Here is a 70,232-nt window from a genome sequence, read left to right as displayed (position 1 = left end):
GCAGGAGGACTATTTGGGCCCAGGAGTTCAAGACCAGCCTGGGAAACACAGTCTGTATTTACAAAAAAGTAAAAAAAAAAAAAAAAATTGAATGAATAATTTTTTTTTTTTGAGATGGAGTCTCACTCTGTCATCAAGGCTGGAGTGCAGTGGCACAATCTCGGCTCATTGTAACCTCCGCCTCCTGGGTTCAAGCGATTCTCTGCCTCAGCCTTCCGAGTAGCTGGGATTACAGGTGCCCACCACCATGCCTGGCTACATTTCTTTTTTTTGTATTTTCAGTAGAGATGGGTTTTACCATCTTGGCCAGGCTGGTCTTGAACTCCTGACCTTGTGATCCACCCGCCTTGGCCTCCCAAATTGCTGGAATTACAGGTTGTGAAGGTTGTGGTGACAACACCACACCTGGCCGTGAATAATTTTTAAAAAAGAATCAACTTCAGTGGGTTGCTATTGTCCAAAAATGGGAGAGTTTGAACATCAAAAAGAATTACAAATAATGTAAACATGCCACATTTATTAAAATCCCTGTTTATAATAATTTTTCAAAACCATAATTGATCTTCTTTAAGAGGATATTATGTAATCAACTTACTATTCCTAAAACTAACAAATAAAGGAAAACAAGTTGAATATATAGCCTGCTTTTTCTATATTAATTGTTTCTCAGAATAACCAAATAGTTGATGAAAAAAAATCCTCCTTTACAGATGAATACAAAGTAATATAGAAATAAGGAACAACAAAAGAGCACCACTTTGCAACCCTTAATAAAGCAGTTGTTCAAGGCAATAATTATCAAAGGCTGCTAAAATCATTACATTAAAAATTGATTGGGTAGCTGGGTTTGGTGGCTCACACCTTTAATCTCAGCACTTTGGGAGGCTGAGGTGGGCGGATCATCTGAGATCTGGAGTTCTAGACCAGCCTGACCAACATGGAGAAACCCTGTCTCTACTAAAAATACAAAAATAGCTGGGTGTGGTGGCACATGCCTGTAATCCCAGCTACTACTCGGGAGGCTGAGGTAGGAGAATCGCTTGAACCTGGGAAGTGAAGGTTGTGGTGAGCCGAGATCGTGCCATTGCACTCCAGCCTGGCAAAAAGAACAAAACTCTGCCCCCCAAAAAAAAAAAAAAAAAAAAAAGGGGTTGGGTGAGGTGGCTCACTCCTGTAATCCCAGCACTCTGGGAGGCTGAGGTGGGTGGACGACAAGGTCAGAAGTTTGAGACCAGCCTGGCCAACATGATGAAACCCCATCTCTACTAAAAGACAAAAATCAGCTGGGCATTGTGGTGGACACCTGTGATCCCAGCTACTTGGGAGGCTGAGGCAGGAGAATTGATTGAACCCAGGAGGCAGAGGTTGCAGTGAGCCAAGATCACGCCATTGCACTCCAGCCTGGGTGACAAGGCAAGATTTTATCTCAAAAAAAAAATTGATTGAGTATCACAAGAAAACTATATGCCAATATCTCTCATGAATACAGCTGAACAAAATATTAGCAAACTTAAGTCAGAAACTTTTTTTTTCAAACAGAGTCTTACTTTGTCACCCAGACTGGCGTGCAATGGCTTGATCTTGGCTCACTGCAACCTCCGCCTCCCAGGCTCAAGGGATTCTCCTGCCTCAGCCTCCCAAGTACCTGGGATTACAGGTACCCGCCACCATGCCTGACTAATTTTTGTATTTGTAGTACAGATGGGGTTTCACCATGTTGGCCAGACTGGTCTGGAACTCCTGACCTCAGATAATCCACCTGGCCTCAGCCTCCCAAAGTGCTGGGATTACAGGCATGAGCCACTGCGCCCAGCCCCGGAAACATTTTTTTTTTTAAAAGGTGGGCTGAGCTGGGTGCAGTGGTTCATGCCTGTAATTCCAGCATTTTGGGAGGCCGAGACCAGGTGGATCATCTGAGGTCAGGAGTTCGAGACCAGCCAAACCAACATGGAGAAACCCTGTCTCTACTAAAAATACAAAATTAGCCAGGTGTGGTGGCGCATGCCTGTAATCCCAGCTACTTGGGAGACTGACACAGGAGAACTGCTTGAACCCAGGAGGTGGAGGTTGCGGTGAGCCGAGATCGTGCCATTGCACTCCAGCCGGGGCAGCAAGGGTGAAACTCCATTTCAAAAAACAGAAAGAAAGAGCTGGGCGCAGTGGCACGTGCCTGTAGTCCCAGCTACTCGGGAGGCTGAGGTGGGAGGATCACTTGAGCTCAGGAGTTCTGGGCTGTAGTGCGCTATGCTGATCAGGTGTCCGCACTAAGTTCGGCATCAATATGGTGACCTCCCGGGAGCGGGGGACCACCAGGTTGCCTAAGGAGGGGTGAACCGGCCCAGGTCAGAAACGGAGCAGGTCAAAACTCCCGTGCTGATCAGTAGTGGGATCGCACCTATGAATAGACACTGCACTCCAGCCTGAGCAACATAGCGAGACCCCATCTCTATTTTTAAAATATTAAAAAAGAAAGAAAGAAAGAAGAAAAGGTGGGCTAGGTGCGTCGGCTCATGCCTGTAATCCCAGCACTTTGGGAGGCCAAGGCGGTGGATCATTTGTGGTCAGGAGTTTGAGACCAGGCTGACCAACATAGTGAAACCCTATCTCTACTAAAAAAAATTAGCTAGGCATGGTGTTGCATGCCTGTAATCCAAGCTACTTGGGAGGCTGAGGCAGGAGAATCACTCAAGCCCAGGAGGCAGAGATTGCAGTGAGCTGAGATTGTACCATTGCACTCCAGCCTGGAGTGAAACTCCCCTGAAAGAAAAGAAGAGAAAAGAAAAGAAGAGAAAAGAAAAGAGAACAAAAAAGGTTTAGGTGGCCAGGCTCGATGGCTCACACTTGGAATCCCAGCACTTTGGGAGGCCAAGGTGGGCAGATCATATATAGTCAAGAGTTTAAGACCAGCCTGGCTAACATCTCTACTAAAAATACAAAAATTAGCCAGGCGTGGTGGCACGTGCCTGTAATCCCAGCTACTCGAGAGGCTGAGGAATAGCTTGAACCCCAGAGGCGGAGGTTGCTGAGCCAAGATTGTGCCATTGCACTCTAGCCTAGGCAACAGAGCAAGACTCTGTCTCAAAAAAAGAGAAAGAAAGAAAGAAAGAAAGAGAGAGAGAGAGAGACAAAGAAAGAAAGAAAGAATGAATGAATGAAAGAAAGAAAAAGAAAGAGAAAGAAAGGTTTAGGCGAGGAGCAGTGGATCACGCCTCTAATCTCAGCACTTTAGGAGGACAAAGTGGGAGGATCATTTGAGCCCAGGAGTTGGAGACCAGCCTGGACAACATGGTGAGACCCTGTCTCTTAAAAATAAAATAAGTTATAAAATAAAATACGTAAAATAAAAAGGTTTATACCCCATGACCCCATTTATTCTGGGAATAAATCTCAGAAATGCAAGGCTAAGTAAATGTTCAAAAATCAAGTAACACAATATGCCATGTTAAAACAACAAGCTGGGCATGGTGGCTCATGCCTGTAATCCCAGCATTTTGGCAGGCTGAAGTGGGCATATTGCTTGAGCCCAGGAGTTTGAGACCAGTCTGGGCAACATAATGAGACCTCATCTCTACAGAAAATACAAAAATTAGCTATCACTCAAGCAACTCCTGGACTCAATATCTTTATTAATCCTTTTAACATCTAAAAAAATCTTATTGGACAGTAAGGCCTCCAATAAAATATGTAACAGAAGCTGTGATACCAAGCCTATTCCCTGATAAATTCTATCAGGTTTTAGACATTCCTTTTCTTCCTTTATTTTTGAGACAGAGTTTCCCTCTCTCATCCAGGCTGAAATATAATGGCTGCAATCTCTGCTCACTGCAACCTCTGCCTGCTGGGCTCAACCAATTCTTATGCCTCAGTGTCCCCATTAGCTGGGATTACAGGTATGTGCCACCATGCCTGGCTAATTTTTGTATTTTTAGTAGAGATGGGTTTTGTTACGTTGGCCAGGCTGGTCTCAAAGTCCTTTCCTCAAGTGATCCGCCCACCTTAGCCTCCCAAAGTGCTGGGATTATAGGTTTGAGCCACAGTACCTGGCCTAGACTTCCCTTTTCTTGTCTCATTTGCTAAGAGTTTTGAAAATATTTGCTTGAAGACTGGGCACAGTGGCTCATGCCTGTAATCTCAGCACTTTGAGGGGCTGAGGCGGGAGGATTACCTGAGGTTGGGAGTTTGAAACCAGCCTGACCAACATGGAGAAACCCCGTCTCTACTAAAAATACAAAATTAGCCAGACGTGGTGGCACATGCCTGTAATCCAAGCTACTCAGGAGGCTGAGGCAAGAAAATTGCTTGAACCTGGGAGGAGAAGGTTGCGGTAAGCCGAGATCACTCCATTGCACTCTAGCCTGGGCAACAAGAGCAAAAACTCCGTCTCAAAAAAAGAAAAGAAAAAAGAAAATATTTGCTTGAAAGACATTTATCAAATAATTTTTCTGCAATAACTTGAGAGGATCATATAGATTTTTCTCTCAATCTGTTGATGTGGTGGACTACACATTTCTAATATTATACCATTCTAGCATCTTTGGGATAAACACTACTTTGCTCTGTGTGTGTGTGTGTGTGCACGCACGCATGCATGCTCAGTTTTCTAATATTTTTATGACTTATGCATTTATTTCTTTATATAAAATTGGTCTATAACTTACTTTTCTTATACTGTCCTTGTCTAGTTCTGGGTTTAAAGTTTATACTAGTTTCACAAAACGAATTGTGAAGTTTTTCTTCTTTTTCTATTTCTTGGAAAATCTGTTCTTTGAAGACTTCATACTACTTCCACATAAAACCATCTGTATATACTTTTTTCTGTATAAGTATTTAAACTACAAAACCTCTAATCTCATTTAGCTTTCAGTATTTTCCAGCATTCCTACAAGACTCTAGAGTTAGTGCCCTCTCCTAGTCTCTACTATAGCTGTTCTAAACATTTACCACTCTAAGTTTTCTACCTCACTGTTTCACTCTACATTATTTTTTTTTTTTTTTTTTTTGAGACGGAGTTTTGCTCTTGCTGCCCAGGCTGTAGTACAGTAACGCGATCTCGGCTCACCGCAATCTCCTCCTCCCAGGTTCAAGTGATTCTCCTACCTCAGCCTCCAGAGTAGCTGAGATTACAGGCATGTGCCACCACACCCAGCTAATTTTCTATTTTTAGTAGAGACGGGGTTTCTCTATGTTGGTCAGCCTAGTCTCGAACTCCCAACCTCAGGTGATCCACCTGCCGTGGCCTCCTGAAGTGCTGGGATTACCGGCCTCACTCTATATTCTTACCATATCATATTTACCTGCTGTCTTCAACCTTGATATCTTTACTGGTTTTCCTCCTCCACATATTGATATAATAACCTTTTAAAAAGATAAGATGAAAACACGCATACATAAAAAACAAATAAACAAAAGCTGTACTGTAGGTTCTTCTCTAGATATTCTTATTTTAATTTTCCCCATAGTCAAGAGTAATCTACATTTGCTGACTATATGTCCTCACCTCTCATTTGTTTTTCTTCACTCATTTCTAATTGTATTCTAAGCTATGTTAGAGTTGGGAAATTACTACTAGAATTTATTTGTTTATTTATTTAGATGGAGTCTCGCTCTGTCACCCAGGCTGGAGCACAGTGGCACAATCTTGGCTCACTGCGACCTCTGCCTCCGGAGTTCAAGCGATTCTCCTGCCTCAGCCTCCTGAGTAGCTATAATTAAAGGCATGCGCTACCATACCTGGCTAATTTTTGTATTTTTAGTAGAGACAGGGTTTCACCATTGTTGGTCAGCTGGTCTTGAACTCCTGACTTTGTGATCTGCCCGCCTCGGCCTCCCAAAGTGCTGGGATTACAGGCGTGAGCCACCATGCCTGGCCTGGGCTATATTTAAAAAGCAACATAATCTGATTTGCATTTCTGCAAGATCACTTGTGGCTATACTGTAACAAATAAAAGGAAGTAAAACTGATGGGAGACTTAAGAAGCTTCACTAGTATAGTAGCAATGGAAATGAGAAGTGGATGGATTTGAGACCCATTATAGGATATAAAGGATAAGGAAGCAGGAGAAATAAAGGAACACATGTGAACCTCTAGCTGAAAAACGGATTTTTATGTCATTGTAGAAATAGTAAACCTCCAGCCTGAGCAACGTGGCAAAATGCTGTCTCTACAAAAAATTAGCTAGGCGTGGTAGTGCACACCTGTAGTCCCAGCTACTCAGGAGGCTGAGGTGGAAGGATCACCTGAGCCCTTGGAGGTCGAGGCTGCAGTGAGCCAAGATGATGACACTGCCCTCCAGCCTGGATGATAGAGTGAGACCCAGTCTTTGAGGAAAAAAAAAAAAGAAAAAATTTGAAAGCTGACCTGACCACATAAAGAGAAAACATTTCTACATGGCAAAATGGAAAACCAAAGTCAAATGATAAACAGGCAGGGAGGGGGAATGTATCCAACTTATTTCATAAACAGCTAATTTCCAAAATACATGAAAAGTTCCTAAAAATCAATATTAAAAGCTTAATATCTGGCCAGGCATAGTGGCTCACACCTGTAATGCCAGCGCTTTGAGAGACCGAGGCAGGAGGATTACTCGACACTAAGAATTTGAAAAACCAGCCTGGAAAACACAGCAAGACCCCATCGCCACAAAAAAAATACATAAATTAATTGGATGTGGTAGCATTCACCTATACTCCTAACTACCTGGAGGTTGAGGCAGGAGGATCAATTGAGTCTAGTTTGAGATTACAGTGGGCTATAATCTCATCATTGCACTCTAGCCCGAGTGAGAGCTAGACCCTGTCTATAAAAAAATAATTAACAAAATAATAATAAGAACAAAATAATAAAACTTAAAACTTTAATATCCAACAGTAAAATGGAAAAAACATATGAATAAATACTTCAAAACAACAATGGTTCTTAAACCGATAAAAGATGTTCAACCCCATTCATAATTTTTAGAAAGTGAAATAAAAACAGTACTGAGATAGCATATTACACCTACTTGGATGACAAGCATTAAAAAAAAGGGCGCGATGGCTCATGCCTGTAATCCCAGCACTTTGAGAGGCCGAGGTGGGCGGATGACGAGGTCAGGGGTTTGAGACCAGCCTGGCAAATATGGTGAAACCCCATCTCTACTAAAAATACAAAAATTAGCTGGGCGTGTAAGGTTTGAATGAAGCAACCGAGGTTTGAATGAGGCAACTGAGGCCAGTTATTGGAATAAAGAAATTTAATCGGCTCCTGGGCGAGGTTCTGCAGTCCGACAGGAGGGGCCAGAGAAGTCAGGGGGACTCCTCTCAGAGGTGGGCTTTTATAGGGAGTGGAGGCGTTTGATTGATTGTGCGAGAGCAGGATGTGGACATGGCAAGCTGCTATTGGCAGGTAGGTGGGATTTCCGGTGAGCGGACTGCCCAGGGGGAGTGGGACCTGGATGGGGCAAAATGCTATTGGGCAGGTTCTGGTGGGGCTTCTTTTGAATTTTGGCGGGGTTTTCCAACAGCGGACTAGGTGCTGAGTGCAGAGCCTAGTGTTGAGTGCAGATTTGAGTGTGAGTGCAGAAGTGGGTGGGGAAAGTTACGTGGTGGAGCTAGGTGCTGAGTGTGGGGCTTGGTGCTGGGCGTGGAGTGGTGACATAGTTTCTAGGTGTGGAGAGGGGTGGGCATGTCCGAGCTCCCGGGGAGGCGACTGGCCTTACAGCATGGTGGTACGCACCTGTAGTCCTAGATACTTGGGAGGCTGAGGCAGGAGAATCACTTGAACCCAGGAGGCAAAGTTTGCAGTGAGCCAAAATTGCGCCACTGTACTCCAGCCTGGGCTACAGAGTGAGACTCCATCTCAAAAAAAAAGAAAAAATAGCTGGGCGTGGTGGTGGGTGCCTGTAATCCCAGCTACTTGAAAGGCTGAGTCAGGAGAATTGCTTGAACTCCGGACGCAGAGTTTGCAGTGAGCCAAGATCACACCACTGCACTCAGGTCTGGGTGACAAGAGCAAAACTCTGTCAACAAAAAACAAAAGTGATAACTGACTAGTTGTGGTGGCTCACGCCTGTAATCCAAGTACTTTAGGAGACTGAGGCAGGCAGATAACCTGAGGTCAGTAGTTCAAGACCAGTCTGGCCAACATGGTGAAACCTCCTCTCTACTAAAAATACAAGAAATAATTAACCAGGTGTGGTGATGCATGCCTGTAATCTCAGCTACTTGGGAGGCTGAGGCAGGTGAATCATTTGAACCCTGGAGACAGAGGTTGCAGTGAGCCAAGATCTTGCCACTATACTTCAGCCTGGGCAACAGAGAGAGACTCTACCTGGAAAAAAAAAAAAAAGTGATAACCAACTGAAGTGAGGGAGGGAAAACAGGCACTCTACTGCATTGCTGGTGAGACTGAAAAATGGTATGACCAGTACGGATGGCAATTTGTCAACATCTACAAAAATTACAAATGTATATACTCTTTGACACAGCAATTATACTTTTAGAAATTTATCCTACAGTTATATTTGCAAACTTGCAAAATGACAAGATATACAAGCTTATTTACTGCAGCACTGTCTGGGATAGCTAAGGTAATCATAAAACATATACTACCCAAATTGGAACACTGTTGGAAGAGAAAGAGGACACTATGAATATTTAAGCTGGGGCTGAGTGCAGTGGCTCATGCCTGTAATCCCAGCACTTTGAGAGGCCAAGGTGGGTGGATCACTTGAAGTCAGTAGTTTGAGACCAGCCTGGTCAACATGGTGAAACTCTGTCTCTACTAAAAATACAAAAGTTAGCTGGCCGTGGTGGCTCATGCCTGTAGTCCCAGCTACCCAGGAGGCTGAGGCAGAAGAATTGCTTGAACCCAGGAGGCAGAGATTGGAGGGAGACAAGATGGCACTACTGCACTCCAGCCTGGGCAACAGAGCAAGACTCTGTCTCAAATAAATAAATAAATAATCTGGGACAACTGGCATGAACTGAGACTGTCCCAGGCAAACAGGAAATATGGTAATTCTAGTAATAACAACAAATAATCACCAATAGGGTACTTGTTAAATAATGATAATACATCCAGACAATAGAATACTATGAAGGCATAAAAGGAATAATTATGTGCTGATTTGGAAAGTTCTCCAAGATGTATAATAAAATGTTTTTTTGTTTGTTTGTTTGTTTTTGAGATGCAGTCTTGCTCTGTCACCCAGGCTGGAGGGCAGTGGTGCAATCTCGGCTCACTGCAACCTCCACCTACTGGGCTCAAGCAATTCTCCTGCCTCAGCCTCCCAAGTAGCTGGAACTACAGGCTCACGCCACCATGCCCGGCCAATTTTTTTTTGTATTTTTAGTAAAGATGGGGTTTCACCATATTGGTCAGGCTGATCTTGAACTCCTGACCTCGTGATCTACCACCTCGGCCTCCTAAAGTTCTGGAAATACAGGAATGAGCCTAAAGTTCTGGAAATACAGGCCAGCCACCATGCCTGGCCCATATACTAACATTTTTAAAAGACAAAATACAAAACAGTGCTTATAGCATGCTACCCTTTATGTGAAATAAAAATATAACTACTTAGATACGGATAACATATATCTAGAAGGATATATTCGAAACCAGTGACACTGTTTGCCTCCAGGGAGGGAAGCTGAATAGCTGGGAAACAGGAGCAGATGGCAACTTCATTATATGCCCTTTTGAATTCTGAACCAACTGAATAAATACAATTATAAAATAAAATGGCTTCAATAGTGAGTTGGCTACTTGAACATTTTATAACATATTTTTCCCTGCTTGAGCGTCTATATTAAATAATAATAATTCTGTTAAATATTGTGATTCTAGTCAGGCACAGTGGTGAGGCCTGTAATCCCAATACTTTGGGAAGCCGAGGTGGGCGGATCACCAGGTCAGGAGTTCAAGACCAGCCTGGCCAGCATAGCGAAACCCTGTCTCTACTAGAAATACAAAAAAAAAAAAGAAAAAAAAAAATCAGCCAGGCATGGTGATGCACTCCTGTAATCCCAGCCACCTGGGAGGCTGAGTCAGGAGAATCACTTGAACCCAGGAGGCAGAGGTTGCAGTCAGCTGAGATTGTGCCACTGCACTCCAGCCTGGGCGGTAGAGTAAGACTCTGTCTCAAAAATAAAATAAAATAAAACAAAAATTGTGATTCTTAAGCAGTTTTTAAATCATTTTAATTCTGCTATATATTTTTTTTTTTCGAGATGGAGTCTCACTCTGTTGCCCAGCTGAAGTGCAGTGGCCACCATGCCTGGCTAATTTTTGGTATTTTTAGTAAAGACGGGATTTCTCCATATTGGTCAGTCTGGTCTCAAACTCCCAACCTCAGGTGATCTGCCAGCCTTGGCCTCCCAAAGGGCTGGGATTATAGGCGTGAGCCACTGCACCTGGCCTCCATTTTTTTTTCTCAAGAGAATTAGATCGTTTATTGATTACACATGATAATGGATGATATACAAGCTTCATTCCCATCTATAATTTTATCTGGTACCATTATTCAATTTAGATATATTGCATAGGATGTGCCAACAATCATCTTTATCACCAATAATTCCATGATTTTGCTTGGGTAATCCCTTTTAATCGTGAACTTCAGGTCACAACAGTAACAGTAACTATTAGTTCAACTACACCAAGGTTTCTGAAGACAATGGCTTCTTCACTCAAGCAGGTTGTATATAAATTCCAAATAGAACCTGGCATCACCCTGAAGGAATTCTAACTTCACACTGTTGGGGAAATTTACCAAGATGGCTTCAGAGTAGACTAACTTTACACAGCACATTAAAAAAAAAATACATTTATTCAGTCACGATCAGACTATTACATTTAGCAATCAACAGCATGGGTGCAAAAAAAGAAAAAGAAAAAGAAAAAAAATCTACATTAAAACCCTTTGTTGGAATGCTTTACACTTTCCACAGAACAGAAACTAAAATAACCTGTTATACAATTAGTCACAAATACAGTCCTCGAGTTTTTTGCCCATACACATGAGTATTTGTCTAAATCATGTCTTCTTTGTAGCAGCTAGGCCCTGCCACCACTGTGCTTGGCTGAGTTCACAAATCTGTTGTAACCTGTAGCTTCCCTGTCACTTCTCTGGCTCTCCTCTCCTGCTAAGCTGTGTTTCCTAATTAAAATCTTCTGCCACTTCCATAGCTACTGCTGCTATTGGAACCACCATAGCCACCTTGGTTTCATGGTTTGGCAAACTATTGGCCGCCACAACCATAGGGGCCAGAGCTTCTGCCTCCAAAGTTTCCCCCCTTCATGGGTCGAAAATTTGAAGACTGATGGTTGTAACTGCCAAAAGCATTGTAGCTTCCACCACCTCCAAAATTGCCTCCATCATTACCAAATCCATTATAGCCATCCCCACTGCCACCATATCCACCACCACCACGGCTGCCACCAAAGCCACCACGACCACTGAAGTTTCCCCCATGACCAAAGTTGTCATTCCCACCAAAACCACCTCCATGACCACCACCAAAGTTTCCAGAACCACTTCGACCTCTTTGGCTGGATGAAGCACTAGCCATCTCTTGCTTTGACAGGGCTTTCCTAACTTCACAGTTGTGGTCATTCACAGCATGGTATTTCTGAATGACAATCTTATCCACAGAGTCATGGTCGTCAAAGGTTACAAAGGCAAAGCCCCTTTTCTTGCCACTACCTCTGTCAGTCATGATTTCAATCACTTCAATTTTCCGTACTGTTCAAAATAATCTCTTAGGTGATGTTCTTCAGTGTCTTCTTTAATGCCACCAACGAATATTTTTTTCACAGTTAAGTGGGCACCTGGTCTTTGAGAATCTTCTCTTGAGACAGCTCTCTTTGGTTCTACAACTCTTCCATCCACTTTGTGTGGCCTTGCATTCATGGCTGCATCCACCTCCTCCACAGTTGCATACGTGACGAACCCAAAGCCCCTGGATCGCTTGATGTTTGGATCTCTCATTACCACACAGTCTGTGAGCGTTCCCCATTGCTCAAAATGGCTCCTCAGGCTCTCATCGGTTGCTTCAAAGCTCAACCCTCCAATGAAGAACTTCCTCAGCTGTTCCGGCTCTTTAGGAGACTCTGACTTAGACATGATTGCAGGGAGAAGACAGACTTTAACGATGCTTCTTCGGCAGCATCCACGGGCAGAAAGGAGCAAACTGACGAATGTCCTCCATTTTTTATTATTACTAGAATCACCATATTTCCTGGCTTGCTTGAAACAGTGCGGGCAGCTCACCTGAGGTCAGGAGTTCGGGACCAGCCTGACCAACATGGTAAAACCCCTTCTCTACTAAAAGTACAAAAAATTAGCCAGGCATAGTGGCAGGTGCCTGTAATCCCAGCTACTCTGGAGGCTGAGGCAGGAGAATCACTTTAACCTGGGATGTGGAGGTTGCAGTGAGCCAAGATCACACCATTGCATTTCAGCCTGGGCTGAGGTGGGCAGATCACAAGGTCAGGGGTTCAAGACCAGCCCAGTCAACATGGTGAAACCCGTCTCTACTAAAGATACAAAAAATTAGCTTAGTGTGGTGGCACGCGCCTATAATCCCAGCTACCTGGGAGACTGAGGCAGAAGAATCGCTTGAACCTGGGAGGTGGAGATTGCAGTGAGCCAAGATCATGCCATTGAACTCCAGCCTGGGCAACAGCTCAAGACTCCATCTCAGGAGAAAAAAGAAAAAAGGGGAAAAGTAGGGGACTTGTTAAATAATAATTCAAAAACAAAACTAAGATGATATTTTAGAGAAACTTGAAATCAAGTACCACTATTGTTAGTAACTATCACAGAAATTTTATATGTAGTATTATTCTTTTAATTTGGCACCTTCTGTACTTTTTATTGTGAATTTTCATCTAATTAAATTAACTAAATTGGAATAAGAAGTGTAAACAAGGGAGTAAATATATTTAGCCCCAAAAATCTCTGAGTGGTAGTTACTACATAAATTACTTGATGATCTAAAATTGTAATATCTAAAAATGTCCTGAAAATTGGAAAAATATAACAACAGTTTTTTTGCAAACTGACAGGTCAAAGTAGATGATGTAAAATTTTTCAAATTATATAAAATCTTAATAAAGTATGGCTTATGGAGTGTTTCACTTAGGTAAGTGTGGTTAAAAGTTAATTTAACCTAGTCCTTTTTTTTTTTTTTTTTTTTTTTGAGACGGAGTTTTGCTCTTGTTACCCAGGCTGGAGTGCAATGGCGCGATCTCGGCTCACCACAACCTCCGCCTCCTGGGTTCAGGCAATTCTCCTGCCTCAGCCTCCTGAGTAGCTGGGATTACAGGCACGCACCACCGTGCCCAGCTAATTTTTTTTGTATTTTTAGTAGAGACGGGGTTTCACCATGTTGACCAGGATGGTCTCGATCTCTTGACCTCGTGATCCACATGCCTCGGCCTCCCAAAGTGCTGGGATTACAGGCATAAGCCACCGCGCCCGGCCAACCTAGTCTTTTAGAGAATGGTTTTGTTTGGGCTGAGCGCAGTGGCTCATGCCTGTAATCCCAGCACTTTGGGAGGCCAAGGCGGGCGGATCACAAGGTCAAGAGATCAAGACCATGGTGAAACCCTATTTAAAAAAAAAAAAAAGAGAGAATGGTTTTGTTTGTTCACTATATAGTAATACAAGATTCTGACATCTTCCATATTCTTAAAGAAAAACAAGTATCAAAATACTATGTCTCTACCAATAACTTGGAGGAGGGGGGGAAAAAAAGAAAATTCTATCAATCAAACCCTGAAGGTATGTTCTTTTTGCTGTGTCAGCAAAGGCTTTCAACTTCCTTCAAATTATCTGTCACCTACAGACTTTTCTAAATCTTTTTTAGGATTTCTCCCAAAATCTACATTCTTTTAGCATATTTTGATGATTAAGACTTGCTATAATCTACTCTAATGGCTATTGGAGAACCCAGATTATAGAAGATATTATTTGGCAAAACAGAGAGTGTGATTTTTTTTTAATAGGCTTATGTTTATATTTTTTCAATTCTATACATTTTGGTTTTCTTATTGCTAAACCAAAGAAGAATTAGGAAAGCACATTGGAATAGATCATAAACTTTTTTTTTTTTTTTTTTTTTAAAGATGGGGTTTCACCATGTTGGTCAGGCTGGTCTTGAACTCCTGACCTCAGGTGATCCGCCCGCCTTGGCCTCCAAAGTGCTTGGATTACAGGTGTGAGCCACCACACCTGGCCAGATAAACTTTTATTAAATTTCATTTACTCCATGAAAGCCTAGCATCAACTTAAAACATGCAGCCCCTACCTACATCCTCAACTTCATTGGTCCACACGGTCTGCTTTTTTTTTTTTTTTTTGAGACAGAGTCTAGCTCTGTCGCCCAGGCTGCAGTGCAGTGGTGCAATCTTGGCTCACTGCAACCTCTGCCTCCTGGGTTCAAGTGATTCTTCTGCCTCAGCCTCTGGAATAGCTGGGACTACAGGCATGCACCACCATGCCTGGCTAATTTTTGTGTTTTTCAAGAGTTGGAGTTTCACCGTATTGGCCAGTCTGGTCTCGAACTCCTGACTTTGTGATCCACCCACCTCAGCTTCCCAAAGTGCTGGAATTACAGACATGAGCCACCATGCCTGGCTTTTTTTTTTTTTTTTTTTTTTTTTTTGAGATGGAGTCTCGTTCTGTTGCCCAGGAAGACATTCTGCCTCCCGAATTCAAGCGATTCTCCTGCCTCAGCCTACTGAGTAGCTGGGATTACAGTGCACCACCATGCCTTGCTAATTTTTGCAGAGATAGGGTTTCACCATGTTGATCAGGCTGGTCTCAAACTCCTGACCTCGTGATCCGCCTGCCTTGGCCTCCCAAAGTGCTGGGATTATAGGCGGGAGCCACTGTGCCCAGCTGGTCCACATTCTCATACTCATGTTTCATTCCAACCAAACTAGATGTAGAATCCCTCAAATGTTCTTCTCAGGCTATGTTTATTCTTGCAGAGCCCTCTGTCTGAAACACCTCTCATGCTTTAAACTGGCTCCTGTCAGCTGACATTCCTCTTCTATCTCAGCTGCCCTTCATCCCCAGCTGAGTTAGGTGTCCCCTTTTTATACTTTCTTCTGCATGTCTCTACATCACAGCATTTTTCATTAGGAATTTTAAATATAAGCTTTCTCATTTCTCCCAATAGAAACTGCTTTATTAAATTTTTAAATTTTTGGATTCTCCAGCACTGGACCTGGCATACTGAATGCCAACAAATAAATATTCACTGAATGAATGGAAGCTGATTATGTCAGATCCCCAAGTACTTACATTTACCCAGGAAATACAAGTTTATCTTTTACAAAAAGAGAAACTAAGGCAGAAAGGAGTTTGTAACAATAGTATCATTAGCAAAGATTAATGAAAAAAAGTGAACTAATCTTTTACTTGGACCTAGCTACAGTCTAAAGGGTAGGACAGGCTGGGCGTGGTGGCTCACACCTGTAATCCCAGAACTTTGGGAGGCCAAGGCGAGCAGATCATGGGGTCAGGAGTTTGAGACCACCCTGGTCAGCAGTGAAACTCTGTCCTTACTAAAAATACAAAAATTAGCTGGGTGTGGTGGTGGGCGCCTGTAATCTCAGTTACTCCGGAGGCTGAGGCAGAAGAATCACCTGAACCCAGGAGGCAGAGGTTGTGGTCAGCTGAGATCGTGCTATTGCATTCCAGCCTGGGCGACAGAGTGAGACTCTGTCTCAAAATAAATAAATAAATAAATAAATAAATAAATAAATAAATAAATGTAGAACAAATGAGTCTCTAAGTCATAAGAAATAATTTCCAAACACAAACATCAATTTTCTATCACAGAGGATTTAGCTTTTCTTTTCTTTTTCTTTTTTTGTTTTTTGAGATGGAGTTTTGCTCTCAAAACTCCAGGCTGGAGTGCAATGGCATGATCTCGGCTCACTGCAACCTCTGCCTCCCGGGTTCAAGAGAGTCTCCTGCCTTAGCCTCCTGAGTAGCTGAGATTACAGGCATGCGTCTTTATGCCTGGCTAGTTTTGTATTTTTAATAGAGACAGGGTGAAGTGTCTCCATGTTGGTTAGGTTAGTCTTGAACTCCCAACCTCAGGTGACCTGCCCACCTCAGGTGACCTGCCCACCTCAGCCTCCCAAAGTGCTGGGATTACAGGTGTAAGCCACTGCACCTGGCCTAGATTTAGCTTTTCTTAAAGTTTCAAAATCTTTAAGTCCAATCCTCTCTCACAGCCATGGACTAACCTAAAAACCCACTGTCAGAGACACAAAGAACTTTCTTTCAGTTATTTCTAGCTGCCCATGTCATAGTTGGCTAATAGTTTTTTTTTGTTGTTGTTGTTTGTTTTTTTTTGAGAGAAAGTACAGAATAAAAACAAACTTGTTCTTCTGGAGTATCTTGTACCATTGGTCTCCCAAGTCACCAGTTCATGCTTCATCCTCATGCAAAGATAGCAATATTGTATTGGAGACAGAGTCAGTCCAAAGGTCCAAGTGCAGCTGGAGCTAGTTCTCTAGGCAAAGAACCTCTGCTTCCATGCATAGATCTTCGCTACCCAACCATTTTCTATTAGCAGAAGGGTGCTGAGAGAGAGTAAGGAACTCATTAGAGTATAATTAAAGCTAATTCAAAGAAGCAGAAATAGGAAATAAAGAAAGCAAATTACTTCTGGGTAATCTTTAGAAATTCCCTAACAAATGGTATTATTCTCTTGAACAAATCAAAACGCTTCAGATAAATAATACTCCTATGAAGCAAAGATAAGATTCATCTGTTACATACGAAAAAAACTAATGTAGGATTGCATTTACACTAAGTATTAAGACCCAGAACTCCATCTCTTGGGCAAAGCCAAGCATAAAGCCACAAGCTGGAGTCCCCAAATTAGAGGGCTTTCCACAGACAGGAGAACAGACACAGCAGACACAGAATGACTACAGAAGAGGAAAAACAAGCAAAAACAATATAAATGTCACTCCATCTGGTCTCAAGGCAAATAAGCCCTCCAACTCTAACCAAGGCAAAGGAGAACTGCCTTTCCACAGAACCCACTAGACTGGTTTCAGTATTTGTTTTTCCACGGTTACCTTTGAAACTCATTTTAATCCAAAAATGAAAACTATGGGCCAAACACGGTGGCTCATGCCTGTAATCCCAGCACTTTGGGAGGCCGAGGTGGGTGGATCACAAGGTCAGGAGATTGGAACCATCCTGGCTAACACAGTGAAACCCAGTTTCTACTAAAAACACAAAAAATTAGCCGGGCGTGATGGCACACGCCTGTAGTCCCAGCTACTCAGGAGACTGAGGCAGGAGAATCACTTGAACCTGGGAGGCGGAGGGCGACAGAGCCAGACTCTGTCTCAAAAAAGAAAGAAAGAAAGAAAAGGAAAAGAAAACTAGTATTTTGTGATACAGCCAGAACTATCACAAGGAAAAGACTCCCAGTACTGTATCATAATAATTCCACATAAAATACCTCCTTTAGGGATGGAATCATTTCTCCTGGCATAATTCAATTCAATGCTTAATTTTTGGGAAGGGCTGCATAAAGGAGAGACTTATAGTTTAAAAACAAACAAACAACAACAACAAAAAATAACGGGGCCGGGCGCAATGGCTCACTCCAGTAATCCCAGGACTTTGGGAGACCGAGGTCGGGAGTTGGAGACTAGCTAAGCCAACATGGAGAAACCCGTCTCTACTAAAAATACAAAATTAGCAGAGTGTGGTGGTGTGCACCTGTAATCCCAGCTACTCAGGAGGCTAAGGCATAAGAATCGCTTGAACCCTGGAGGCGGAGGTTGCGGTGAGCTGAGATCGCCCCACTGCACTCCAGCCTGGGGAACAAGAGCGAAACTCAGTCTCAAAAAAAAGAGGGGGGGGTCTAATTTCTGGCTCTGGTACTTACTAGCTGGGTTACCTTATAAGGAGGAGTCTTAATTTCCAAGCTTTAGTTTCCTCATCTTCAAAACGAGACTAATAATAAGACTAATAAACGAGACCTGCTTTGTAGGTCTCTGGTAAGAGGGAGAGAGAAACTAAGTGGTTGGCGCACCATGGGCACTCAATAACAGCTATTATTTACATAATGAGTCCCTACTAAATATGGCTGCTGAGTTAGGCACTGCCGAGATACAAAGTGAAAGTTCTAGTTGCAAATGGCAAAAGTCCTGAATGTCCTTAGTTTTCAAAATTCGTTTTGTAAATTGCCTCTTTTCTGCCCGTGAGGAGAACAAGGGCAAGCAATTACAATAGGAAAAATGTGGGGAGCACTTCATGGTTTATAAAATGTTTTCCTGTGTGCTACCTTATTTTAATGTCTTAACTTTCCAGATTTGAAAACAAGTCCTACACAGTCACCAAATAAGTGATAGAGGGACACAAACTGGAACCCAGGCATCCTAACCTCCAGAGCGATCTTCCCGCCGCCCCGTGCTTCCCTCAGGTGCTTCTGCCCGGGATTCCCGACAGCCATCCTCCTCTCCACTCAGCACCACCGGGCGTCTGCCACGCGCCAAGCTACCCGCCGGGTTACGGAGGGCTGGTTTGGCTTCGGAAGTCGAGGCTAAGTGACCTGAACTGGGCTCACTCTGGGCCTCCTCTCTCAAGACAGCATCCTCTTCTCTACACCAGAACTCCATCGTCCGCAGCCTCGTGATGTCCCGGAGAAGCCCCTCCGGCCCCCACCAGCTTCGCCTCAGCTCGGCCTCGCCTTTCCCGCCCTCAGCGTCCGTGGACACCGGCGCTCGCAGGGCGCGCGCGGAAGCATCCTCAAGCTGTCGCAGGAAGCCACCACCTTGCTTTCATTGGGCAGCCTTACCCTTTCCCCGCCTCAATATTTTTGCTTCCTCAGTGATTGGACCTGGGCATTGTCCATTCCAGCTCCCAGGCACCGCCCTCTCTCCACCCACTAGAACTCCCCCCGGGTTCTCCTGCATCCCCGACGCACCTCACCTAGCCCCGGTCCTGAGGGAATGGGTGCTCCTAACCCCGGAGCCCGCTTTAAAGGGTCAGGACCCTCCTCCTGCCCCAGCCCCACCCACCGGGCCTCCCTTCTCCATCATCTTCCAGACCCAGCGTTCCCTCACAGAGCTCCCCAGCACCTTATCTCGCCAGCTCCGCCCCTCCTTCCCAGCCAACGCTCAGAAGTCCTGGGCGCACAGGCAGAGCCGGCGGCGTGCTGGGGGCATGCGCTCCATGAAGGCTCTGCAGAAGGCGCTGAGCCGGGCCGGCAGTCACTGCCGGTGGGGAGGCTGGGGTCACCTGAGCCGGAGCCCCCTCCTTGGCAGGGGCGTCCGGCACCACCTCAGTGAGGCTGCGGCGCAGGGCAGACAGACGCCACACAGCCACCAGCCGCTGCACCAGGATCAGTAAGGCAACTGGGACAGGGCAGGGGACGGGCTTACCCCCACTCCCACTGTGTTTCTCGCTAGTTCCCGAGTGCCTTCCCCAGGCAGTGCCTCTCATCGCTCCTCTGCTCGCTCACTAGCCTTCTATGCCTTTTCCTTTGGATGTGGGGCTTTGGGAGCGTCGCGCTCGGGCGGTAACCTGCCGTCCGCCCGGGAGTGCGTTCGGGCAGGCGGGTCGTGGGGATGGTGCCTGTCCAAGATGCGTGCTTAACCAGGATCACAGATGGGCGCGGAGTGTTGCTTGGCGCACTGTCTGAGTACAAGGTCGGGCGCAAGCTGCCTGGCCTCACCTTCCCTCGACCTCTTGTATATTTTAGGGGATGTGTGGGTGTGGAACAGCCTCCTGCCTCAGGTCCAAGTGTACTGGGCTCTGTGTGGTGTGTTTCTGCGTGTCCTCAGCGGGTAATGTGTCATGAGCGTGTATTATTGGTGCGCAGGTACGTGCGTAAGTGTTGGGTGTGTGCGTAGCAGTGCTCCATGAACTGTAGAATAGGGGGATTTTCCAAACTGGTTGTTGAATGGAGAGAATCTTTATAATGGAGGAAAAGTCTTTAAGACGCAAATTTCCCAAACCAGAGCCAGTCAGAGCCGTTATTCGTGCTGCTCTGGCTCCCGAATCTAAAAGGTTCTCTTCCTTTGAGTATTTCTTCTGCCCAGGAGGCCAAACCTTTATCTTTCCCACTGCCCAGGACACACTTGGTGGCTGAGCCTTTTTCTCCGATACGCAGACGGTGCTGAGCAGGAAATCTTGTTCTCCCCAGAGGGCCAGCATAGACACTGTCCAAAGAGCCCTTGCTCTACTGTAGCAGGAACAGGAAATGGGCCATCTCCCGCGTCACTGCCATCTCCCTGATGACACTCCGAAACATGCACACCATCAGTAAAGTAGCCAGACTGACACACTACCTCACCACTATTTGAGACTCTGTCCTAAGGGACACCAATAGGTATTATTTATTATTAATAACATTATGCAGTTCTTTTCTTTTTTCTTTTTTCTTTTTTTTAACGGAGTCTCACTCTGTCACCTAGGCTGGAGTGCAGTGGCACCATCAAGGCTCACTGCAACCTTCCCTTCCTGGGTTCAAGCAATTCTCCTGCCTCAGCCTCTCCTGTAGCTGGGATTACAGGTGCGTGCCACCGCACCCGGCTAATTTTTGTACTTTTAGTAGACACAGGGTTTCATCATGTTGGCCTGGCTGGTCTTGAACTCCTGACTTCAGGTGATCCACCTGCCTCGGCCTTCCAAAGTGCTGGGATTACAGGCGTGAGCCACCGTGCCTGGCCCTTTTCTTTTTTTTCATAGTCCTGGTGTCTGCTTATCCATATTACATGGTACTTTTCCATCAGCTTCTTCTCAAAGAGACATGTAACATTTAAAGGATAAGCCCTCTCCCTCCTGTTCTAGTCTTCAGCCCAACTTCCAGATAATCACCATGGGAGAAATAATGGTGGGATACAGTAAAAGCCGAACTTCCCTCATCTGTCCACCTTCTACAGAGTAGGGAGCTAGAGGTATCCCTGGTTCCCCCTATACATACCTCCTTATCCTGTGGAGTCTGGTGATGGAAGTGTTTTTAGGGGACCTTGTTTCTTCTGCCCAGGGAACCTCCTGGTCATATCCTTGGACTAGTGTTCCCCGGGCAGAAAGGGCTGAGAGCACTGGAGAGTGATGTGCTTTGGCAGTGTGACACCATGAGGTGGTGGGGTTACTGTGTTTGGGGGAGGAAAGAGGACAGCAAAGAGGAAATGTGCTGTTATGTGGATTATTGTTTGTTTAATATTTAGCTGTATTGTATTTATGACTTTTTTTTGGAGACAGAGTTTCTCTGTTGCCTAGGCTGGAGTGCAGTGGCATGATCTTGGCTCACTGCAACCTCCACCTCTGGCGTTCAAGCGATTCTCCTGCCTCAGCCTCCAGAGTAGCTGGGTTTACAGGTACCCACCACCATGACCATCTAATTTTTGTATTTTTAGTAAGACAGGGTTTCACCATATTGGCCAGGCTGGTCCCAAACTCCTGACCTCAGATGATCTACATGCCTTGGCCTCCCAAAGTGCTGAGATTATAGGCATGAGCCACCATGCCCAGCCATATTTATTATTTTATTTTATTTTATTTTAGAGACGAAGTTTCACCATGTTGGCAAGGATGGTCTCGATCTCTTTACCTCGTGATCCACCTGCCTCAGCCTCCCAAAGTGCTGGGATTACAGGCATGAGCCACTGCGCCCAGCCCATATTTATGATTTTAAAAGAAAAATAAGATAGAGTATCAAGAAGAAAATATCGTAACACAAAGAAATGATAAATGTTTGAGATGGTAGATATACTAATTACCATTATCTGATCACTACAATTATATGTATTGAAATATCACTATGCATCCCATAAATATTTGTACAATTATGTGTCAATTAAAAAATAATAAATTTAGAGCCAGGCACAGTGGCTCACACCTGTAATCCCAACACTGTGGGTGGCCAAGGCAGGGGGAATCACTTGAGCTCAGGAGTTCGAAACCAGCTTGGGCAGCATGGGGAAACCCTGTCTTTACAAAAAAAAAATACAAAAATTAACCAGGCATGGTGGCGCATACCTGTAGTCCCATCTACTTGGGAGGCTGAGGTGGGAGGATCACTTGAGCCTGGAGTTCAAGGCTATGGTGATCCATGATTGCACCACCGCACTCCAGCATAGACAACATAGTGAGACCCTATCTCAAAAATAAATAAATAAGTTTATTACTTAAAAATAAAAAAAATAAAGATCCCAGTATTAGAGATAACCAATTAATATAGTGATATATTCATATATATCCTATATATATGTAATTTAATAAAAATAGGATAATATTCATATTCTTTGGTAACTTATCTTTTCCATTTATGAATAGCTTTTAATATCATTGAATATGTGCATATGACATTGTCATTTTGTCATTTTAAAAGATTCCAGCACTTTGGGAGGCCGAGGCGGGTGGATCATGAGGTCAAGAGATCGAGACCATCCTGGTCAACATGGTGAAACCCCATCTCTACTAAAAATACAAAAAATTAGCTGGGCACGGTGGCGCGTGCCTGTAATCCCAGCTACTCAGGAGGCTGAGGCAGGAGAATTGCCTGAACCCAGGAGGCGGAGGTTGCGGTGAGCCGAGATCACGCCATTGCACCCCAGCCTGGGTAACAAGAGCAAAACTCCGTCTCAAAAAAAAAAAAAAAAGATTCCATTGTATGAGGTATCATAGTTTATATAACCAGTCTTCAATTTGATTTCTATATACTCTTGTACACTTGTTCAATTATTTCTTAGAGTAAATTCCTAGGAAATTTTGCTCCCCAGAGATAATCTGATGTCACTGATATCTTGTATAGTCTTCTACAGATATTTTATGCATAAAATACATGCTGATATTACTTTACCTTTTTTTATACAAATGGTATCCTATACACATTGTTCTTGTAGCTTGCTCTTTTGGTATCATACTATACACGTTGCTCTTGTACCGTGCTTGTTTTCCCTTAACATTACATTAGTGATCAATCCACATCTGAGGGATATGCAGTTTTTTTAGGCTTGTGATACATTCAGTCATATAGCATTATTTCCTGTCTTCTGCCAGTTTGCAGGCACAGAGTCCTGCCTTCAAAGTGTTCCTATGTGCTTTCCTTCTTGAGTTATCCCTCAGATAGCTTTTTCCCTCCTTTCCTCCCTATAGGCACTAGCTTCCTTGTGACAACCAGATTTCCCCAGAAGAAGGAAAACTCTTCTAGTATTCCCTTTTCTGGTATTCCTCCTGGCTCCAAACACACACATGCCTAGTCTATGCCAAGCTGCTTGAGTCCTATGATTATTATTATTATTGACCTGAAGTCTCACTCTGTTGCCCAAGCTGGAGTGCAGTGGCATGATCTCGGCTCACTGCAACCTCCTGGGGTTCAAGCAATTCTCCTGCCTCAGCCTCCTGAGTAGCTGGGACTACAGGCACCATGCTTGGCTAATTTTTTTGTATTTTTTTAGTAGAGATGCAGTTTCACTATATTGGCCAGGTTGGTCTTGAACTCCTGACCTTGTAATCTGTCTGCCTCAGCCTCCCAAAGTGCTGGGATTACAGGCGTGAGCCACCACGCCCGGCCAAGTCTTATTTTTTAATGCATTGTTTCAATAGATAATATATTCCATATGGCTCAAAACTCAAAATATGCAAAAGATAGTGAAAAGTATCCCTCCCATCCCTTTTTCCCAGCACCTACGTCATCTCCAAAGAAGGAGATAAATCAGTCCTACCTTTTTTTTTTTTTTTTTTTTTTTGAGACAGAGTGTTGCTCTTGCCCTGGCTGGAGTGTAACCTCGCTCTTGCCTCAGTTTACTGTAATCTGCATTTCCCAGGTTCAAGCAATTCTCCTGCCTTAGCCTCCTGAGTAGTTGCGATTACAGGCGTGTGCCACCATGCCCAGCTAATTTTTGTATTTTTAGTAAAGACAGGGGTTTTACCATGTTGGTCAGGCTCGTCTGGAACTCCTAACACGTGATCTGCCCACCTTGGCCTCCCAAAGTGCTGTGATTAAAGGCGTGAGCCACCACGCCCAGCCAGTCTTACCTATTTCTAACTAAATGTTCTTCCAGAAATATTCTGTGCCTGAATAAGCAAACACATATATATTTTTCCCTTTTAAAGCTATGCTTCAACCTGAGAAAGCTGATATAAGAGAAAAAGAAAAAACAAATGAAAAAATTAAGCTAGCATTAAAGAACGTATTCATGTAACCAAACACCACCTGTTCCCCAAAAACCTATTGAAATAATAAATTAGAAAATAAAAATAAATAAAGCTGGGCATGGTGGCATGCACCTGTCATCCCAGCTACTAGGAAGGCTGAGGTAGAAGGATCACTTGAGCCCAGGAGTTCAAGGCCAGCTTGAGTAATACAGTTAAACCCCATCTCTAAAAATAAACAAACAAACATAAATACTACCATACTATGTATACTGTTCTACAACATGCTTCTTTTAATTAATATTATATCTTAGAGATAATTCCATATCAATACTTAGAGCATGCCCCAATTTCTTTTTTTTTACACTGCATAATATCCCATTATATGAATATACCATAATTAATCAGTTCCCTATTGCACATCAGGTTGTGTCTCATTTTTTTTTTTTTAATACAGAGTCTCAACCTGTCACTCAGGCTGGAGTGCAATGGTGCGATCTCATCTCGCAACCTCTGCCTCCCGGGTTCAAGCGATTCTCCTGCCTCAGCCTCCCAAGTAGCTGGGATTAAAGGCACATGCCACCACACCTGGCTAATTTTTGGTATCTTTAGTAGAGATGGGATTTTACCATGGTGGCCAGGCTGGTCTTGAACTCCTGACCTTGTGATCCACCTGCCTCAGCCTCCCAAAGTGATAGGATTACAGGCGTGAGCCACCATATTTCTTTCTTTTTTTTTTTTTTTGAGACGGAATTTCGCTCTTGTTACCTGGGCTGGAGTGCAATGGCGCGATCTTGGCTGACCGCAACCTCCTCCTCCTGGATTCAGGCAATTCTCCTGCCTCAGCCTCCTGAGTAGCTGGGATTACAGGCACGCGCCACCATGCCCAGCTAATTTTTTGTATTTTTAGTAGAGACGGGGTTTCACCATGTTGACCAGGATGGTCTCGATCTCTTGACCTCTTGATCCACCCGCCTTGGCCTCCCAAAGTGCTGGGATTACAGGCGTGAGCCACCGCGCCCGGCCAAGCCACCGTATTTCTAATCTTACTAACAATGTGATGAAGGCAGGTCTCAGTGGCTCACACCTGTAATCCCAGAACTTTGGGAGGCTGAGGCAGGTGGATCACGAGGTCAGGAGTTTGAGACCAGCCTGGCCAGCATGGTGAAACCCCGTCTCTACTAAAAATACAAAAATTAGCTGGGCGTGGTGGTGCATGCCTGTAATCTCGCCTACTTAGGAGCCTGAGGCAGGAGAATCGCTTGAACTCGGGAGGTGGAGGTTGTGATGAGCCAAGATCGCGCTATTGTACTCCAGCCTGGGCGACAGAGCAAGACTCCATCTCACAAAACAGAACAACAAAACACTGTGATGAGAAATTGTAAATATGTTATTTTTTAGGTACGTAAGTATACCTGTAGGATAAATCCCTGGAAATCAAATTATTGGGTCAAACATCTTTAAAGAGTCTTAATCCCAACTAGCTGTCATATTTGGAAATAATCTGATAAAATAACTCTGCTTGGCTGGATGGTGTGGCTCATGCCTGTAATCCCAGTACTCTCGGAGGCTGAGGTGGGAGGATCACTTGAGTCCAGGAGTTTGAGATCAGCTTGGACAACATAGTGAGATCCCCTTTCTACTTAAAAAAAATAACTCTTCTAAATCTTTTAACATATTAATAGAAATCTTGAAAACCAAGAAATCTTCAGTACCTGGAATTTTAGGTACTGAAGAAACCAAGAAGTCTTCAGCACCTAGAATTTTAGGTACTATAAGCCAGAGAGATACTTTGGGGCACAGGGACCTTGCTAGCAATATAATTTTGTAATTCTTATTGAAGACCCACAGTGTGCTAGGGACTTTGCTCAGTGCTGGGAAGACAAAGTTGTATAAAACACAAAGACCTAACAGTGGAGCAAGGGATATTCTTCCATCAGTAAGATGGTGTGTTGTGTCAAACAAGCAATACCTGGAGGTTTGGGGAACATTTGATCTGGACCGTGAAGAATGAGCAGGACCATGCTAACCAAAGGTCATTCTATGTAGAAGTTACCGCATAAGCAAAGGCTAGGAAGCCTCACAGTCTCTAGCCCATTTTGGGGAACCATCTATATTGTCTGTTATATCTGGAGTGTGTGGGCATGATAGGGAAAGGGAAAGTTAAGTTGGCAGGTTTTATTTATTTTATTTTTATTTTGAGACGGAATCTCACTCTGTTGCCCAGGATGCAATGCAGTGGCGCAATCTCAACTCACTGCAACCTCCGCCTCCCAGGCTCAGGTGATTCTCTTGCCTCAGCTTCCCGAGTAGCTAGGATTACAGGTGCCCACCACCATGCCCAGCTAATTTTTGTATTTCTAGTAGAGATGGGGTTTTACCATGTTGACCAGGCTGGTCTCAAACTCTTGACCTCAGGTGATCCACCCGCCTCAGCCTCCCAAAGTGCTGGGATTATAGGTGTGAGCCACTGCGCCCCAACAATTGGCAGGTTTTAAAGAGGTTTTAATGCCTTACCAAGTTTTTTTTTTAAGACGGAATTTTGCTCTTTTTGCCCAGCTGGAGTGCAATGGTGCAATCTTGGCTCGGTGCAATCTTGGCTCACTGCAACCTCTGCCTCCCGGGTTCAAGCGATTCTCCTGTCTCAGCCTCCGGAGTAGCTGGGATTACAGGCATGAGCCACCACATGTGGCTAATTTTGTATTTTTAGTAGAGATGGGGTTTTTCCATGTTGGGCAGACAGGTCTCGAACTCCTAACTTCAGGTGATTTGAACGCCTCAGCCTCCCAAAGTGCTGGGATTACAGGAGTGAGCCACTGCGCCCGGCCTAATTCTTTTTTTTTTTTTTTTTTTTTTTTTTGAGACGGAGTTTCGCTCTTGATACCCAGGCTGGAGTGCAATGGCGCGATCTCGGCTCACCGCAACCTCCGCCTCCTGGGTTCAGGCAATTCTCCTGCCTCAGCCTCCTGAGTAGCTGGGATTACAGGCACGCGCCACCGTGCCCAGCTAATTTTTTTTTGTATTAGTAGAGACGGGGTTTCACCATGTTGACCAGGATGGTCTCGATCTCTTGACCTCGTGATCCACCCGCCTCGGCCTCCCAAAGTGCTGGGATTACAGGCTTGAGCCACCGCGCCCGGCCCTGCGCCCGGCCTAATTCTTAATTCAAGAACTTATTCTTAGGCACTGGGGAGCTACCAAACGTTTTTGAGTAGAGAAATTACATTTGATTTTATAGAGATCACTGGCACATTTTAGAAGATGGATTGAGGCAACAAGAGCGAAACTCGGTCTCCAAAATGAAAAAAAGATGGATTGAAATTCAAGAGAGTGTAGTTGCAATTAGGTAACAGGCAATAAGGAGCTGATAAGCATGATTTATTGAACATCTACTTTGTGTCAGACATTTTTTCATGGAATATTATCTTAAGCTTCACATCACCCAGGTGAAGTAGACATTACTACCCTTATATTACAGATAAGGAAGCAAGTTCATCAATATTAAGTGACCTGCTCAAGATCACACAGTTATTAAGAGGCAAACTCTGGTCTACCATGCTGGCACAGGGAAAAGGAGAAGAGAGGGTGGATTTGAGACATTATGAGGTAGATTCATCCAATGTTGGTGACCATCTAAGCATGGACTTAAGGTGTGGAAATTATCAAAATGATGCCACATTTCCACCTTGGCACCCAAGTGGGTGGTAATGCTGTTAACCCAGGTGGGAAACAGGAGAAGAATGAAGGAGGCAAGATGACTCAGGTTTGGACATGTTGAGTTTTCAGTGCTTGTGGGGCGCCTATAGGTGGAAGTGTCAAAAGGCACCTAAAAATAAAGATCTGAAGGTCAGGAGTAAAAGAAAGCTAGGGAAGAGATCTACGATTTCTCAGGACAGACATGAAAGTTATAATGATAAGGATAGATCAGATGGTTCAAGGAGGAGGCATAGAATGAGGACGCTCACCTATTTATAAGCCCATGTTGCAGGAGGAGCAGGTAGCAGTTCTCAGGATCCACTTTCCTCCCCATTCTCTGCTCCTAAACAGTGATTCATCAGAAAGTGGCATGCTGTCCCGCCTGGGTGATTTGCTCTTTTACACTATTGCTGAAGGACAGGAACGAATCCCTATCCACAAGTTCACCACTGTAAGTTGCTCTCTGCCTGTTCAGAACCCTAATTCCTTAAGGTCTCTGGAAAGTGGGGAAAGGAGGGTATGACAAGGGAAGGGCAGCTAATGGGTTGCTACATGTAGGTGAAGCATACAGATGGATGAAAATCCAGACGTCTAGGCTGACAAGCCCATTCCTGCCCCAGGGTCAGAAGATTGAGCCCCCTGGATCATGGAAAAAGGACAGAAAACCCTTGTTAGCCTTCAGAGCTGCTCCATACCCTCCTTTCTTGTTATCCAAACCCATTTGTTCCACCTGTTGTAGTGGTTGAGGTTCAGCTAATTGGGTGTCCACTGGGAAAGATTATAAGGAGTATAACACCGTCCTTGTAGCCGACCTTACTGGCCTCTTCTTTCCTCTAAAGGCACTAAAGGCCACTGGACTGCAGACATCAGATCCTCGGCTCCGAGACTGCATGAACGAGATGCACCGCGTGGTCCAAGAGTCCAGTAGTGGTGGCCTCTTGGACCGAGATCTCTTCCGAAAGTGAGGGCCCCAGAAACAAGGACACTGCTCTCTCAAAACTGTCCTGTGGACATAAACTCTCAGAACAGGGAGGAATTTGGGAATTGTATAGTTCAATTCCTCATTTTATTTTATTACTTATTACATAAGTTATACATGAATACTCATTATAAGAGTTCAAACAATATGGAAATACATGATCTCCTTTCCCTTCCTACTCAATCCCTGTCCTCTTTTCCCAGAAGTAAACAGTATTAACAGATTAGTGGGTATCTTCTAGATAATGTCCTATGTATTTACATACATACATGAATATATGTAAATATACTTTTATGATTTAGGATTTTTAAAATATCAAGATAACATAACAGGCCGGGCGCGGTGGCTCACGCCTGTAATCCCAGCACTTTGGGAGGCTGAGGCGGGTGGATCATGAGGTCAAGAGATCGAGACCATCCTGGTCAACATGGTGAAACCCCGTCTCTACTAAAAATACAAAAAATTAGCTGGGCACGGTGGCGCGTGCCTGTAATCCCAGCTACTCAGGAGGCTGAGGCAGGAGAATTGCCTGAACCCAGGAGGCAGAGGCTGCAGTGAGCTGAGATCGCGCCATTGCACTCCAACCTGGATAACAAGAGCGAAACTCCGTCTCAAAAAAAAAAAAAAAAAAAAAAAAAAGATAACATAACATACATATTATTCTGGTATTTATTTTTTTCTCACATCCCAAGACATAGTATCTTTCCATGTCATTAAAACCCCTCATTTTTGGCTTAGCATGTCCTGGATTTATATTTTTTAAAAAAATCCTCATTTTAGAGGTAAGGAAATTAAGACCTAGAAAGGTAAACTGATTTGCCAAAGGTAACACAGCTGTTGATCCCAAACCTAAAGATCACCTGCAACCTTCTTTATTCCCAATTTCCATGGCTCCAGAGTGAGTTCCAGCTGCATCTCTCTAGCCCCCTAATCCAGTCGTGTCTGGGATCCAGGTGTGCGAGCAGCAACATTGTGCTCCTGACCCAGGCATTCCGAAAGAAGTTTGTGATTCCTGATTTTGAGGAGTTCACGGGCCATGTGGATCGCATCTTTGAGGATGCCAAAGAGCTCACTGGAGGCAAAGTGAGAGCCAGGGGACTAAGGGAGGGGTCAGGGACCTGGGCCAGATATCTTTTTTTTTTCTTTTTTTGAGATGGTGTCTTGCTGTGTCACCCAGGCTGGAGTGCAATGGTGCGATCTCAGCTCACTGCAACCTCTGTCTCCTGGGTTCAAGGGATTTTCTTGTCTCAGCCTCCCGAGTAGCTGGGATTATAGGCATATGTCACCATGCCCAGCTAATTTTTGTATTTTTAGTAGAGATGGGGTTTTGTCACATTGGCCAGGCTGGTCTCGAACTCCTGACCTCAAGTGATCCACCCGCCTCGGCCTCCCAAAGTGCTGGGACCACAGGTATGAACCACCGTGCCCAGCTCACATATACCTTGCTTCTCAGAGATTTCCTGGGGCTGGGAATCCTATGAATGAGAGATGAGAAGCAGAACTTCTGTAAGTGGGGACGTGGCTCCATGTGTTTTTATACACGATTCCTAGAAGATTCAACAGAGCCTTCAAAGAGATTTACAGGGTAATTGAGCCTAAGAACCAAAAGGAGAAGGTGACCTCAGAATTCTCTTTTTTTTTTAACTTCCATTGAGTTTACTGCCATCTCTACAGGATTGGGGATACAGAAAGATATAGCCTTCTAGGACTTAAGTTTCGGGCATTTCTGGGAGCAACAGGCAGGAGGGAACCCCTTTGCCCTACAGGAGACAGAATTTTAGCTTTTATCTAAAAGATTCTCTTGACCCTCAACCTCAACTCTGTTCCTCTTCTCCACATCCATCTCCCTTTTCTCTACCCACTCATGTCCAGGTGGCAGCCTACATCCCTCAGCTGGCCAAGTCAAACCCAGACCTGTGGGGTGTCTCCCTGTGCACTGTGGATGGTCAGCGGTGAGATGCTGGACAAGAGGAAGGGGAGGCAGGGCACAGGTGCCAAATACAAGCCAACCTCTTTCATGGCATCTGTCTGCCTCCAGGCACTCTGTGGGCCACACAAAGATCCCCTTCTGCCTGCAGTCCTGTGTGAAGCCCCTCACCTATGCCATCTCCATAAGCACCCTAGGCACTGACTACGTGCACAAGTTTGTGGGCAAAGAGCCCAGTGGCCTGCGCTACAACAAGCTCTCCCTCAATGAGGATGGTGAGCACTACCAAGGCTCGGACCATACTTATAGCCGTCCCCTTCTCCTTATCCCCACCCCATCCCCCAGCCTTTTTTGTTTCTCTTCCCTTCCTGATTAGCCCTGTCATGCCTTTCTTCCCAGCAAACAATCTTTCTTGTGCAATCCACAAAGTGAGCGGGCTGTCAGGGAGGCTTTGTTCAGTGGCTAAGACTCTCTCGGTGGTTTGTATTTCTCCAGGAATTCCCCATAACCCCATGGTCAATGCTGGTGCCATTGTCGTCAGCTCCCTAATCAAGGTCAGTGTCACCTTAACCTTCTGATAAGTATTAACCTCTAAGCTCCTGCGTTCCTGTGTCCCTCATATTTGTTCAGCTCTCCGAGGAGACTGGTGGGGCTCTGATTTCTTTGAGGGTCCCCAGGAGGCACATGAGGCACAGCAGGGACCCACATTATGCTGATGACATCAGTAAAAGAGACTACACCATCTACTTCATCCCCACTCAGTACTGTTCCCTGCCCCCACCCATGAGTCTAGAGCCTAGAGCGCCCTGACCCCTGCCTAGGACCGAGGGCCAAATGCCAGAGACAAGGGGAGGACAGCACTATTGGGCACTGATTGGCCACCTCTGGGTGTGGGACACCTGCAGAGAAGGGTGAATGGCCAGGCCAGGACAGTTATTCACGTCACCTGGAACTGTGAGTTGGCCTTGAACAAGGGTGTCAAACTAGCCCATCAGCTGTAGGTCTCCCAGGGCTTGAGCAAGAACCTGGGAACAGCTGGGCAGCAACACCCTGGAGCCAATCACAGCCCCTCCTGGGGAAGGTGGTGTTAGGAACCCTTCCCCCAGGGACTCAGGTGTCAGAGTCCCTGTGGTATTGACTCTGTAGTTGACATAAGTAAGCAATGAATCCGGGTGAGGAAACAAGGCTGAGTCTCTCTCCTTGTTCTGTGATGGCTCCATCTACAAACCTGTATCTGAGACCTGCCACATCCCATTCCCATCTAAGTAGGACCTTTTAAAAAAAAAAAAAAATAGAGACAGGGTCTCCCCTATGTTGCCCAGTCAGGTCTCAAACCCCTGGGCTCAAGCAATCCTCCTGCCTCAGCCCCCCAGATTACTGAGATTACAGGCATGAACCATTGTGCAGGCCAGTGGGATAGAGTAAAGCTATAGCATGAGGTGTAAGGAATGAGGATGTAGATCAGGGATAGGGTGGGGCTGGGGGACAGGATTAGAGTCAGGGAAATGAACGTGGGTGTCAGGGATGAGGGTTTGGATTGAGAATGGAAGTGGGACAGCCCAGCAAGGGGGCTTATGCCTGTAATCCCAGCTACTGGAGGCTGAGGTGGGAGGATCACTTGAGGCTGGGAGGTAGAAGCTACAGTGAGCCATGATTGTGCCACTGTACTCTAGCCTGGTGATAAAGCAAGACTCTGTCTCAAAAAAAAAAAAAAAAGGAAAGGAAAGGGAAGAACCAATGGAAGTGCTGTGTTTTAAGAAGAAAAAAAAGGCCTTTATAAAATTGAACACATTTGCGGCAGCAGGACCAATCTGACTCCACTACATCCTTGACTCGTCCCTCTGCCATCCTCGTGGATTTAGAATACTGACATCTCTCTTCCTTTGCAGATGGACTGTAACAAAGCAGAGAAGTTTGATTTTGTAAGTTCCCTTGCTATTTAACCCCTGGCTGCATTTCTCCATGGCATGCAGTCCTCTCTAGCTGCCCCAGTGGCTGTCTCTAACCCCACTACCAGGCACACCATCCCATACTAGAAGCCTTATTTCCCTAAGTATGGAAATCTGCTGGCCTCAGAGAGGAAAGCCTGTTGACAAGACCCGAGTTCAGAAGTTCAGAAGGGTTTGTCAGCCTGTGAGGTTTTTTTTTTTTTTTTTTTTTTTGAGACGGAGTTTCGCTCTTGTTACCCAGGCTGGCGTGCGATGGTGCGATCTCGGCTCACTGCAACCTCCGCCTCCTGGGTTCAGGCAATTCTCCTGCCTCAGCCTCCTGAGTAGCTGGGATTACAGGCACGTGCCACCATGCCCAGCTAATTTTTTGTATTTTTAGTAGAGACGGGGTTTCACCATGTTGACCAGGATGGTCTCGATCTCTTGACCTCGTGATCCACCCGCCTTGGCCTCCCAAAATGCTGGGATTACAGGCATGAGCCACCACGCCTGGCACCTGTGAGGTATTAATAGAGGTCCTTAGTCAAGTGGAGCCTCAATGTCCCTTTTTCTCTTCCAGGTGTTGCAGTATCTCAACAAAATGGCTGGGAATGAATACATGGGTTTCAGCAATGCCACGTAAGTCCCTATTCAGAGGACTGACTGAAAGGAGGGGGACAAGAGGAAAGGGGGAGAGAGAATCTTAAAAGGAAGAAATCCCAGGGGAACCTTGGCACTCCAGCTTTCTCTGAGCTCCTTCATTAACATTTGTTTACCTTGTAAAATAATTTGTTCCATTTCTAATTAGTACATAATGAGAGAGGCAGTGTGATGGTTTGTGCCTAAGCCCTTTCTTGCCAAGACTTTCAAAGCCAAAAACATCACCAGTTTTCCTAGACTAGATGACTAGGCAGTTTGGGGTGTTTGGCTTGGGTCTACTTTATGACAAAGCTATGCTGAGGGTTTGCTCAGGTTCAGAAATTTCCTCTAATATTACTGATAGAAGTTTTATAAAGGGGTTCATTTAGTTTGTGGTGTGACGTAGTACTGTCTCCCTCAGGGAAGGTAATTTTTTTCCTTCTCCCAATACCCACTCCTCCAACTTCAAGTACTAAATTGGGTGTTTGCTTCAGATTCCAGTCAGAGAAGGAAACGGGGGATCGGAATTATGCCATCGGCTATTATCTCAAGGAAAAGAAGGTAACCAGGAGAGGCCGGTTGAGAAAGTCCCTGGGAATTCTGCTGCTAGTGGAAGGGCAGTGGGGTTGGGGGCTTCTGCTGAGACCCTGACAGTGTGAAAGGGTTGCTGATGTCCTGAAGAGAAATGCTCTCCCCTCTCTTCCTTGCAGTGCTTTCCTAAGGGAGTGGACATGATGGCTGCCCTTGATCTCTACTTCCAGGTAAGAAAACACTGCTCAGGGCCAAGGTGAGGGAACAGGACAGATTTTCCTACTCCTCAGCCAAAAGTACCATGTGCAGGTTCACATCACGTCTTCACCTATTCTTTGTTTTCATAGCTGTGCTCTGTGGAGGTCACCTGTGAATCAGGCAGTGTCATGGCAGCCACCCTCGCCAATGGTGGGATCTGCCCCATCACAGGCGAGAGTGTGCTGAGTGCTGAAGCAGTGCGCAACACCCTCAGCCTCATGCATTCCTGCGGCATGTATGACTTCTCTGGCCAGTTTGCCTTCCACGTGAGTTTCTGGCTCTGTCATCCGTCATAAGCCCAGTGCTAAGAAGAGAGAATATTAACTCTCTGAAGCTACAGAGGTGGAAGCTTGTTCCTGCCTCTCATTCACTAACTTCCAGCAGGCAATTAGGTTGAGAATCCTTAGGCGAGTTTCTCAAAAACACCAAGTTCCTCGAATATATAGAGATTTCTTTGGGAGGCCAAGGCAGGTGGATCACCTGAGGTCAGGAGTTCGAGACCAGCTTGACCTACACGGTAAAACCCCATCTCTACTAAATACAACAAATTAGCCGGGAGTGGTGGCACGCACCTATAATCCCAGCTATTTGGGAGGCTGAAGCAGAATTGCTTGAACCTGGGAGGTGGAGGTTGCAGTGAGCCAAGATTGTGCCATTGCACTCCAGCCTGGGCAACAAGAGCAAAACTCCCTTTCAAAAAAAAAAAAAAGAGAGGTTGCAGCTCCTGAATTGTGCTTCACATTGCTGGCTCTTCTCCTTGGAGTCTCAGCTTAGATGTCACTTCCAAAGACTTTTCTGACCACCCTATCTCACGTGCCCCCCCAGCTCTATTTACAGCACCCTACTTCTTCTCACTAGTTATCATAATTATTTAAAAAATGACTTGTCTATTTATTTACCTGCTTATTACCTATCTCCTAACACCAGAATGTAAGTTCCTAGTTCTAGCACAGCATCCCACACAGAATGCTGTTAAGTATTTCAATAAATATTTTCTAGCTGAATCAGTGAATTTAAGAGAAGGAAAGGACAGGAGCAATAAAAGAAGCTAATTAACAACCCAAAAGGTTGAGGTGGATTGTGGCCATGCAGTCATTTGTAAACTTGTTAAGAGTACAGCCTAATATGTTTCTTTTCTAATTTGGGGCACACCCAGGTTATCCTCAGCTTCAATTTTGTTCTCCAGGTGGGCCTGCCAGCCAAGTCAGCTGTATCGGGAGCCATCCTCCTGGTGGTACCCAATGTCATGGGAATGATGTGCCTGTCACCCCCATTGGACAAGCTGGGGAACAGTCATAGAGGGACTAGCTTCTGTCAGGTGAGATGCTTTGCATATAATACTTAATATTTTTTGAAGCAATACATTTGTTTAATGGTACCACTTTTGTAATTTATTTTTTGAGATGGAGTTTCGCTCTTGTTGCCCTGGCTGGAGTGCAATGGCGCGATCTCGGCTCACCCCAACCTCTACCTCTCCCGCCTCAGCCTCCTGAGTAGCTGGGATTACAGGCATATGCCACCACGCCCAGCTAATTTTGTATTTTTAGTAGAGACAGGGTTTCTCCATGTTGGTCAGGCTGGTCTTGAACTCCCGACCTCAGGTAATCCACCTGCCTTGGCCTCCCAAAGTGCTGGGATTATAGGTGTGGGCCACCGCGCCCGGCCTACCACTTTTAAGTAAATAGAGCAATCTTGAGCTCCTGCGTATAAGGAGTAAATAAACAATATCTTTGGCTTACAATTCTAGAAGTTGGTGTCTCTCTTCAATTTCCACAACTATGACAACCTGAGGCACTGTGCTCGGAAGTTAGACCCACGGCGTGAAGGAGGAGAAGTTCGGGTAAGGAAAACTGCCGGTGGCTTGTAAGAATATTTCAGAGTAGAACATTCCAAAACACTCAGCAATACCCTTGATTAAGCATCCATGGATGAGGGTCACAGGGCAGAGCATAGGTGAGTTCAATTAATGTCAGGTGGGTATGATTTGTGTTCCAGAACAAGACTGTGGTCAACCTGTTATTTGCTGCCTATAGTGGTGATGTCTCAGCTCTTCGAAGGTAATGCTACTGTGGTCAAATATACACAATAAAAGATTCCTGGTCAGAGATTTTACTAGAAGGCAGAATAGCAAAATAGTTAAGTGCTTCAGCTTTGGAATTAGACAGAATGGATATAGATTGCATTTAAATGAGATCTTTTTTAAAAAGTAAACTGCCTGCTCTATGATAACTTAATTAATGTTAGCCATTGTTATTAACAGCAGAGTCCTAGGAAGTAGGTACCCTGTCTCAAATGGGCACTTACCACAGGTAGGCAGTGAATGATACTTCTGGAAGTATCACATTCCTAGCTCTCTAATATGGGAGTAACAGTCTCATCTGGGTATAGAACAAAGATTATTTAGAGCCTACAAATCTGGGTATAGGCTGTTTCACTTCTCTGAAACTCATCTAGTCTGACACCAGTTCACAAAGGACACCAGTGATTTCAGTCTGATCTAGGCAACTCTAGCTGCTTTCCACTACCCTCAGGTTTGCCTTGTCAGCCATGGATATGGAACAGAAAGACTATGACTCACGCACAGCTCTGCATGTTGCTGCAGCTGAAGGTACTGAAGGGTTAAAGAGGGGAGGTTAATCATAAGACCCTTTCTTTTTCACTGAAAGTACTTTCATTATATGTGCTCTCAAAGTTATAGGGGCAGCAACTAGTTTTATCCAGACACTTTTCAGTTTGCAGCTAGACTATTACTGGGTGCTGCAGGGTACAAAATGGGAAGAGGCCTTTTCCCTCTCCTCTTGGTAAAGACTCTCAAGAATAAGAATCAGTGGCTAAGTGTCTACACCAAAGGGTTTAAGACCTGTGCCTTCTCATTTTCCTTCTGCCCATATTCCCAGGACACATTGAAGTTGTTAAATTCCTGATCGAGGCTTGCAAAGTGAATCCTTTTGTCAAGGACAGGTGAGGGTTAGACTAAAAGTGGGGGAGGGTGGGCACAGCTTCTCTACCTATTCTCCAGCCACCATGCAAATATATACAACCACCACACTCTCCATGTCTCCTTTGCCTGATCATATCTTATTCCTCTTAGGTGGGGCAACATTCCCCTGGATGATGCTGTACAGTTCAACCATCTGGAGGTGGTCAAACTGCTTCAAGATTACCAGGACTCCTACACACTCTCTGAGCCAGCAGCTGAAGCCCTGTCCAAAGAGAACTTAGAGAGCATGGTATGAGCACAGGTCATGGATAGCCCCTGCTCAAGAAAAAGCATTAGCTGGCCACACATGTAATCCATACCCACCAAAAATGCTATGGAGAGCTACACTGCTTCAGTCAGGACCAAGCAGTCATTTGGTGACTTCGGGTACTGCTTTCTATGAGAGTCAAAATACCCCATCCCCTCAGCAAACAGAGTACAGAGAAGGGCTATCTCTGGATAGCAGTAGAGCTATCCAGAGAGAACGGGCTTCAAAGTACAGCCAAATGGCTTGCCCCACTCAAAACCATCCCAGGTCTTCACCCAGGTCTCCTCTTCCCCTCCCTGAAGAAACCATCATGAGAGAGAGACACTCTGGTGGAGGGACTCTAGCTACCATATACATGTATATATCCACAGAATAAGGGAAGTGGGAATGGCTATATATATGGCTTTAGTAGTCTGGAAAGATCTACTCCCCTTGGCCAGGAGATGCTGCTGCTACTGCTAACAGCAATTTTATAGACAGAGAAAGTATTTTATGTTCAAATAAACTTTAATTATTAAATCATTTTTGCTAAACCCAGTCCTTCTTTCTTCCCTGGGGGTATCTAGCTTCATTGCCATCATAGAAGGTAGAAGATGGAACCACAGGGTCAGATAGAATCCAAACAATACATATTCACTTACCCCACCAGATTTTTCTCAACTCCAAATACTGCTTTAGGTTAAGTGTATTCTGCTGCCAAGGGAAGTATAGGTTTGAGTCTAAACAGGCTCTGAAACAGATTGTGTAAAACCTCAGGCCTCCCTCCTTCCTCAGGAAGTTCCAAGTGTGGCAGAAATGAAGATGGAACTTCTCAAGAATAAACAGTTTCAGGCGGGCACGGTGGCTCATGCCTGTAATCCCAGCACTTTGGGAGGCCAAGGTGGATCACATGAGGCCAGGAGTTTGAGACCAGCCTGGCCAACATGGAGAAAGCCTATCTCTACTAAAAATATAAAAATTAGCCTGTGTGGTGGCACACACCTGTAATCCCAGCTACTTAGGAGGCTGAGGCATGAGAATTGCTTGAACCCAGAAGGTAGAGGTTGCAGTGAGCCAAGATGGTGCCACTGCACTCCAGCCTGGGTGACAGAGTGAGACTCTGTCTCAAAAAAAAAAAAAAAAAGAATAAACAGTTTCTAGCACTCATCCCCTAGATATACCCCACGTGTCTCTTCCTCTTTGGTCATGGTTATTACTGGCATAATGATTATGACAGATTGGCTGGGTGTCAGAGGTATAGATTAAGGTAGATGGACTCGGGGTAAGGATAGCTACAGCTCTCTTGAGCTGAAGGTCTGTGGCACTGAGCTACTGAGGAAGGAGGGCTCTGTTTTCATTCTGACACACTGAGTCAATAAAGCACTTACTGAGGGATCCAGAGCCCAAACTCTGAATGTGCTATAGAGAAAGGGTCAAGTCATTGACTGCACCACTTCTTCAGCCAGAGGTAGAAAGGATTTACTCTGGAGAGAGATGGTAGAGCCCCAAGAACAAACAAGTTACATGTGGACAAAGGGAGGGAGAAGTATCATGATGATGAATAAATTCAAACAAAGCTGAACGGTAAGACCCCAGGATCGAATACAGTCTGAGAAAGGCCTGGGCAAAGGGAGGCAGAGAAACTAAAGGAAGCAGGTCAGGGAAGATACACACATGGTAGCCCAGGAAAACTGGCAGTAGTTGGTAGGTGGGGAGAAGTAGGGTTTGGCTGTATGCCTAGCTTTCACAAGGTAGGGGATGAGGAAGATGATTATGATATTGCACAGAGGACCCAACACTGAATTGTGGGAGCCAGAGGTTGCTTGGGGGAAAGTCAAAAGGCTTCAGACACTTTCAAAAGGAGGCTGGCCAAGAGTGTGATTAGGGACTCCAGTATGGACATACTAGAGGCCCTGGGGCACCTCAAGCCCTGAATGAGTCAGCAGCTCTCCATCCCAGAGAGCAAAGGCAGGCACCACTGGACCCCGGAAATCTGTCTGTAGTGTGTGAACCACAGAGACCTGGCTCACATCCACCAGGCTCAGCTTCTGGGCCTCATACTCCAGCAGCAGCCCCACCTTCTCTGGCTGTCCAATACCCTCAATTGGGGCCTTCTCGTTGGCCAACATGGTGTACCACTTGCGCTGGGCATAGGTGAACACCCAGGAACGATCATCAACACCAATGCAGCTATCTCGGGACATGTCCACATCTGCCACTCCTATCCGGAACTGCTGGGAGCGCTTCACTGTCACTTCCCAGTAGTGTCTGCCACTGGTGACCGCTGTGTCTGCCAGCACCACTGCCCACTCCCGGAAGCGCTCCACATTCAAGGCCACCTTGGTGGGCTCCAATCCCACCAAGCCATATTTGACACCCGTATCACCTCTGAAGAGTGCCAGGCTGCTGTGGGCAGTTTTTTCTTCCAGTTTGAAACTGATGCCTGCGGGCAAAGCAAAAAGACGGGATAATAACAGGGCTAGAACCCTAGGGCTGGTGATATATTCAGATCTGAAGCAGGCAGTCATAAGACACGAGCAACTAGGGAAGAGTCAGAATGCCACGCGGACAAGACAGTCAGTGGGTCGCTTTAGTACGGATAGCTCACGGAGACGAAAAACTCGGATTGAGGAAGTCCCGGGATTTAAAGAAACCAAATGGTGTCACAGGTGGGAATCTCGGGACCAACGCCGGTGGGGGAAGGGAAAGACCCGAGAGGGTTGGAGTTGCTTCTCGGAGTGGGGTCTAGGAAAAATAGACGGAAGACATTCTGGAGGTAAAAAAGAGTAAAAAGAGATAATCCTACCTCTCCGGGCCTCTGTAGAGGCAATTCTCAATCGTTTGGCTCCCCAGCGGCACAAGCGCAAAGAACGTGCAAAGGGCAGCGCCATCTTGCGCCATGGATGAATAGGGCACGCCTCCCGGTTGGGAACTCAGCTATCCGCCCGCCTGCTCCCCTAGCACGTGGTGCGCGAGGAGCGGCCGCGCAGCATTATGACGTGAAGCGACCTTCTGCGGGTTTGTGGGGGCGCCATGTTGGTGGGTTCTATTTCGTTTCTACCCGCGGTTGATGCTGCTTATTCAGTTTTTCTGCGTAGACGAGCGCTGCTCACATTTGAACTACATAAAACTTTTAGAGATGTAGGGCTTAAAAGTATAGATTTTAAAATTAGACAGTACTGTAATTAGCTTTTTTTTTTTTTGAGACGGAGTCTCGCTCTGTCGCCAAGCTAGGGTGCAGTGGGGCGATGTCTGCTCACTGCAGCCTCTCCCTCCTGGGTTCAAACGATTCTCCTGCCTCAGCCTCTGGAGTAGCTGGGACTACAAGTGCAAACCACCACGCAGCTAATTTTTGTATTTTTAGTAGAGATAGTGTTTTACTATGTTGGCCAGTATGGTCTCGATCTCTTGACCTTGTGATTCGCCCGCCTCGGCCTCTCAAAGTGCTGGGATTTCAGGCGTGAGACACCGCGCCCGGCCTTTTTCTTTTCTTTTTCTTTTTTTTTTTTTTTGAGACTGAGTTTCGCTCTTGTTGCCCAGGCTGGAGTGCAATGGTACGATCTCAGCTCACTGCAGCCTCTGCCTCCTGGGTTCAAGCGATTTTCCTTCCTCAGCCTCCCGAGTAGTTGGGATTACAGGCATGCACCACCACACCGGGTAATTTTGCGTTTTTAATAGAGACCGGGGAGTTTCTCTATTTTGGTCAGGCTGGTCTCAAACTCCTGACCTCAGGTGATCCACTGCTTTGGCCCCGCAAAGTGCTGGGATTACAGGCCTGAGCCACCGCACTCGGCCCTGTAACTAGTTTCGATCTCGGCTTCACTGTGTGAATTTGGGCAACTCACTCCACTTTTCTGAGCCTTAGTGTTCTCATTTATAAAATAGAAATTATATACAGACCTTAGTAATAATTAAATGATAATCTAGATGTATCTTGGCAAATAGCAACCATTGGGTAATTGACAGTTGTTTATAATTAATATGAAATACATAAATACTGTTAATGCTGGTATTGTATGTTCAAGGCTAGGAATGAATGATTTAACTCAGCATTCAGTTTTTCTGAACTTAACCAAAAGTAGCAATATTTTGGTTCAGGGTAACAGGTAGGAGATTATGGATAGGCTATATTTAACATTTCAATCTGCATTCCATTTTATTTTATTTTTTGAGACAGGGTCTCATTCTGTGTCCAGGCTGCAGCTCACTACAGCCTCCACCTCCCAGGCACAAGCAATCTTCCTGCTTCAGCCCCCCGTGTAGCTGGGACCACAAGTATACACCACTATGCTTAGTTAACTTTTTGTAGAAACAGGGATCTCACTTTGTTGCCCAGGCTGTTGGTCAAGCCAACCTCCCACCTTGGCCTCCCAAAGTGCTGTGATTACAGGTGTTAGCCACCATGCCCGGCCTACATTTTTTAATCTGTCCACTTCTCAAGGTTCCGCTGGCCAGTGCAGTATCAACATATATCCCACCTCCATCCTCCTACCCCTCAAAAAAAGGATTTTAGATATATATTTTTCTTTTTTTTTCTTTTTTTCTTCTTTTTTTTTAATAATATAAAAAGAGACGGGGTCTCACTCTGTTGCCCAGGCTGGAGTGCAGTGGCTATTCACAGGCACGATCCCACTACTGATCAGCACGAGAGTTTTGACCTGCTCCATTTCCAACCTGGGCCGGTTCACTCCTCCTTAGGCAACCTGGTGGTCCCCTGCTCCCGGGAGGTCACTATATTGATGCCGAACTTAGTGCGCACACCTGATGGGCATAGCGCACTACAGCCCAGAACTCCTAGGGTCAAGCGATCCTCCCACCTCAGCCTCCTGAGTAGCTGGGACTATAGGCACGTGCCACCGCGCCCAGCTAGATATATATTTTTAAAAATTTTTTTGAGACAGAGTGTCACTCTTATCACCCAGGCTGGAGTGCAGTAGTTCAATCTTGGCTAACTGCAGCCTCTGCCTCTGGGGTTCAAGCAATTCTGTCTCAGCCTCCTGAGCAGCTGGGACTACAGGTGCACACGACTACCCTCAGCTAATTGTATTTTTAGTAGAGACAGGGTTTCACCATATTGGTCAGTCTGGTCTCAAACTTCTGACCTCGGGTGATTCACCCGCCTCAGCCTCCCAAAGTTACAGGCATAAGCCACTGCACCCGGCCTAATTTTTGTATTTTTAGTAGAGACAAGGTTTCACCATGTTGACCAGGCTGGTCTCAAACTCCTGACCTCAAGTGATCCCCCCATCTTGGCCTCCTAAAGTGCTGGGATTGCAGGTGTGAGCCACCACACCTGGCCTCTGGGCTAGATATTTAAAAGCCTAAATAATTAACCAAAAATTCTTCCTCGTCTCCCAGAGTTCTAACTGCCTTGAATGGTAGACATGGCCCTAGTTCAGGCCACTGTCATCCTTGGCCTTGAGGCTTTCTCATTTCTTTTTTTTTTTTTTTTTTGAGACGGAGTCTCGCTCTGGTGCCCGGGCTGGAGTGCAGTTGTGAAGTCTCTGCTCACTGCAACCTCAACTGCCTGGGTTCAAGCAATTCTCCTGCCTCAGCCTCCCAAGTAGTTGAGACTACAGGCACCCACCATCGTGCCCAGCTAATTTTTGTATTTTTAGTAGAGATGGGATTCACCATGTTGGCCAGGGTGGTCTTGAACTCCTGACCTCAGGTGATCTGCCTGCCTTGGCCTCCCAAAGTGCTGGGATCACAGGCATGAGCCACCGCTCCTGGCCAAGGCTTTTTCATTTCAATGTAGAAATATGGGTTGCTTACAGAGCTCCTTGGTTAAAAAAAAAAAAGAAAAAAGAAAAAGAAATATGGGTCGCTTCTAAGTTGATCTCCCAGCTTCCATCTGTCTGCTTCTAATTCAATGTCAGCGTTACAGTCAGACATGCCACCTCCCTGCTTAAATCCTTTAATGTGCCTGCATCAAATTCATTTGCACGGTCACAAGGCTTTACATGATGACTATTGCCTACCTTCTTTGTTCATTTTCACAAAACATGATTTCTTCAAGGGTTCACAGGGCTATTGCAGTATGATTCACTAGGTGCCATGATTGAAGTCATACAGGATGCTCAGGAAACAAAAGAGAAGCCTCTGGTTTAGTATATGGGAGAGTGGTGGGAAGAAACTTCCCAAAAGCCATAGCTATGGCTTGAAAAGCAGAAATGGTTAAGCAGGTGAGGGAATCTCATGAATTGCAACCCATATTCAGCCGGTTGCCCAGAAACCATGGAGTCCTTGACTTGTCTGTCTCCCCTCACATATCTGATTGTCACTGAATCTGTATCACATTTCCCTACGCCTATCTACCCACCACCATCAACTGCATCACCATCACCATCAACCCACCACCATCAACTCCACCACCATCGACTGGAGTCGCCTTCTAACTGGTCTCCAGTACTCACCTATGCTGCTGAGAGAAACCAGGCAGCTATCTATCCCACCCATTAGGTTGTGAATTCTTAAGAAAGGAGATTAGATACTGTGTTTTCTGTGCCCCAGGGCCTTAGTGGTCTCTTTAGCACAGAATATGTGCTCAGTATAACAAATGAGAGCGCCAGGCAAGGTGGCTCACACCTATAATCCCTGCACTTTGGGAGGCCGAGGTGGGTGGGTTACGAGGTCAGGAGTTTGAGTCCAGCCTGGCCAATATGGTGAAACCCTGTCCCTACTAAAAATATTAAATATTAGCCAGGTGTGGTGGCGCGTGCCTGTAGTCCCAGCTACCTGGGAGACTGAGGCAGGAGAATTGCTTGAACCCAGGAGGCAGAAGTTGCAGTGAGCCGAGATCGCACCACTGCACTCCAGCCTGGGAGACAGAGTGAGACTCCATCTCAAAAACAGAACAAAATGAAACACTAATGAGTATAAAAGGAGAGGGTAGTTGAGCACGATGGCTCATGCCAGTAATCTCAGCACTTTGAGAGGTTGAGGTAAAAGGATCACTTGAGCCCAGGCGTTCAAGACGAGCCTGGGCAACAAAGGGAGACCCTATCTCTACAAAATAAATTTTAAAATTAGCCAGATGTGGTGGTGCACACCTGTAGTCCAGCTACTTGGGTAGCTGAGGCATGAGGATCTCTTGAGCCCAGGAGGTCGAGGCTACAGTAAGCCTGGCAATGGAGTGAAAGCCTGTCTCAAAAAAAAAAAAGTTTTGTTCCCACTTTTTTTTTGGAGTGCAGTACAGTGGCTCATTCTCTCCACCAGTTTTGTTTTGCTTTTTGTTTTGTTTGAGACGGAGTCTGGCTCTGTTGCCCAAGCTGGAGTGCAGCGGCATGATCTCGTCTCACTGCAACCTCCACCTCCCTGGTTCAAGTGATTCTCCTACCTCAGCCTCCCAAGTAGCTGGGATTACAGGCATGCACCACCACGCCTGGATAATTTTTTTGTATTTTTAATAGAGATGGGGTTTCACCATGTTGGCCAGGCTGGTCTTGAACTCCTGGCCTCAAGTGATACACCTGTCTTGGCCTCCCAAAGTGCTAGGATTACAGGCGTGAGCCACCACGCCTGGCCTCGCCACCAGTTTGGAGTGTAGTGGCTCATTGTCTCCACCAGGGGTCAGCATGGCCCAGTCAGCTAAATAATGTCAGAAGAGAGCTCAGTTTCCTTTTAAGCCTAGTAACAATGTGGAGAGAGATTTCCTTCAGAAATCTCTCTGTCAGTACTTTGCATTTTGGTAGCAATGAGAAGAAGGTTCTAGGATTGTGTTTCTGTAGGATTTCCCCTTTGGTTCCTGTGAGAGCTGAAGCAATCACTACACCTTCCCCACACTGTCACTTAAGACACATCCATTACTTTATTCCTTATTCAGGGAATAGCCTTGCTTGTCATCTCTCATATTATTTCACTTTTACAGGTTGACCATTCACTTGATAAACTCACTGTTAAACGCATGCTCTGGGCCGGGCGTGGTGGCTCACGACTGTAATCCCAGCACTTTGGGAGGCCGAGGCAGGCGGATCACAAGGTCAAGAGATTGAGACCATACTGGCCAATATGGTGAAACCCTGTCTCTACTTAAAATACAAAAATTAGCTGGGTGTGGTGGTGCACGCCTGTAGTCCCAGCTACTTGGGAGGCTGAGGCAGGAAAATTGCTTGAACCAGGGAGACAGAGGTTGCAGGGAGCCGAGATTGCACCACTGCACTCCAACCTGGTGCCTGGCGACAGAGCGAGACTCTGTCTCAAAAAAAAAGGGAAAAAAAAATGCATTCTCTGAATGAAGAGGCCCCCTAAACAGGCTCTGTGTGAGCAACATGGCTGTTTATTCACCCGGGTGCAGGCAGCCTGAGTCCGAAAAGAGAGTCAGCGGAGGGTGGTGGGATAGGAGTTGGTTTCATAGGTTTGGGGTAGGCAGTGGAAAGTTACAGAAGTTACAGTTCAGGGCAGTTTTTGCAAGTGGAGAGGGGGTCGTAGGGTCTGGAGTCAGGAGGTTGACCTATCAGTTGAACAAGGTCAGTTACAAAGTCTAGTTGCCTTATCAGTTGAGGTGGGAATAAGGAACAATAGAAGAATGTCTGCAAGTTAATTAGGCACCTCAGGGGTTTATCATTCTTCTCTTTTTGTGGTTTTCCGGTTATTTCAGACTTTCTAGTTCCAGGAATTCATCTAGAGATGTATGTGCAGGTCACAAAGGTTAGTTACCATGCCGTCCATGATGCAGTCAGTTGGCCTAAAAGACCTTACATTCACCTTCCTCATTCACATGATTTACCTGCCTTGTTGCTCATTGTAATTATAATTCTTTTTTTTTTTTCTTTTTTGAAACAGATTCTCACTCTGTCACTCAGGCTGGAGTGCAGTTCAGCTCACTGCAAACTCCGCCCCCTGGGTTCAAGCAATTCTCCTGCCTCAGCCTCCCAAGTAGCTGGGATCACAGATGTGCACCACCACGCCCAGTTAATTTTTTGTATTTTTAGTAGAGGTAGGGTTTTGCCATGTTGCCCAGGCTGGTCTCAAACTCCTGGCCTCCAGTGATCCACTCACCCCAGCCTCCCAAAGTGCTGACCACGCCTGGCCTATGATTCTTAACTTTCATGCAAAATAATTAGAATGTGATAGAATTTTACTTGACAGACAAGACAGGGAAAGACACTTGAGGCAGCAGGAACAGCTTAAACTAATGCACTGGGTTATGCAATTTAGAACAGAGTGTTTGAGGAACCACAAGGAACACAATATTGCCAGAGTCTCATGTTGGGGAGACTAGGAAAGCAGTTGGAAAAGTCAAGGCTGGATGATGAAGTGCCTTATGTGCCACGAGAAGGAGTTTAGACCGTCTTTCAGGCATTCAGGAGCTGTTGAAGGGAGCACAGAGAAGTTACAAATTACAGGTACCATATAAAGATAAAGCTGGCAGCAGTATGGAGACTTAATTGGAAGGGAAGAGACTAGAAACAGGGACAAATGGGGTCTGAGACCACTAGAGTTCTCAGGTGAAACATGGTACGGACTCAGCTAATTAAGGGGTAGAATTCTTGGAGTTTTAGTGGCATTAGGTGGAAGTGAGAGGATAAGGGAAGGTGTCAAAGCTGATTCATAAGTTTCTGACTTAATAAGGGGATACAGAAGGAGAAGCATGTTTGGATGAGAAGATAACAGTTCAGTTTTGGACAGGCTAAATTGAGGTGTCTGTGAGACAACCAGGTGAAATGTTCCACAGATATATGGATATACATCTCAAGGATGAGGTGGATGTAGATGTAGATGAGGTCATCTAAGGAGCGGGTACAGAGTAGAGTAAGTAGGGAATAAACTGAAGGTGCAACTCTAAAAAATACCAATACATGAGATAAAGTGCTTAGAACAGAACCTGACCCATGGTGAGCATTAGTCTGCCTGGCTTGAAGTTGTGTATGACTCCCTAGGAAAAGAAACGAGGCGGCAAGCGTGGGCTAATTATTACTCGATTTCTTGGATTACCTCATTTCTAACTCGTGGGAGCCCTGGCCTGATCCAAGTGCTAATTGGATCCCTTAACTATGGAGGGAGAAAGATGATGCACTCAGTGCGTGGTGATTGTTCTAGACTTTGCCAGGAGTCAGCAGTCAGCAAAGCATAACCAGAGAAACAGAGAGAAGGGCGGGGGCTGGGGGGTGGGTAGGGCCTCAGGAGCTAGCCAAAGAGGCTGTTGGGCTGGCTTGTGCTATGCTGGGGCTTTTGTCCTGCTGAAACTGTCCACACAATGGAGCTGGGTTACATGCTGACCTGGCATTCCGAGTATGGGGCTGGGATAGAGATTCTGCATGGTGGAAGCAGACATGGATAGTCACCTTGTCCCTGAGGACTGCGTCTCCATTCATCCACAGTGAAATCACTAGAGAGGATGTTCAATATATGATAATAATAAATTATGTTTATGTGTGATTAATTCACACATCAAGTCATATATACTTTGATTTTTTTTTAAAGAGATAGGGTCTGGCTACATTGTCTAGGCTGGATTTAAATTCCTGAGCTCAAGCAATCCTTAACTTCAGCCTCCCAAACAGCAGGGACTACAGGCATGTGCCACTACACCCAGCTCATTTATTTTAATTTAATTTATTTTATTTTTATTTTATTATTATTATTATTATTATTATTTTGAGACAATTTCTCATTCTGTCACCCAGGCTGGAGTGCAATGACATGACCTCGGCTCATTGCAACCTCCGCCTCCCAGGTTCAAGCCGTTCTTCTGCCTCAGCCTCCCAAGTCGCTGGGACTACAAGTATGCCCAACCATGCCCGGCTAATTTTTGTATTTTTAGTAGAGATGGGGTTTCACCATGTTGTCCAGCTGGCCTCGAACTCCAAACCTCAAGTGATCTGTCCACCTCGGCCTCCCAGAGTGCTGGGAAAACAGATGTGAACCACTGTTCTCAGCCTTTATTTATTGTTTTGAACAGAGTCTCTCTCTGTTGCTCAGGCTGGAGTGCAGTGGTGCCATCAGCTGACTGCAGCCTTGAACTCCTGGCCTCAGGTGATCCTCCTGCCTTGGCCTCTCAAAGTGCTGGGATTACAGGCATGAGTCACCATGACTGGCTATTTTTCCTGTTAAATTTTATTTATTTATTTATATTTTTATAACCTGGCCACGTAGGCAAGAAAAAAACTATTTTGTTTTCTTTTAAAGAGACAGAGTCTCACTCTGTCACCCAGGCTAGAGTGCAGTGACATGATCATAGCTCACTGTAGCCTTGAATTCCTGGACTCAAGGGATTCCTCCACCTCAGCCTCCTGAGTAGCTAAGACTATAGGCATGTGCCACCACACCCTCTGATTTTTTAAAATTTCTTACAAATGGCCAAGCACAGTGGCTCATGCCTGTAATCCCAGCACTTTGGGAGGCCCAGGTGGGAGGATCATGAGGTCAGGAGTTTAAGACAAACCTGGCCAACATAGTGAAACCCCATCTCTACTAAAAATACAAAAATTAGTCAGGCATGGTGGCTCATGCCTGTAATCCCAGCTATTTGGGAGGCTGAGACAAGAGAATCGCTTGAGCCCAGGAAGTGGAGGTTGTAGTGAGCCAAGATCACACCATTCCACTCCAGCCTGGGCAATAAGAGCAAGACTCCGTCTCAAAAAAAATATTAATAATAATAAAATTTCTTATAGAGACAAGGTCTTGCTATGTTGCCCAAGCTGGTCTTGAACTCCTAGCCAGGTAATCCTCCTGCCTTGGCCTCCCAAAGTGTTGAGGTTATAGGCATGAGCCACCACACCTGTCCAGAGTAGATTTTTTATGGAACTCAAACCCGATATGTTCTTCAGGTCCTGATAATATGGGCTGGCTAGGGTGTAGCTGCAGTAAGATAGTGAGTCAGTCCTGGACATTCTCAGAGGTAACTATGGTAATCACATGGGACCCACTATGGAGGAATAAAGCAAGAAAAATAGCTCCTGCTTACAGATTTTCTAAGCTATATAGACCCACTTGCTCCCTATTACTATAGATTATGCTTGTATAGCACTCTCTGGGATTGAGCAATGAAATCTTCCTTATTGAAGTGTGGAGTAAGCTAGGATCACTGTCACTGTCGTAAAGTTTGAAAGACTGATCATTAGTAATCTAGATATATCTCAGTTAAGTATAGAGATAAATGAGAATTCAGGGTGATTATTGCTAGGAGCCATTAAGGCTGATAATAACTTTGTAATTACTCAGATTTGCTATTTTACAAATCCTTTCTCCATTTCCACAGTTCCTGTTGGAAAAAACTTCAAAAACATTTGTATACTTACTCAAGGCCAGAAGAAAAGAGAGGTGGAGAATCTATAGCTAAAAACATTTTGCAACCCCTGAAAAGAACCCCAAATATGAGAATAGAGTAGAATAATAGCAAAGGGGGGAACAAGTGAACCAGAAAAAAGATGAAGATGAATTGGAGTGTGTCCTGGCATTACCCAGGAGGGTTAGACCCCAGAAATCCCCTTACTCCAAGGCAATTCTCCAAAGTCACCTTACTTTGCAGATTTCTTTTTGTTTTGTTTTGATTTTCTTTATTTTTATTTTTTTAAAGATGGAGTTTCACCGTATTGGTCAGGCTGGTCTCGAACTCCTGACCTTAGGTGATCCACCCGCCTCAGCCTCCCAAAGTGCTGGGATTACAGGTGTGAGCCACTGTGCCCGGCTTGTTTTTGTTTTTAAGACAGAGTGTCACTCTGTTGTCCAGGTTAGGGTGCAGTAGTGCAATCATGACCCACTGCAGCCTCGACATCCACTAACTCAGTGAACCAGGCTAAGGCCTGGTTATTTTGTGTTGTTTTGATACAAGGTCTCACTCTGTTGCCCCAGGTGGAGTGCAGTGACACCATCACAGCTCACCGCCTCAGCATTCCAAGTAACTAGGACTACAGGCACATCCCAATTCTGAAGGGAGACACAGCCTTTTTTTTTTTTTTTTTTTTTTTTTTTTTTTTTATTGCATTTTAGGTTTTGGGGTACATGTGAAAAACATGCAAGGTTGTTGCTTAGGTGCATACGTGGCAGTGTGATTTGCTGCCTTCCTCCCCTTCACCCATATCTGGCATTTCTCCCCATGCTATCCCTCCCCAATTCCCCACCCCCCCCGCTGTCCCCCCACTCCCCCACAACAGACCCCCATGTATAGTGCTCCCCTCCCTGTGTCCATGTGTTCTCCTTGTTCAACACCCGCCTATGAGTGAGAACATGTGGTGTTTGATTTTGTGTTCTTGTGTCAGTTTGCTGAGAATGATGGTTTCCAGGTTCATCCATGTCCCTACAAAGGACGCGAACTCCTCGTTTTTAATGGCTGCATAATATTCCATGGTGTATATGTGCCACATTTTTCCTGTCCAGTCTATCATCGATGGGCATTTGGGTTGGTTCCAGGTCTTTGCTATTGTAAACTGTGCTGCAATGAACATTCGTGTGCATGTGTCCTTATAGTAGAACGATTTATAATCCTTTGGATATATGCCCAGTAATGGGATTGCTGGGTCAAATGGAATTTCTATTTCTAGGTCCTTGAGGAATCGCCACACTGTTTTCCACAATGGTTGAACTAATTTACACTCCCACCAACAGTGTAAAAGTGTTCCTATTTCTCCACATCCTCTCCAGCATCTGTTGTCTCCAGATTTTTTAATGATTGCCATTCTAACTGGTGTGAGATGGTATCTCAATGTAGTTTTGATTTGCATTTCTCTAATGGCCAGTGATGATGAGCATTTTTTCATATGCTTGTTGGCCTCATGTATGTCTTCTTTTGTAAAGTATCTGTTCATGTCCTTCGCCCACTTTTGAATGGGCTTGTTTGTTTTTTTCTTGTAAATCTTTTTTAGCTCGTTGTAAATTCTGGATATCAGCCCTTTGTCAGATGGGTAGGCTGCAAAAATTTTTTCCCATTCTGTTGGTTGCCGATTCACTCTATTGACTGTTTCTTTTGCTGTGCAGAAGCTGTGGAGTTTGATTAGGTCCCATTTGTCTATTTTGACTTTTGTTGCCAATGCTTTTGGTGTTTTGGTCATGAAGTCCTTGCCTACGCCTATGTCCTGAATGGTTTTGCCTAGGTTTCCTTCTAGTGTTTTTATGGTGTTAGGTCTTATGTTTAAGTCTTTAATCCATCTGGAGTCAATTTTAGTGTAAGGTGTCAGGAAGGGGTCCATTTTCTGCTTTCTGCATATGGCTAGCCAGTTTTCCCAACACCACTTATTGAACAGGGAATCCTTTCCCCATTGCTTGTTTTTATCAGGTTTGTCAAAGATCAGGTGGTTGTAGATATGTTGTGTTGCCTCCGATGCCTCTGTTCTGTTCCATTGGTCTATATCTCTGTTTTGGTACCAGTACCATGCTGTTTTGATTACTGTAGCCTTGTAGTAGAGTTTGATGTCTGGTAGTGTGATGCCTCCTGCTTTGTTCTTTTTGCTTAGAATTGACTTGGCTATGCGGGCTCTCTTTTGGTTCCATATGAAGTTTAAGGTGGTTTTTTCCAGTTCTGTGAAGAAGGTCATTGGTAGCTTGATGGGGATAGCATTGAATCTGTATATTACTTTGGGCAGTATGGCCATTTTCACGATATTAATTCTTCCTAACCATGAACATGGAATGTTTCTCCATTTGTTTGTGTCCTCTCTTATTTCATTGAGCAGTGATTTGTAGTTCTCCTTGAAGAGGTCCTTTACATTCCTTGTTAGTTGTATTCCTAGGTATTTTATTCTCTTTGTAGCGATTGTGAATGGCAGTTCGTTCTTGATTTGGCTCTCTTTAAGTCTGTTATTGGTGTATAGGAACGCTTGTGATTTTTGCACATTGATTTTGTATCCTGAGACTTTGCTGAAGTTGCTTATCAGTTTCAGGAGCTTTTGGGCTGAGATGAGGGGGTCTTCTAGATATACAATCATGTCGTCTGCAAATAGAGACAATTTGACTTCCTCCTTTCCTAATTGAATACCCTTTATTTCTTTTTCTTGCCTGATTGCTCTGGCTAGAACTTCCAGTACTATATTGAATAGGAGTGGTGAGAGAGGGCATCCTTGTCCAGTGCCAGATTTCAAAGGGAATGCTTCCAGTTTTTGCCCGTTCAGTATGATATTGGCTGTCGGTTTGTCGTAAATAGCTTTTATTATTTTGAGATACGTTCCATCGATACCTAGTTTATTGAGGGTTTTTAGCATAAAGGGCTGTTGAATTTTGTCGAAGGCCTTCTCTGCATCAATTGAGATAATCATGTGGTTTTTGTCTTTGGTTCTGTTTATGTGGTGAATTACATTTATAGACTTGCGTATATTGAACCAGCCTTGCATCCCCGGGATGAATCCTACTTGATCATGGTGGATAAGCTTTTTGATGTGCTGTTGTAATCGGCTTGCCATTATTTTATTGAAGATTTTTGCATCTATGTTCATCATGGATATTGGCCTGTAGTTTTCTTTTCTTGTTGAGTCTCTGCCAGGTTTTGGTATTAGGATGATGTTGGTCTCATAAAATGATTTGGGAAGGATTCCCTCTTTTTGGATTATTTGGAATAGTTTCAGTAGGAATGGTATCAGTTCCTCTTTGTATGTCTGGTAGAATTCGGCTGTGAACCCATCTGGGCCTGGGCTTTTTTTGGGTGGTAGGCTCTTAATTGCTGCCTCGACTTCAGACCTTGTTATTGGTCTATTCAGGGTTTCGACTTCTTCCTGGTTTAGGCTTGGCAGGAGGCAGCTGTCCAGGAATTTATCCATTTCCTCCAGGTTTTCTAATTTATGTGCATAGAGTTGTTTGTAATAATCTCTGATGATGGTTTGAATTTCTGTGGAATCTGTGGTGATATCCCCTTTGTCATTTTTTATTGCATCTATTTGGTTACAGCCTTTTTTTGTATTTGTTTTTCGTTGTTGTTCTTGTTTTGTTTAAAAAGGCTAGGCTAAGGCTAGGTTAGGTGGCTCACGCCTGTAATCCCAGCACTTTAGGAGGCCGAGACAGGCAGATTGTTTGAGCCCAGGAGTTTAAGACAAGCCTGGGCAACATGGCAAAACCCCATCTCTACAAAAAATACAAAAATTAGCTAGGTGTAATGGTGCATGCCTGTAGTCCCAGCTACTTGGGAGGCTGAGGTGGTGGGAGGATTGCTTGAGCCTGGGAGATTGTGCCACTACACTCCAGCTTCCAGTCTGCGCCACAGAGCAAGACCCCATCTCAAAAACAGAAAAAAAAAAAAAAAAAAAAAAAAAAAAAAGCCAGGCTCTATGGTTTATGCTTGTAATCCCAGCACTTTGGGAGGCTGTGTTGGTAGGATAGCTTGAAGCCAGGAATTTGAGACCAGCCTAAGCAACATAGTAAGACCTCATCTCTACAAAAAAATTAAAAATAAGCTGAGTGCAGTGGCACGTACCTGTAGTCCCAGCTACCCAGGAGGCTTAGATGGGAGGATTGCATGAGCCCAGGAATTCAAGACTGCAATGAACTGTGATCATGCCACTATGAAACTCTGTCTGTAAAAAAATAAAAATAGCTGGGCGTGGTGGCTCATGCCTGTAATCCCAGCACTTTGGGAGGCTGAGGCAGGCAGATCACGAGGTTAGGAGTTTGAGACCAGCCTGGGCAATATGGTGAAACCACATCTCTAGTAAAAATACAAAAATTAGCTGGGCCTGGTGGCAGGCGCCTGTAGTCCCAGTTATTCGGGAGACTGAGGCAGAAGAAGCGCTTGAACCCTGGAGGCGGAGGCGGCAGTGAGCCGGGATCGTGCCATTGCACTCTAGCCTGGGCAACAGAGCGAGACTCTGTCTAAAAAAATAAAATAAAATAAAAATAAAAGACTAGGCTAATAGAAAACAATAAGCATACTAATTGTAAGTAAATCTATGGAAAAACTCCAGTAAGCTTTTGAGAGTTCATCTCTCGTTAGGTTTTTTTTTTTTTTTTTTTTTTTTTTTTGAGACGGAGTTTCGCTCTTGTTACCCAGGCTGGAGTGCAATGGCGCGATCTCGGCTCACCGCAACCTCCGCCTCCTGGGTTCAGGCAATTCTCCTGCCTCAGCCTCCTGAGTAGCTGGGATTACAGGCACGCGCCACCATGCCCAGCTAATTTTTTGTATTTTTAGTAGAGACGGGGTTTCACCATGTTGACCAGGATGGTCTCGATCTCTTGACCTCGTGATCCACCCGCCTCGGCCTCCCAAAGTGCTGGGATTACAGGCGTGAGCCACCGTGCCCGGCTCTCGTTAGGTTTAAAAGAGGCTGGCATTTAGCTAAGTAGGGAGACTGGTGTGAAAGGAAATGGGCCGAAGTGTAGCTCTCCATGGAGTTCTTGTCAACGTTTCCTGAAGAATAAAGGCAAGAGTTTGGTAGCTGCAGATAAGGAAAGCTAGGCATTTTATTTGGCATCTACAAGAGATTGAATTAACTGTCCTTTGCTGTTCTGTCTCTTATTATAAGAGGCTATAGGACTGGTAAGTAGAGATAACCTGTTCCTGTTAATAAAACCCTCATGGAGTGGCTTCTGTTTACTTTTTAAATTTTTTTAATTTTTAATTTTTTTTGTTTTCCTCTTGAGATGGAGTCTCACCCTGTCGCCCAGTCTGGAGTGCAGTGGTGTGATCTCAGCTGACCACAACCTCTGCTTCCTGTGATTCTCCTGCCTCAGACTCCCAAGTAGCTGGGATGACAGGCGTGCACCATGACGCCCAGCTAATTCTTTTTGTGTATTTTTAGTAGAAACGGTTTTTCGCCATGTTGGCCAGGCTGGTCTCGAACTCCCAACCTCAGATGATCCGCCCACCTCACCCTCGCAAAATTCTGGGATTACAGGCATAAGCCACTGTACCCTGCCAAATTTTCAATTTTTTTGAGACAGGGCCTGACTCTGTTGCCAAGGCTAGAGTGGAGTGGTGCCATCTCAGCTCACTGCAACCTCCACCTCCCAGGCTCAAGTCATCCTCCCACCCCAGCCTCCCCAGTAGCTGGGACTACAGGTGTGCACCACTGTGCCTGGCTAAATTTGTATTTTTTGTAGAGGTGGGGTTTTGTCATGTTGCTCAGGCTGGTCTCTAACTCCTGAGCTCAAGCTCAAACTTCTCCCACCTCAGCCTCCTGAGTAGCTAGGACTAAGGTGCAGGTAGCTCCTGTTTATTAAGTGCTTTATTCTATGCCAGACACTACTAGGCCCTTTACTTACATTATCTTATTTGATACAGAGGAAACAGACTAAGAAAGCTTATGATAATTTGACCCGGTGTAGTGGCTCAGGCCTGTAATCCCAGCACTCTGGGAGGCTGTGTCAGGCCAATCACTTGAGGCCAAGAGTTTGAGACCAGCCTGGCCAACATAATGAAACACTGTCTCTACTGAAAATACAAAAATTAGCCAGGCATGGTGGCGTGCACCTCTAATCACAGCTACTTGAGAGGCTTGAACCCAGGAGGTGGAGGCTACAGTGAGCTGAGATCACATCACTATACTTCAGAGTGCGACTCTGTCAAAAAAGAGAGAGAGAGAGAGGAAGCTAGCTAGCTTATGCTAATCGAATCTATTCAACAAATATTTATTTACTGCCTTCTGTGTGTTAAGTACCAGGTTTATACTGGTGAGAAATCAGACATTGTCCCTGCCCTACTGGAACCTATATATAGTGGGGATAACTTGTTCAACTAGAAAGTGGTAAAGCATGTATTGTCACCGCTTTTTTAATTAATTTGGAGTACACAGAATATTTTGTTATTCATGATATCCTCTCCTCATTGGCCTATATATGGCTCCCACTTATTTGTTTTTAGTAATGATTAAGTATCATTTCTAACCATTCACCCAATAGAAAAACTAGAACCTTGACAATTACTTTTCTTTTGAGACTCAGTTTTGCTCTTGTTGCCCAGGCTGAAGTGCAGTGGTGTGATCTTGGCTCACTGCAACCTCTGCCTCCCCAGTTCAAGCAATTCTCCTGTCTCAGCCTCCCAAGTAGCTGGGATTACAGGTGCCCACCACCAGGCCTGGCTAATTATTGTACTTTTGCTAGAGATGAGGTTTCACCGTGTTGGCCAGGCTGGTCTCAAACTCTTGACCTCAGGTGATCTGCCTGCCTTGGCCTCCCAAAGTGCTGGGATTATAGGTGTGAGCCACTGCGCACAGCCAATAATTACATAAATTTACATGATGTGCTACCCAAGTTTCTCTTGGGTATATAAGTGAGAAGTAGAGTTGCTGAGTCAGAAATTATGTAATTTGAGGCCGGGCGTGGTGGCTCAAGCCTGTAATCCTAGCACTTTGGGAGGCCGAGGTGGGTGGATCACCTGAGGTCAGAAGTTCAAGAAATTATGTAATTTGACCTGGTGCAGTGGCTCACACCTGTAATCTCAGCACTTTGGGAGGCCAAGAGGGGCAGATCACTTGAGGTCAGGACTTCGAGACCAGCCTGGCCAACATGGTGAAACCCCATCTCTACTAAAAATACAAAAATTAGCCGGGGATGGTGGCAGGCACCTGTAGTCCCAGCTGCTTGGGAGGCTGAGGCATGAAAATTGCTTTAACCAGGAGGCAGAGTTTACAGTGAGCTGATTGTGCCACTGCACTCCAGCCTGGGCAACAGAATGAGACTCTGTCTCAAAGAAAAAAAAATTATGTAATTTGTTCATCTTTAAAAGTAGGTGTTGGGCCGGGTGCGGTGGCTCACGCCTGTAATCCCAGCACTTTGGGAGGCTGAGGTGGGTGGATCATGAGGTCAAGAGATCGAGACCATCCTGGTCAACATGGTGAAACCCCGTCTCTACTAAAAATACAAAAAATTAGCTGGGCATGGTGGCGCATGCCTGTAATCCCAGCTACTCAGGAGGCTGAGGCAGGAGAATTGCCTGAACCCAGGAGGCGGAGGTTGCGGTGAGCCAAGATTGCGCCATTGCACTCCAGCCTGGGTAACAAGAGCGAAACTCCATCTCAAATAAAAAAAAAAAAAGTAGGTGTTAAACCACGTCCCCAAAGTCATTATCTCAGGTGGGGCACAGTGTCTCACTTTGTAATATTAACACTTTGGGAGGCCGAGGTGGCAGGATCACTTGAGCCCAGGAGTTTGAGACCAGATTAGGCAACACGGTGAGACCCCATCTCTACAAAAAATAAAAAAAAAATTGCTGGGCATGGTGGTATATACCTGTAGTAGGAGGATCGCTTGAGCCCAGGAGGTTAAAAATGCAATGAGCTGTGATCACACTGCTGCACTCAGATGCAATGAGCTGTGATCACACCACTGCACTCCAGCATGGGTGACAAGGCAAAACCCTGTTTCAAAAAAAAACAAATAGTTATCTCAGTTTATACTCCCACCAGCAGTTGTAACTTTATCCTTACCTAATTGCACCAGAGTATCTATTGCCAAAGTCTCTGTTCTTAACACCCTGATGTGCTACCCTCTTTTTCTCCTGTCCAGGGCACCATTTCTGGAGGCAGCATGAACCCTGCATGCTTCCTGAGTCCAGCAGTGGTGACTGGGATCTAGGAGCAATACTGGGTGAGATGCACTGAGTGTTACAAGGCCTGAGTCAGGAGACTGATGGGGCTTCTAGCATATAGGAGACTCCAACGACTTCTGGTAGATTGTTTTTCTATGTAATTGAGAGCTCCAGACCCTTTGGGTGCTCTCTGACCTGTTTTCAGCAACTCTTCCTGTCAGTGGATAGGTTAGATGGACCCTCTACCTTCACTATGGCTCTCTTTCCATCCATCCCCAAGCTGGGTATTGCAAGGAGAGAGCACAGGCCCTGATCCATGTTCCTTCTCTCTCCCCACAGGTGTACTGGGTGGGACCCATGCTGGGCACCATTCTTGCAGCTTCACCTTTGAATTTCTGTTCTCTGGTGCTTCATGAAAAAAGTTTGTGACCTGTATGACTTGCCACAACATGGAGATTGTAGAACCTATCAGTATGTCCCATTCCACCTTCTCCATCACCACACAGGCCCCATGCCTATGTCCCAAGTCCCTCACCAAGCCTGAGCACAACTGAACCTCTTTCCCCAAACTTTCCTTCCCCATATTATACTTGCCCTCTCCTTGACCAGCTGTTTCCCCAGATCTGATCTCAGCACACCCATACCTTTCCCTGGGGGTCAAGGTTTAGGGTGTGCTGATCATGGCTGTTTTGGAGGACATTAGACCTTCCCATTGCTTCATAGCCATGACTCAGTTTACTTCCTTTCACTACTTCTTGCTATGACCATGTGAGTTAGGAAAGATGAAATACAAGCTGATTCTAACGTTTAACTACAAGTCCCTTTCCCATTTCTATCCCTCCAATCTCACCCCCAGCCCATGTGGGGATGATAGTGTCTTCTCTCTGTCAGTCTCTGTGGTTTAAAAAGCCAGGCCTAGGGTTTGAAAAGGGAGGTGCTGTCATGGACTGGGGGTAGGGAACCCGGGCTCAGAGAAAGCCAGACACAGCAGAACTATTCTGTCCCAGAGCTGCAGGGTCCACAGATTCCAGCCCAAAACTAGCCAATGAGAGAAAGCCTTTTAATCCCTAGGAACTAAAGAATTCTCTTTAGTTATCCAACTTCCCTGCTGAACCCCACTCCTTACCCCCACCCCCACCCTTGCCCCTGGCAGGCTCAGAGGAGCCTGAGGCCCCCATGAGCTCAGCCCCAAATATCATGAAGTGAGCTCAGCTTGACGGACTTTCCAAAGACAGTTGAAGAGTATTCTAATGTAGATGTCATTCAGGACTATGAACTGCAACTTTGACACACATTGAAGGGCAGACTCTTCCAGTCCCACTGTTCTTTGCCCCTCTTCTCATAGTCTTTTCTGCTCTGACCCCAATCCCACCCTCACTGCCATGGCTCTCTCAGCTCATCTCCCAGTTGAGAGAGGCAGGAAAATCCAGCATCTTTACTATGTATGGGAGGGGGCCTAGCCCTGCACAGCTGTGAAGGGGTTAAGAGGCTGGGCCAGCTACCTCAGCCTGCCCCTCCCAGGGATTAAGAGTCCTCTATAAAGGGGACTGTCCACCCAGATAAGGCCAGGGGGGTAGCAGGGACCCAGGCACTGTGCCCATCCCCCCTGCCATGTGGGAACTGCGGTCAGCCTCCTTTTGGAGGGCCATATTTGCAGAGTTCTTTGCCACCCTCTTCTATGTCTTCTTTGGGCTGGGGTCCTCACTGCGTTGGGCTCCTGGACCCCTGCATGTGCTGCAGGTGGCAATGGCCTTTGGCTTGGCCCTGGCTACCCTGGTGCAGTCTGTGGGCCACATCAGTGGAGCCCACGTCAATCCTGCAGTCACTTTTGCTTTCCTTGTGGGCTCCCAGATGTCCCTGCTCCGTGCCTTCTGCTATATGGCAGCCCAGCTCCTGGGAGCTGTGGCTGGGGCCGCTGTGCTGTATAGTGTTACCCCGCCTGCCGTCCGAGGAAACCTAGCACTCAACACGGTAATGGTTGGCTGAGAGGGGATGGGAACCTGGTGTCCTGACTCTCTGTTGCCCTGACTCCCTGACTGGTACAGGTGAATCAGCTCCCCTGGGATCTGGGACAATATGTGCATGTGTGAGCATGTGTGTGAGCATGTGTGTGTGCATGTGTGAGCATATGTGTGTCAAAGTGGGGAGGATGGACAGGTGGTTTAGAGCTGTAAGGAAGGCATAGGGCCCTGGATTGAGAATTAAGAAACCTGCAATTGAGTTTCAACTTTCCTTCCAACTCCTTGCAGGTTCTTAAGTAAACTTATTTTACCTTTCAAAGCCTCAGTTTCCTCATCCATGTAAGTGGGTGCAATCATTTCCATCATGAAGGAGCATTGTTAGGAGATATTAAGATGTAAATACAATGACTATGAAGGGGGTTGTATTATCCTTCCTCTCCAGGGACCTGATGCCATAAGGGGCTCCTCGCCGGGGAATTCTTGAGGAGGTAACATTGTAGCAGCCCTAATGAGCTGCCTCTCTTCTTTTTCCTTTATGCAGTTGCACCCTGGGGTAAGCGTGGGCCAGGCCACCACAGTGGAGATCTTCCTGACGCTCCAGTTTGTGCTCTGCATCTTTGCCACATACGACGAGAGGCGGAATGGCCGACTGGGCTCCGTGGCCCTGGCCATTGGCTTCTCCCTTGCCTTGGGGCACCTCTTTGGGGTAAGCGGGAAGGAGAGAAACTTCTCATTCAAGGATTCTGGGGCCCCTAAACCTTTCCTAACCTTTAAGGGTTCTTCCTGCCAACTTCACTGTCAAACATGAACATCACCCATCGCACTCTGTACTGGCACAGAGGAATCAACTCTACCCTATCCCTCTCTTGTGACTGCTATGTCTAGTCCTTCTTGACCCCGAGGTAGAAATGCATGCATCCTGGCTAGACATGGGCTTTGCCTATGGATCCATAGGCTGTTCCCAGATGGGGCATCAGTTGCCCTCACCCCATTGTGGGAACCACCGGAGAGTCATGCAGGCTGTCCTTCTCCACTTGCTGCTGGCTGGAGACCAGATGCCAGCTCTCAGGGGCAATGTGGGTTGTGGCAAGAGAAGCTGGGGTGGAGCAGGGGGGTGTCTCAGTTACAACTGTCTCTTTTGCAGATGTATTATACTGGTGCAGGCATGAACCCTGCCCGCTCCTTTGCTCCTGCCATTCTCACTGGGAACTTCACCAACCATTGGGTGAGTGAAGGGAGAGGGACAAGATCCTGGAACCCTTCTGGATGGTTGTGGTTTGCAGGTTCCAGGCTGGGTTCCTGCTTTCCTTCTGCGTGTGTTGGCTGTTCTACCAGCACTCAGCTAAGGGGGCTGTCAGAGAGTTTGGCATGTCTGTGTGGGCAGGATTCACGATTTTACTAGAAAGAGAGGCTCTTGCTCATATTGTTCCTTCTCTGCTTAGTCAGGGAGTATGAACTGAGTATTCACTGGGTGCCTGAACTAAGGGGTGTGAAGAAGACAACTAAATATGAGCACAATGAATTCTGCTCTCAGAGGTCAGGATGTGTGGTGAGCACAAATGGGCCTCAGTTCTAACACATTACTGGCTTTGTGTGTGACCATGGGCAAATAACTCAATCACTCTGTGCTTCAGTTTCTTTTACTATAAAATGGGACATTACAAGAAATGTGTGAAAGTTATATGTGAGAAACATTTAGCACAGAATGTGGTATAAAGTAAGTACTCAATAAATATTGGTTGGGTTTATGTTGTTTTGAACATATGCAAGCCAAACATATGGAAATAATTCAAAAAAATTTCAAAGCTGTACACCCATTTTTATAACAGCATTATTCACAATGCCAAGGGGTAGAAGCAACCCAAGTGTTCCTCCGTGGATGAGTGTATAAACAAAATGTGGTATATGCATAAATGGAGTATTAGCCATAAAAAGGAGGGAAATTCTGACACATATTACAACATGGATAAATCTTGAGTACCTTATGATAAGTGAATGAGCCAGTCACAAAAAGACAAATACTGTATGATTATATGAGGTATTTAGAGTACTCAAATTCATAGACACAAAGTAGAAGGATAGTTACCAGAAGCTGATAGGGGTGGGGTGGAATAGGCAGTTGTTTAACGGGTATAGAGTTAAAGTTTTGCAAGATGAAAAATTTCTAGATATGGGTTGCACAACAATGTGAATATATTTAACACTACTAAACTGTACACTTAAAAATATATACATACATATATATTTTTTTGAGACGGAGTCTCAGTCTGTCACCCAAGCTGGAGTGCAGTGGCACGCCATCTCGGCTCACTATAACCTCCACCTCCCAGGTCAAGTGATTCTCCTGCCTCAGCCTCCCAAGTAGCTGGGATTATAGGCACCCACCACCACGCCCAGCTAATTTTTGTATTTTTTTTTTTAAGCATTTTGGTTATTTTTAGTTAAAGAAAAACAGCCTTCTCCAAGGGCAACAAAGTGAACTGAAGGTCAGAAGGAAGCTGGGTGCGGGCTTCTCGCAAGTTCTTGCTCCAAAACCTGGAAGTGAGGCGAGAGGGCCCTCCCGGAGCTCTGGGGAAGACTGGCATAGCACAGGAGTTCCTTTGGTTGTGGAGGAAGAGCTGCCAGCCCACACATGGTCACTGGATTGGTCTGAGTGGGCTCCAAGGTGACTGTCACGTGCCAGTCTGCTAACATGATCGACATTAACATTCTTGGGGGGCATTAATTAAGGAATGACACAGGGAGTCAGGAGAGTGCCCTATTCGGTTGGATTCTGAATCCAATCAGGAAATAGTCTTTATCTGGTGCAATCATAATCTCATTTTTCTTGGAGCGAATTCAAAGGAAGGTGAGATCGTTCTGGGGGTCAATTTCATGCACAGTGCTCCGTGCCTTCAGGATGAAGCTGTGCATGAGGCTGGCATACTGGGTAGTGTTGGGGTTGTCCATGGTGCTCTTGATGGGATTGCCTTCTCTGTTCACCACGATGATTCCCTGCACTCCCTTCTGGCTCTGAAGTCGCTTCAGTGTTTCCTCTACCTCTGCCATTTCCGACGGATCCGGTAGCCCCGCGTAGCCAACACTCAGCCCAGTCCCATCAATTTTTGTATTTTTACTAGAGACAGTGTTTTGCTATGTTGGCCAGGCTGGTCTCAAATGCCTAACCCTGTGGTCCACCTGCCTCAGCCTCCCAAAGCACTGGGATTACAGGCGTGAGCCACCATGCCTGGCCAAAAATATTTAATATGGCAAATTTTATATGTATTTTGCCAAAATGTACAAAAAATTCTTGAAAGCAACATACAAACTAGTGCAAATTGATAACAACAAATAGAATATACACGTGCAAAGGTGTAGGAAAAAGGAGCAATTTTTTGAATCAGAAAAGAAATGGTGAGTTTCTTGTATATATCAAGTGCACAATGTCTTGTTTTCCACTAAGGGGGTTGAAAAAGGAGCAGCCTTGCTGCTCTGTCCCCTCCCCAAACCTGAGTATTCCTTTTCTCTTCCTACAGGTGTACTGGGTGGGCCCAATCATTGGAGGGGGTCTGGGCAGCCTCCTCTACGACTTTCTCCTCTTCCCCCGGCTCAAGAGTATTTCTGAGAGACTGTCTGTCCTCAAGGGTGCCAAACCCAATGACTCCAATGGACAACCAGAGGTCACAGGGGAACCTGTTGAACTGAAGACCCAGGCCCTGTAGAAGCTCCAGCTGAATAGAGGGAGTAGAAATCTTCTGAGTTTACGTGGAGGGTTGAGCCGGCCCCTAGATGAAGAAAGAGACTGTGGGGAGGGGCATGTACTTCTTTATTTTTTAACTTATGTATGTGGTTTTTTTTCTTTTTCCTTTTGCTGTGTGAAATCTTTCAAGTTGCATTCATGAGCTGGTTGGTGCCAACCTCCCTTCCTCCCCGTCCCATCTCCCTTCGCCGTGTGTGCTGATTGTGCATATGAATGTGAGTGAGTGTGGCTGGGGCATGAGAGCTAAGGAAGCAAAAAGAGGTGCCATCCTAAACCTCCCTTCCTCGACCCCGTATGGTGAGTACAGGGTAATCGACACCTTATGTTTCTGGCCTTTACCCTGCTGCCAGTCAAGTGTGTGGCTCTTGATTTCTGAGGGAACAGAGAGCAGAAAGTTACTCCTCACACGAGGCAGATGGAGAGAAGTGGAGGAGACAAGGCAGTCCAAGGTTTAGGAGAAGGGACTCAAGGGAGGTGAGTGGTGAAAATGGAGGTATTAGCCCCAGATCAGGATGCAAGTGTTCCAAAAAACTGGGGGGAAGTTAATGTGAACATATAGCCTACTTATCTCAGGGATGCTTGCCCCAGGGGCTTGGGTGGGGAAGTAGCTCTGAGAAAAGTGAACACTAGGATTTGAGCTATTCTATAAAGGCATGTAAACCTGTCTACATCCACTGGCTGGTTATGTTCATTCTGGCATAACGGATCTCTTTGGAGGTCTTGGGCCAAGGAGTTTCTAACCTAAATAAGGCTTGGGCAAGCCTAGAATCTAGAAAAATTAAGCAGCTTATCTGGTCAGCCTGACATCCACTGGTGTGGCCACCTGGCAGATGGTATTTAAGCCCCACAATTGTTCCCTAAGGCCAACACAGGAAGTCTGACTCCTGGAGCAAATAAATACAGGGGTGGTAGTAGGGGGCATAAAGGGAGAGGCTTTGACTCTGTTTTAAATTATTTAGAGCTAATCAAAACACTCTTCAAATGGCATCTTTCTGCTTTTATCACTAGTTCCGTGTTTTGTTTTGTGTCTGTGTATTTTCATTTCTCTGTCATCTGTCCTTTCATCTTGAAGCAAATATCTTCTAACTCCCTCATACCCCAGAAATTGATTCATTCTATTCAAATGCATAACAATTCAGGAGATTATTATTCATTTGCGCCTATCTTCTTCTTTTTAGAGAGGGGGGTTCTTACTATGTTGCCCAGGTTGGAGTGCAATGGCTATTCATAGGCACAACCATAGCACACTACAGCCTAGAAATCCTGGGCTAAAGCGATCTTCCTGCCTCAGCCTCCCCAGTAGCTGGGATTACAGGGGTCCAGAGCAGAGCCCTATTAGCTTCTCTTGTGGGCAAGATCATATCAGCAGAGGCCAGAAGAGACCCTCAACTGATCAATGAATATTTATGGTTGCTCTCTTCCTTTTATGAGCCTCTTGCATACTTCGCAAGCTTTAAAGGTATACCTATAATACAACAGACATCCCCCACCCCAGAAAACTATTCCTCCCTATACTTCAGCTCTTCACTTCCTCCCAAATAAAACCTAACTTTTCTAACTAACTATTTAAGACTTGGAATAGTCCGCTTGACTAGAAGAAGGGGAAGAATGTTTGTAAATTCACCTCTAATCGGACTTTCATTCTACTATAATTCAGCAGAAAATTCATAGCGCTGTGATTTTTAGATCCCTTGTAGGGGATGGACCTCACATTAAACAATCCCCGCACTCGCTTCCCTTTACCTTCCTTCATCGCCAATCTCCGCCCCCGTTCCTCTCGGAGTCACGTGGACCAGCCCGGCTCGCCCCGCCTCGCTCTACGCGCTGGCGGGGACCGGCCCACCCGAGCCTGGTGGCGGGAAAGCCTGCGGCCCCGCGCCTGAAGGCCGCTGGCTCCTCGGGGCTTCTGAGGACCCGCAGGGAGCGGGTGGGTGAGTGTGTGGCGAGAGGGCGCTAAGCGGACTTGGGGATCCTGTCGAAGCTGCGGGGGCATTCTCGGGAGGCGCTGAGTCCCTTTTCCCGCCACCCGGTTTAGAGGTAGAGGGCGGGGCGCGTACTTCAGACGCGCACGCGCAGTTCTGTACTCTGCGCCTTCTGCGGTGCAGCGATCCCAGGTGGTCGCGGAGGCTCCCTTCGCCTTGCGCTGCTTGGGCCTCCGGCGGGATAGGGTTGTGATGGGAAGTGACTTGTAACTCCTGAAGTAGAACAGAAGGTGCCTGGAGGAGTTCCACTTCGGAGCTCCCCATCCAGTTGAAAACCGGTGTGTGGCCTGGCGCTCAGCAGGGATCGGGATTCACAGGCGGCTTGACTTAAATTGTGGGTTTTTATGGAATGGATTTCTCCCTTTCCTTCTTTTTGGGTTTGTCAGATGGACCTCAGCCGCTAATGAGGCTTTTGCCTTAAATGCTTCCACTAGTACTTTCAGTTTTTTAATTTTTTTTTTTTGAGATGGAGTCTCGCTCTGTCGCCCAGGCTGGAGTGCAGTGGCGCGATCTCGGCTCACTGCAGCCTCCACCTCCCGGGTTCAAGCGATTCTCCTGCCTCAGCTTCCCCAGTAGCTGGGATTACACGTGCCCGCCAGCACACCTGGCTAATTTTTGTATTTTTAATAGAGACCGGGTTTCACCATGTTGGCCAGGCTGGTCTCCAACCCCAGACCTCAGGTGATCCGCCCGCCTGGGCCTCCCAAAATGCTGGGATTACAAGGTGTGAGCCACCGCGCGCAGCCCCACTAGTGCTTCGTACAAAGTAAAGGTAACATGAAACTGGTCATTTCATGTTACATTTAAAACTCCTTTTTGACTACCACAGTTAGGCTTAAATCTTTAAGTGGGCGGCTGTGGCCTCTCACAGTCTGGCTCTGACCCTCTCAATCTCATTTGTAAAGCTTTTATGCACCGACTCCTGGCCACGTGGAAAGATTGTGACTGTGCTCTTTCATATCTCAGTACTTAGCGTTCCTGCTGTTCCTTCTGCTTGGAAGTGAACACTTCTCTGCCAAGTGAACTTCTCTTTGAAAACTGAGCGTAATTGTCCCTCTGAAAATAAATTTATCCAGCCTTTTTAGGCCAAGTTAGTCACTTCCTCCTTTGTGTCCCTGAAGTTTTTCACTCCCTTCTATTACCAGGGACACTGATACAGCTCAATACAAGATCAATAAAAGGTTACTGAACTCCTAATATGTACCATGCACTGTGCTTAGGGCCAGGCTTACAGAGATGAGTAGGATGGAGGGTTCCCCTCCCTTGACAAACTCAAGTCTTAAGGAAAACAAATGTAATTGAGTGTTCTGTGGTTACAGTGAAAGGGTCATAAAGAAGTCCTCCCCGGCTTCCTTCCTCCTGTCACTGCACTGACACCATCTTACATCCTGATGCCTCCAAATCTCTAGCTCCAAACACTTCTCCTCTATCTTCCAGGCTTCTCTTTTCAGTTCAGTTTAGTAAAGCATTTATTGAGCACCTACATTGTGCTAGGTAGTGATGATTCCTGATCTGAAAGAGTTTAGATTTTATTGCAGTTAACATAGGATAGTTAGAATCACCTGAGGAACATTTTCAAAACACCTTGCCCAAGCCCCACTCCTGGAAATTTTGATCCAGTAACAAGGCTCTGAAAATTTAAGGGTGAATAAGAATTCCTGTCCTTGGCCAGGCGTGGTGGCTCATGCCTGTAATCTCAGCACTTTAGGGGGCCAAGGCAGGTGAATTACCTGAGGTCAGCAGTTCCAGGAGTTCCAGCCTGGCCAATATGGTGAAACTCCATCTCTACTAAAAAAAAAAAAAAAAAAAATTAGCTGAGTGTGGTGGCGGGTGCTTGTAATTCCAGCTACTTGGGAGGCTGAGTCAGGAGAATCACAAGAACCTGGAAGGTGTAGATTGCAGTGAGCCAACATCATGCTATTGCACTCCAGCCTGGGTGACAGAGCAAGACTGTCTCAAAAAAAAAAAAAAAAAAAAAAAAAAGGAATTCCTGTCATCAGGGAATCTAAGGCTAATGGAGGGAGATAGACTTTGATTTTAACTTTTATATATGACATGAATTGTAAGTACCATGATGGAATTCTGAATATGGCACACAGTGGACAACAAGGAAAAGGAGGTCACTTCTGTATGGAGAAGTCAGGAGGAAGTCCCTTTTGGGCAGAGTCTTTTTGTTTTTGAGACAGTTTTGCTCTTGTTGCCCAGGCTGGAGTGCAATGACATGATCTTGGCTCACTGCAGTCTACACCTCCCAGGTTCATGCAATTCTTCTGCCTCAGCCTCTCAAATTGCTGGAATTACAGGCACCTGCCACCAATCACAGCTAATTTTTGTATTTTTAGTAGAGATGGGGTTTCACCATGTTGGCCAGGCTGGTCCCAAACTCCTGACCTCAGGTGATCCACCCGCCTCAGCCTCTCAAAGCGCTGGGATTGCAGGCGTGAGCCACTGCGCCTGGCCTGAACAAAGTCTTCAAAGCTAAGTTGATATTTGGATGGGAGGCCATTATGGATAGAGTAGTGGCTTGAGAGAGAAGCTTGAGAGGTAAACAGCAGAGAGATCATGAAAGACTTTGTATTGTAGGCACTGGGGTCACTGAAACTTTAGTTTTGTAAAGTAATGCATATGCTAGCAGTAAAGAATTCAAATAGAACCAAAGTGAAAGACAAATATTTCTCCTACCTTAGATCCCCTAGTTCTCAGAGACAATCACTATGAAGTTTTTTATGTATCCATTGAAGTGTTTTAAGCAGGATGATTATATACCCTAAATCAGGTAACCATACTGTGACTAGATTTAACAAGACTGGAGGCAGCTGGGTTCATGTCTGTAATCCTAGCACTTTGGGAGCACAGGTGGATGGATTGCTTGAGCCCAGTTTAAGACCAGCCTAGGCAACATGGCAAAACCTTGTCTCTACAAAAAATACAAAAATTAGCAGGATGTGATGACATACCCCTATAGTCCCAGCTATTTGGGAGGCTGAGATGGGAAAGTTGCTTGAGCCTGGGACGTCAAGGCTGCCACAAGCTGTGATTGCACCACTGCACTCCAGTCTGGGTGACAAACCGAGACCCTCTTTAAAAAAAGAAAAATAAGGCTGGAGGCAGAGAAAGAGGATAGGAAGAGGTTGAGCAGTCTAAGCATGAGATACTCAGGAACTGAACTAAGTTAATAGCAATTGGGATAGAAGGATAGACAGGGGCTGATAGAAGAGCTTAAGGCAGTTAAGTGAGATGGAGCTAAGGTGACTCCTAGGTTTCTTTTAATAAGGTGAAACTCTTATTAAAAGAAACCTTTTTTTTTTTAAAGATGGGATTTCTCTGTGATGGCCAGGCTGGTCTTGAACTCCTGACCTCAGGTGATCCACCCACCTCAGCCTCCCAAAGTGCTAGGATTACAGGCGTGAGCCACCGCGCCTGGCAACTCTTAGCTTTCTTGACTGAGGAGATAGTGTCAGTCCTTGAGAGAGCCAAACTGGAGACAGACTTGGGAAGATGAGTTCAGCTTTGAACTTGTTGAGTGTAAGGTATCTTTGAGACATAAAGGTGAAGAATGCTATTCAGTTAGCCAGTTTAACATATGAGATTGTCATCTCAAGAGCTCAGAGGGGCCAGAAATACAGATTTGCTGGCTTCTGGCTTGGATGGTAGTTGAAGTACATGGGAGAGGATGAGTTGCCCAATCAGGCTGTGTACAGTGAGAAGGGAAGAAGGCTAAAGATGCAGGCCTAAAATTAGTACTGAAGTAGGAGGAGGAACAGCCAATAAGAGGTCAAAGGGAAAAGTTTTATGTTGGATTTTTTTCCCCCTTTAAGATGAACTAGCACAGGTGTGGGGGCACATGCCTGTAATCCCAGCACTTTGGGAGGCTGAAGTGGGAGGATAGCTTGAGCCTGGGCGGGTTGAGGCTACAGTGAGCCGAGATCACACCGCTGCACACCACTGCACTTTTGAGACACTGTCTCAATAGGAAAAAAAGATGGAATAGCCTTGAGCAACTCATAATACATGGGGATAGGGCTAGTATAAAGGGAAGATTGGAAATAAGGAATAACCAACTAAGGGACATGAAGTGATTACTCAGGATCACAGAGTGCTTAGATTACAAGCAAAGAACTAAGGGTGGGTGTTTGAAATATGTATGTTTTTAGGCTTGGGTGGAGAGAGTTGAAAGAGTTCATGTCTGTTAATCTCAGTTGTTCCTAAGAGGAAGGGAGCAGACACCAGTAGTAGGCAAGGAAGTAGTGGAATAAAGGGGCCTGGAGATAATGATGAAAAGTTAGGAACAGTGGTTCCTTGGGAAGAGACAATGAAGCATACCAGCAATACCGAAATGATTTGCGGGACCAGGCTGGAGGCCCTGGTCAGGTTGCAGGCTATATATCTGCTTTATATCATTATACAGAGTCATTTGGTGTTCTCCAGCAAATCTGGGTCTAGATTTAAATTGAAGTCTAGGAAGCAGATGATTACATTGATCTGAGGTTATGGTCTTTTGCAGGGTGAATGCATTGAAATGAAAAGAGACGGAGGCCACATGGGAAAAGGGCTAAACTGATGTATATACAGTAGTAGGATAAGTGTGACCCCGGTTTGATCATTTTTTTTTTTTTTTTTTTTTTGAGACGGAGTTTCGCTCTTGTTACCCAGGCTGGAGTGCAATGGTGCGATCTCAGCTCACCGCAACCTCCACCTCCTGGGTTCAGGCAATTCTCCTGCCTCAGCCTCCTGAGTAGCTGGGATTACAGGCACGTGCCACCATGCTGAGCTAATTTTTTGTATTTTTAGTAGAGACGGGGTTTCACCATGTTGACCAGGATGGTCTCGATCTCTTGACATCGTGAT

The 70,232-nt window shown here is 45.5% G+C and overlaps 4 protein-coding genes and 2 pseudogenes across 8 annotated transcripts in view; 3 read left to right on the top strand and 3 right to left on the bottom strand.

The window, feature by feature from the left end:
• Window positions 1-10,789: 10,789 nt before the first annotated feature.
• LOC135275397 (heterogeneous nuclear ribonucleoprotein A1-like) lies at window positions 10,790-13,403 on the bottom strand (annotated as a pseudogene).
• Window positions 13,404-19,148: 5,745 nt separating this feature from the next.
• Window positions 19,149-37,859, top strand: GLS2 (glutaminase 2). 5 transcript variants are annotated; one of them, XM_064377230.1, is made up of 18 exons: window positions 19,149-19,375; window positions 28,179-28,278; window positions 28,667-28,788; window positions 29,760-29,889; window positions 30,679-30,758; window positions 30,845-31,008; window positions 31,229-31,287; window positions 32,623-32,655; window positions 33,242-33,300; window positions 33,795-33,861; window positions 34,011-34,061; window positions 34,179-34,355; window positions 35,276-35,407; window positions 35,837-35,929; window positions 36,085-36,146; window positions 36,621-36,697; window positions 36,987-37,050; window positions 37,181-37,859. In XM_064377230.1, the coding sequence occupies exons 1-18, from the start codon at window positions 19,194-19,196 to the stop codon at window positions 37,323-37,325; spliced, it is 1,797 nt and encodes a 598-aa protein (XP_064233300.1). In that variant the 5' UTR covers window positions 19,149-19,193; the 3' UTR covers window positions 37,326-37,859. The 5 variants fall into 5 exon arrangements, with proteins under 5 accessions (XP_064233300.1, XP_064233301.1, XP_064233299.1 ...); XM_064377229.1 differs by lacking the exon at window positions 19,149-19,375 and adding an exon at window positions 19,674-19,851; XM_064377232.1 differs by lacking the exon at window positions 19,149-19,375 and adding an exon at window positions 25,394-25,532.
• SPRYD4 (SPRY domain containing 4) lies at window positions 35,674-40,222 on the bottom strand. Its single transcript, XM_012450494.2, has 2 exons — window positions 40,123-40,222; window positions 35,674-39,759 (listed from the first exon to the last, which is right to left on the bottom strand). Exons 1-2 carry the CDS (start codon window positions 40,205-40,207, stop codon window positions 39,221-39,223), a joined length of 624 nt encoding a protein of 207 aa, XP_012305917.1. The 5' UTR covers window positions 40,208-40,222; the 3' UTR covers window positions 35,674-39,220.
• A 19,049-nt stretch (window positions 40,223-59,271) lies between these two features.
• The window catches only part of MIP (major intrinsic protein of lens fiber), a 21,973-nt gene continuing 11,012 nt past the window's right edge, over window positions 59,272-70,232 (top strand). The window contains exons 1-4 of the mRNA XM_012450493.3: window positions 59,272-59,673; window positions 60,205-60,369; window positions 60,808-60,888; window positions 63,179-63,699. Coding sequence (XP_012305916.1) covers window positions 59,314-59,673; window positions 60,205-60,369; window positions 60,808-60,888; window positions 63,179-63,364 — 792 coding nt within the window. The 5' untranslated portion in view covers window positions 59,272-59,313 and the 3' untranslated portion in view covers window positions 63,365-63,699. The remainder of the gene's footprint in view (window positions 59,674-60,204; window positions 60,370-60,807; window positions 60,889-63,178; window positions 63,700-70,232) is intronic.
• On the bottom strand, window positions 62,422-62,752 carry LOC105715961 (dynein light chain roadblock-type 1-like; annotated as a pseudogene).
• Window positions 65,246-70,232, top strand: part of TIMELESS (timeless circadian regulator) — a 34,948-nt gene continuing 29,961 nt past the window's right edge. The window contains exon 1 of the mRNA XM_064377228.1: window positions 65,246-65,333. The gene's annotated coding sequence lies outside the window, so the exon portion shown is untranslated. The remainder of the gene's footprint in view (window positions 65,334-70,232) is intronic.

Source organism: Aotus nancymaae, unplaced genomic scaffold (assembly GCF_030222135.1).
Source record: "Aotus nancymaae isolate 86718 unplaced genomic scaffold, 86718_ANA_hifiasm-v0.15.2.pri h1tg000016l, whole genome shotgun sequence".
Taxonomy (NCBI): domain Eukaryota; kingdom Metazoa; phylum Chordata; class Mammalia; order Primates; family Aotidae; genus Aotus; species Aotus nancymaae.
Note: the sequence above shows the minus strand (reverse complement) of the source record. Positions and strands in the feature narration are given on the sequence as shown.

Coding starts and splice junctions, on each gene's coding strand:
- GLS2 (XM_064377230.1), top strand. CDS start 19,194: ATGCGCTCCATGAAGGCTCTGCAGAAGGCGCTGAGCCGGGCCGGCAGT. Junction 28,279..28,666: donor CTATCCACAAGTTCACCACT/GTAAGTTGCTCT, acceptor TTTCCTCTAAAG/GCACTAAAGGCCACTGGACT. Junction 33,301..33,794: donor ATGGGTTTCAGCAATGCCAC/GTAAGTCCCTAT, acceptor TGTTTGCTTCAG/ATTCCAGTCAGAGAAGGAAA.
- SPRYD4 (XM_012450494.2), bottom strand. CDS start 40,207: ATGGCGCTGCCCTTTGCACGTTCTTTGCGCTTGTGCCGCTGGGGAGCC. Junction 39,760..40,122: donor CTCTACAGAGGCCCGGAGAG/GTAGGATTATCT, acceptor CTTTGCCCGCAG/GCATCAGTTTCAAACTGGAA.